The 72,089-nt window shown below is 46.4% G+C and overlaps 1 protein-coding gene across 1 annotated transcript; it reads left to right on the forward strand.

Annotated features, from left to right (window-relative positions):
* Positions 1 to 31,230: 31,230 nt before the first annotated feature.
* LOC310697850 (uncharacterized protein) lies at positions 31,231 to 36,596 on the forward strand. The gene is made up of 2 exons (XM_083484472.1): positions 31,231 to 31,247; positions 32,723 to 36,596. The coding sequence occupies exon 2, from the start codon at positions 34,110 to 34,112 to the stop codon at positions 35,394 to 35,396; it is 1,287 nt and encodes a 428-aa protein (XP_083340598.1). The 5' UTR covers positions 31,231 to 31,247; positions 32,723 to 34,109; the 3' UTR covers positions 35,397 to 36,596.
* The last annotated feature ends 35,493 nt before the right edge of the window (positions 36,597 to 72,089 follow it).

A 72,089-nucleotide genomic window follows, 5' to 3' on the forward strand; every position in this document is an offset into this window, starting at 1 on the left:
ACCAGAGAGGTACACTGGGGAAACCAGTGGCGGGTAGTTCCAAGGGTGGAACTGAAACAACAGGGGAGTGTTATATGTATAACAACTGTTTGTTTTCTTCTCTGGATCACGCTTTGCTCGCAGTGCACATTGATTCATATGGGGAAGTATGTTACGATATTGAAGCAATGCAGCCGCAAGCTGCTGGTAGCTTGAAAACAAAACATAATGGGAATGTTGGGACTGTTCCGTGGGAAACAGAGGGACAGTCAATTCACAGTGCAGAGGGCACCGGAATTAGCTCAGAGTGTAATATGAGCTGGACAGGAAGTGTTTGTTCTCTGTCGACTGCAGGAGTATGAAGAGAGCAGTCATGTTTTCTGTAATGCTGCAAAGACAGAAATAAAGGCATGTAAATACGTTTCTGTCTACCTCTTTCCCCTGCCCATGCTACCAGATGTCGGAAATCAAGCCTTTATCAGGAGAAACTGGCAACTCTCCCAGGCACCCGGCTTGGTCTCCTGTTTCTCCTGATAAAGACTTGATTCCTCACACTCCCCCCCCTTAATATTGTGTTATACGTTATCCACTTCTCTTTGATGTTGTTACTTTTTTTAACAGATATTGCTTCTAGTGGAGAGTTCCATCTTGGGGCTTTCTGTTCCAAATATCTTTTGTATTTTCCCCATACCTTATATATAGCATTTCTTATTATATGATTTGAAAAAGTCCTATGTGACTTTATTTTCCCATAATTAAGATAGCCATGCCACCCAAAACGGGTGTCATGACCTTCTAGATCTAAAATATCCCAATTTTTTAATAAATACCAATCTTTCTTTTTTTTTTTTTGTAGAGCCCGAACAGGTTTATTATGTTTTTTTTTTAATAAAATTTTTTATTGGTTTTACAAAATTTTTTATAGACAATACAAACAAATAGAAAAACAAACAAACATGCATAATTTTGTATCCTTTTTTCATAAACCTCACTTCTTCGACTCCCCCAAACCTCCCCTTTCTACATCCCCATTTCCAAAATTATTTCAGCAGATCCTAAGATTTATTTTTATCAAATTTATCCCTTATTTATTTTTTCTTTTACTTAATCTTTTGTAGCTGTAATCCCCTTTTTTCTAAAACCTCGACATTTTAGCATTCATCAATTCTATAATATTTCTTAAGATAAATTTTAAATTTCTTCCAATCTTCATCCGCCGTCTCTTTCCCCTGATCGCGGATTCTGCCGGTCATTTCAGCCAGTCCCATATAGTCTATCACCTTCATCTGCCATTCTTCCAGAGTGGGTAGATCTTGAGTCTTCCAATGCTTTGCGATGAGAATTCTTGCTGCTGTAGTAGCATACATAAAAAAAGTTCTGTCTCTCTTTGACACCAATTGGCCGACAATGCCCAAGAGAAAGGCCTCTGGTTTCTTAGGGAAAGTACATTTAAGTACCTTTTTCATTTCATTATATATCATTTCCCAGAAAACCTTAATCTTCGGGCACGTCCACCAAAGGTGATAGAAAGTACCTTCAATTTCTTTACGTTTCCAACACTTATTGTCAGGCAAATGGTAGATTTTTGCTAGCTTGACTGGCGTCATGTACCACCTATAGATCATTTTCATAATATTTTCTTTTAAGGCATTACATGCCGTAAATTTTAAACCGGTGGTCCACAACTGTTCCCAGTCAGCAAACATGATGTTATGACCAATATCCTGTGCCCACTTAATCATAGCTGATTTAACTGTTTCATCTTGTGTATTCCATTTCAGCAACAAGTTATACATTCTTGACAAATTCTTAGCATTGGGTTCTAACAGTTCTGTTTCTAGTTTTGATTTCTCCACCTGGAAGCCAATTTTCCTGTCTTGTTTATAAACCTCCATTATTTGATAATAATGGAGCCAATCTCGTACTTTAGTTTTCAATTTCTCAAGACTCTGTAGTTTCAATTTGTCACCCTCTTGTTCCAAAATTTCCCAATACTTTGGCCATTTGGCCTCCATATTGAGTTTTTTCACAGCTTTAGCCTCCAAAGGCGACAACCATCTAGGAGTTTTGTTTTCCATCAAATCTTTATATCTAATCCAAACATTATATAATGCTTTTCTGACAATGTAATAATAATAATAATAATAATAATAATAATAATAATAATAATAATAATAAATTTTATTTATATCCCGCCCTCCCCAGCCGAAGCTGGGCTCAGGGCGGCTAACAACAATCAAAATAGCTCAACATTCTAAAACATTCATTATAAAATTAATTAAATCAAATTAAAATCAAATTAATGGCAACCATCAAGCAAAATTTTGTGCAGATTGCCAGAGGAGGGGGTCAGGCTGCGCCCTGACAAAAGGCCTGGTGGAACAGCTCTGTCTTGCAGGCCCTGCAGAAGGATGTCAGGTCCTGCAGGGCCCTAGTCTCTTGTGACAGAGCGTTCCACCAGATTGGAGCCACGGCCGAGAAGGCCCTGGCTCTAGTTGAGGCCAGCCTAACCTCTCTGAGGCCTGGGATCTTTAGAGTGTTTTTATTTGCAGACCGTAAATTTCTCTGTGGGACATACCAGGAGAGGCGGTCCCGTAGGTACGAGGGTCCTAGGCCGTATAGGGCTTTAAAGGTTAAAACCAGCACCTTAAACCTGATCCTGTACTCCACCGGGAGCCAGTGCAGCTGGTACAGCACCGGATGGATATGATCTCGCAGAGAAGACCCCGTAAGGAGTCTCGCCGCGGCATTCTGCACCCGCTGGAGTTTCTGGGTCAGTCTCAAGGGCAGCCCCACGTAGAGCGAGTTACAATAATCCAGTCTGGAGGTGACCGTCGCATGGATCACAGTGGCTAGGTCAGGGCGAGAGAGATAAGGAGCCAACTGCTTAGCTTGGCGGAGATGAAAAAATGCCGCCTTTGTTATAGCTGTAATCTGCGCCTCCATAGAGAGGGAGGTATCAAAGATTACACCCAAACTCTTCACGGATGATGCTGGCACTAATTGCACCCCCGCAAGAGACGGGAGTTGCCCCCTCAATCCCATATCGCTCCGTCCCAGCCAGAGGACCTCTGTCTTCGAAGGATTTAACTTCAACCGGCTCCCACGTAACCATCCAGCCACAGCTTCCAGACATCTGGTCAGTGTATCTGGGGCCGAGTCAGGATGGCCATCCATCAACAGATAGAGTTGGGTGTCATCGGCATACTGATTTTTATGTGATTTTTAAAGGCCTTGTGCACCTTAACTTTGTCATACCATAAATATGCATGCCATCCAAATGCGTTATTAAAACCTTCTAAATCTAGTATATCTGTATTCTCAAGGAGCATCCACTCTTTCATCCAGCAGAACGCTGCTGATTCATAATACAATTTTAAGTCCGGCAGGGCAAATCCCCCTCTTTCCTTTGCATCCGTTAATATCTTAAATTTTATTCTGGGCTTTTTGCCCTGCCATACAAATTTCGAAATGTCCTTCTGCCACCTCTTGAAACAGTCCATCTTGTCAAGAATTTGCAATGTTTGAAACAAAAATAACATTCTAGGCAATACATTCATCTTTATAGCTGCAATTCGGCCTAACATTGAAAGCTTCAAATTTGACCATATTTCTAGATCCTTTTTAACTTCTGACCAACATTTCTCATAGTTATCTTTAAACAAATTCAGATTCTTAGATGTCATATGAACCCCTAAATATTTCACCTTCTTAACCACCGTCAAGCCTGTTTCATTCTGGAACTTCTCCCTTTCCATGACTGTTAAATTTTTCTCCAAAACCTTAGTGTAGTGGTTGGGAGTTACTCGTGCGTAATCCTGCTCCGTTTGAGCATCGGATTGCCTGGTTAAACCCTCCGGACTGCGCAGCCCATCTTAGCATGGCTGCCCTTAGTCACTCGTAGAATCTGTCTGTGGGCGTTTCTTAAAGCGTTGCCAACATAAGAGTTGTTTGACGCCCAATCGTTTCCGCCTCTCACTGCGCGGGAGTCTCCTGCGCAGGGTGGGCGTGGGCAGCGGGGTGCTTGGGCTCTCCTCGCTAACTTCCAACGAAGAGTCTTGGAGCCCCTGCACCTCCCTGTCCCGTTGCTCTCCCTGATCCCTGGTGTTACACTCATTCTCTTCCCCTTCTTCCCGGCTGAGTCTCCCTCTAGCGCTTGGACCTTCCCCTGCAGAATCTGAGACCCTTTCCTTCTCCCGTGCCTCTGATGGCAGTTCCCTGACATCCACCTCCCTCCCAGAGCCCCCTTCACTCCCCCTCCGACCCGGGGGCTCTATTGCAGCCTCTTCTCGGGTCGGCGAGCCAAGGAAACCCCTGAAAGAGCTGTCCTCCTCATCTGTGGGTGTGAACACCTCTTCCCACCTGCCAAGGTTCCCACCCAAGGAATAACTCTCCCAATCCGATTCTTCTTCGGATTCTGAAAACCCTTCGAAACTCTCTTCCTCCTCTGTGGTGCCGAACTGTTCTTCCCAGAATCGCTCTAAGGGCTTGGGCTTATCTGGGAACCGTCGGTGGAACACTTCCACCATGTGCTCGTCGCCCACTGCCTCTGCTGGCACCCACGTGTTTTCCGACCAGGGCTCTCCTTCCCACGCCACCAAGTACTGCACCTGCCGCCCTCGCCACCTTGAGTCCACTATCTCTGCGGCCGAGCTCTGGTGTTCCCTCTCTTCTACCTGTGGTTGTGGCAAGACTTCTACCTCCCGCCCCTCGAATTCCCGCCCCTCTCTGTGTGGTGAGAGTAAGGACCTGTGGAACACGGGATGTATTTTCATGTTGTCGGGCAACCTGAGCTTGAACGCCACTGGGTTTATCTGTTGTATGACTTCAAACGGGCCCAGTCTTCTGGGCTGCAACTTCTTGCACCCTCCCTTAAAGGGTAACCCTTGAGTGGACAACCACACGCAATCCCCCACCCTAATGGTTTCCCCTTCCCTCCGGTGTTTATCTGCTTGCTTCTTGTAACTGGCTTTGGCCCTTTCTAGGTTCGTCTTGAGCTGTTGATGTAACGCTTCCATTTCTTCCACAAACTGTTCAGCTGCAGGCACACTCCAGCTCTGTTCCTCATTACCCGGGAATGCCCTGGGATGACACCCATAATTGGCCAGGAAGGGGCTCATACCGGTGGACACATGTTCAGCATTATTGTACGCAAATTCTGCTAGCGCTAGTTTCTCTACCCAATCATTCTGCCTTTCGCTAACGTAGCAGCGTAAGTATTGCTGAAGAACACTGTTTGCCCTTTCCGCCTGCCCATTGGTTTCTGGGTGTCTCGCTGTCGAGAAGCTGACCTCGACCTGCAGTAGGCTCATGAGCTTCCTCCAGAACCGGGAAGTAAATTGTTTTCCGCGGTCAGACAAAACCCTCAAGGGGGCGCCATGCAGCCTGAAAATGTGTTCTACAAACAACCTTGCCGTTTCTTCTGCTGTCACTGCATGGGAGCAGGCGATAAAATGGCACATTTTGGTTAGCAAGTCGACTACTACCATCACTGCTGTTTTTCCCCTCGATTTGGGCAAATCCGTCATGAAATCAATTGACACCACCTCCCAGGCTTTGTTGGGTGTGTGTAAGGGTTCCAGCAAACCCGCTGGCATCATGCGTTCCCCTTTGGCCCTCTGGCATCGGTCACACCCTCTTACATATTCCCTTACATCTTCCCTCACCCGTGGCCACCAAAATTGTCGGGTCACCAGCATCATGGTTTTGTGTTGCCCAAAGTGCCCCACTGTGGGGGTGTCATGTAGTCGTTTGAGTACCCTTCTTCTTAGAGCCTCCCCCGGTACGTACATCGCCCCCCTGTAGTACAACACCCCTTCCTTCTCTTCAAACCCCTCTGGTGCTCCCCTCCCCTCTTGGAGTTCCCTGATCTTTGTCCGGGCAAATTCATCGTCCCTAGTGAGTCCGGCCAGTTCTCTCGTGCCCACTAGAGTCCCCCCCACACACCCATCGGTCCTCAGGTATGATGTGGCGGGTCTCCGGCGGCCCCTCTCCTTCGAAGTACTCTGGTTTCTGTGAGAGAGCGTCTGCTCTCTGTTGGTTTCTGCTTTCCTTCACTGTGCAGCGAAAGGGCTTGTCACGAGACAGGTGTTTACATTCCACAGTCTGTACTGTTGGAGTTTCTCACGGGAAAGGGAGGCTGGATGTGACGTACACTGGTTTCCTGTTTTTCTCTGTGTGATTCTCTCCGAGCTGTTGAGGAGAGAGGATGCATTTTCTCTGCTCCGGCAGAGGCAAGATGTCTTTCTGTAATATACCTGCTTTGAACTATAAATAAAGCAATATAGAGTATGCAGCACGTACTCCTCATCCTTCCGCTGGGCACGAGACTCTGCTTTAAATCAACATGTGGTTATGGGCTCCAGAAGTCGAATCGGAGTGCCGGCAAAGGATCGGAAAGCAGAGGGACAGATCAGATCGGAATCTGCTCTGCGCGTAAAAGTGATTGATGAGGTATGTGCTACTGCTCCGGGCAGCCTGCCAGCTTCTAGTTAATTGCTTTATGGCTGGACTTTGAACTTTTAAAGCCGTTTTGCCGGGAACAGGCAAAAGGCTCCCAGGCACAAGTCACTATGCTGGGGAAATCGAAAGTAACTTTTAAGTGCGCTTTTGGAATAAAGCAGCTGCAGCAGTGACGCAGCAAGATTTAAAGCAGCATATATGACGCTGAAGGCTAATGCCAGAGTCATGATGGCCCTTCAGGATGCTTGTGGGATTCCTAAGCTCAACAAGAAAAACTATCACGACTGGGTTCTGTATGCAGAGGCAATTCTGCGGAAAGAGGGTTTGTTTGAGGTGATTACAGACACCCCCCCAGTTCCAGTTACAGATGCATGGGAAGCTAAAGATTCCAAAGCAAGGGGAACTCTTACATTGATAGTATCCCCAGAAGAGCTCTGTCTATTGCGTGATAAGACCTCAGCCAGAGAAATTTGGGACGCTTTGAGAGAGGCTCACTTAAGGACAGAAGCTGGATCTACCATGATTTACTTTAACAAGCTGCATAATATGGCTCTTGCTGAAGGTGAAGATGTGCGTTTACATCTGATGGAGATGCAAAATCTGAGACATGAGCTGCAACAGAGAGGACTCAACTTTCCAGAGGCTGTGTATTCTTTCATGATACTACAATCTTTGGGTTCAGGTTGGGAGTCTGTTGCAACCCAGATTGCTGTGCAGCCAACCGCTCAGCTGACAGTGGACTATGTAACTGCCGTGATATTGAATGAAGCAGATCGCCGGGGTGCTAGCTGCATGGGCAAGGGGGAGTCTTCACAGACGTCATCCCATAGTGCAGTGGAACCACCAGATGGCGCCAAAGCTTTGAAGGCAGTGAAATGCTACTCGTGTGGACGTCTAGGCCATATGAAGAGGGAATGCAGATATCCCAGGGCCAAGACAGAGCAGCGCAGCGAAAGCTCATCGCGTGGAAAAGGCCGAGGCAAAGGCAAAGGTCCGGTGTTTAGGACAACGCAGCACAAGGCTATGGTTTCACGCTTCACTCCAAAGGTTGCAGAGGTCCAGAAGACGTCTAGATCTTTCTTCGTTGTTGATTCAGCAGCAACCCACCATATGTGCAACGATAAGAGACTGTTTGTGTCTTTTACACCGCAGGAAGGTGCGATTCACCAGGCGGATGACCACACTATTCCCAGTAAAGGCTACGGAACTGTTGTTCTTCACAGTTTGGACTTATCGATACAGAATGTGCTTTACGTGCCAGACGCCAAACATAATCTGCTCAGCGTTGGACAGCTGAATGAGCGGAACATTGACGTGTCCTTCAAGAACAAGAAGTGCATCATCACAAAGAAAAATGATTATGTATTGCATGCTGAATATGTTGATCGTTTGTTTGTTTTGTATTATGATGATGTTGAAAAGGATGACACTTGTTGCATTGCAGGTTCTAACAAAAGTTTGCATGCAGAATGTATTCATGATTTTCACCGAAAATTTGGTCATTTGCATTTTGAGGCAGTATCTAAAATGCCTGCCTTGGTTGAAGGTATGACTATTAAACCCTGCAGGTACCACATGAAGTGCAAAGCATGCGCAGCAAACAAGGTGAAAATGGCTGCGAAAGGTAAGGTGTCTAGTAGGCAAGCTACGGAACCATACCAGGTTGTTCATGCTGATTTGGTTGGACCACTAGCGCCCTCTTTGGGTGGCAATAGGTACTTCATGGTTCTCATTGATGCATTTTCTAGATATATTTTTGTGTACAACCTCAAGCAGAAATCAGAGGCTTTTCCTAGGTTCAAGGAATTCTGTGCTTGGTTGGAAAATGTGCATGGTAAGAAGATAAAGACTCTTTTCAGTGATCGCGGGGGAGAATTCACTTCTCAGCAGTTTGAAGCTTTTCTGACTGAGAAAGGAATTCAACACGATTTGTCTAGTCCTCGCTCGCCATGGCAGAATGGACTTGCGGAACGGGCAAATCAGACATTGCTTCAAGGGTTAAAAACCTTGCTGCATGATGCCAATCTTCCAGAGAGTTATTGGGCCGAAGCTCTCTCATGTTTTGTTTACAGTTACAATCGCAGGTTATCTTCAGCGATTGGTTGTACCCCCTATGAGAAGATGTTTGGCAAGAAGCCATACATCAAACACATGAAGATTTTTGGTTCTGACATGTGGGTTCACTCACCACAAAACTCCAAGTTAGACAAGCGTGGATTGCATGGTATCTTTCTAGGTTATCAGAAAGGGTCTTACAGAATAATGATGACTGACTCTAAGACAATTAAGCTCACGAGAAGTGTTGAGTACAATGCAAAGTGGGGGGAGAATGTGGGAATTTTCCAATGTTATCCTGATGACGGTGATGAGACTGAGGATAGTCAAAAGCAACCACAACAACCCACTGATGAAGGTTCTGAGTCTGAATCTGAAACTGAATCGGGTGATTCAGAGGATTTCAAGAGTGCGAAAGCCTCTATGCGACCCTCTGAAAGCTCTGATCAGGAATTGGAGGAACCATTGTTCACAATAGGTCATTTTTCTCCCAAGAAGGAAGAGGAGAGTGTTGAAGACTTAAGGCTAATTCGTAGGTCACAGAGAGCCACAAAAGGCAAACCTCCAAAGAGATTTGCTGATGAATTTGCTACGATAGCAGTAACAGCTGTTAAAAGCTCCAAGAAGGTATTTGAACCTTCAAGTTTCCAAGAAATCCAGGGTTTGGATTCAAAGGAAGCTGAGCCATGGTTAAATGCCATGAAGGCTGAGCTTGATTCCTTAGAAAGGAACAAAACATGGGAACTAGTTCCAGTAGTTCCAGGAATGAAACTACTTGGAAGCAAATGGGTCTTCAAAGCGAAGACAGATCAAAATAGCAAGATAGTCAGACACAAAGCCAGATTGGTAGCCAGAGGTTTTGCACAGGTACCATGTGAAGACTATCACGAGACCTACTCACCCACAGTGAGATATGAGAGCATTAGGCTTATGCTCAAGCTAGCTGCAGAGGAAAATCTACACATAAGTCACCATGATATTAATACAGCTTTTCTGTACGGATCTCTGGATGAATCACTTTATATGCTTCCACCTGATGGCGTACAGGTAAAACAAGGATTTGTTTGTGCTCTGAAGAAATCCCTTTATGGTCTCAAACAAAGTGCACGGTGTTGGCACACAAAACTCACTGAAGTATTGTTTTCTCTAGGTTTTCAGCAAGGGAAAGCTGATCCATGTGTATTTGTCAAAGAGGAGGGGCAAAAGAAACTGTACTGTTTGTTTTATGTTGATGATTTATTATTCTTTTGGAAAGATGTCGCAATGTACAATAACGCCCTAGCTCAACTGAAAGAGCACTTTGACATGAAAGATCTTGGTGAGGTAAACAACTACCTATCTCTGGAAATAGAGAAAGATCAAGATGGTAACATTCTAGTACACCAGTCACGGAAAATTGCTGATGTGTTAAGTAAACTAAACCTGATGGATGCTAACCCTGTAGACACACCAATGACAACAGGTTATCAGGTAGATGACACTGAAGAAGCATTTTCTGACACTACACTGTACAGAAGTGTGCTAGGCAAGCTAAACTTCATTGCCAGATGTTCAAGACCAGACATTGCTGTTAGCTGTAATTTGCTAAGCAGACAAGTCAACAATCCTAGTGTCAAGGATTGGAAGGCTCTGAAACGCATAGCGCGGTATTTGAAAGGCACTATGCATTACAGACTGAGACTTAACAATCAGAAGTCTGGTGGTCTTGAGATATTTGCAGATGCAAGTTTTGGAAGTGACACTACAGACAGGAAAAGTACGTCTGGAGTTTGCTACATGTACAATCAGGGTCTGTTTGATTGGTCATGCAAGAAGCAAACAACAGTTAGCTTAAGTACTTGTGAAGCTGAACTGAACGCACTGTCTTATTCACTTAAGGATTGTGAATGGTTAGTACAATTGTGCAAAGATATGAAAATTCCTGTCAAATGTCCAATCCAGGTTTACCAGGACAACAAAGCATGTTTGGCTTTGCTGAAATCTGAAGGTTGTAAGCAAAGCACGAAACACTTGCAATTAAAGTTGCAGCATGCTAGGGAATGTATTCAGAAGGGACTCGTAACGGTGTCCTATATGCCAGGTAATGAAATTCCTGCTGATGTATTGTCCAAGATTATATCAAGGGATCAACACTGTACCTATGTGCAGAAGTTGGGTTTGTACTGATATTGTACGAACACGCTGCCCAGTGATGTTCACAGAAAGGGGGAGGATGTTGGTTTCTGCTTTCCTTCACTGTGCAGCGAAAGGGCTTGTCACGAGACAGGTGTTTACATTCCACAGTCTGTACTGTTGGAGTTTCTCACGGGAAAGGGAGGCTGGATGTGACGTACACTGGTTTCCTGTTTTTCTCTGTGTGATTCTCTCCGAGCTGTTGAGGAGAGAGGATGCATTTTCTCTGCTCCGGCAGAGGCAAGATGTCTTTCTGTAATATACCTGCTTTGAACTATAAATAAAGCAATATAGAGTATGCAGCACGTACTCCTCATCCTTCCGCTGGGCACGAGACTCTGCTTTAAATCAACACATTTTGCTCGCCGGGCACATACTGGATTTCGAAGGAAAACTTGGAAAACTCCTGCGCCCAGCGGATCTGTCTCTGGTTGAGCACCCGTGCTGTCCGCCAATATTCCAAGTTCTTGTGATCTGTGCAGACCTGGATCTTATGCTGCACCCCTATCAGCAAATGGCGCCACCGACGAAAGGCGGCGTAAATTGCTAGCAGTTCTCAGTCGTACACGGTGTAGTTTTGTTCCGACTTGCTCAGCTTCCTCGAGAAAAAGGCACACGGTTTCCATTCTTGCTTGTTCAGTCCTGGCTGCAACAGAACCGCCCCGATGGCTCTGTCTGATGCGTCCGTCTCCAACCTCAGTGGTTTCTCCAAATCCACATGTAGTAATTGTTCCTCCGACGCGAATGCCTTCTTCAAATTTTCAAAGGATTGCTGGGCTTCCTCCGTCCACACAAACTTTCTTTTGCTACTGAGACAGTCCGTGATTGGGGCAGTCAAGTGCGCAAAGTTCTTGATGAACTTCCTGTAGAAATTGCCAAAACCTAGGAACCTCTGCACATCCTTTCGGGTCTTTGGGGTCTTCCACTCTAATACTGCTTGCACCTTGCTTGGGTCCATCACTAAGCCTTTGTCAGATAACTTGTACCCCAGGAACTCCACCTCTCGGGCATGAAACTGACATTTCTCTAGCTTGACCCACAACTGGTGTTTCTGCAAACGTTGTAGCACTTCCCTGACATCTCTCACATGTTGTTCCTCATTTTCTGAATAAATCAAGACGTCGTCCAGGAAAGCTACACAGTTCTTGTAAAGCAGAGACCCCAACACGTGGTGCATGAAAGCTTGAAAACAGGCGGAGCCTGACTGTAATCCGAAGGGCATAACAAGATATTCAAAAGCCCCCAGGGGTGTGAACATGGTGGTCTTCCATTCATCCCCCTCTCTCATCCGGATTAAGTTGTAAGCCCCCCTCAGATCTAGCTTGGTGAAAATCTTTCCCTTCCTCACTCTCGTCAGAATGTCATCAATTCTGGGCATCGGGAACGTCACAGGTTCTGACACCAAATTTACCCCCCTAAAGTCCACGACCAGTCTCGGTTTATCAGTGTCCTTTTTGTCCACAAAAAATACTGGACTGCCCCCCACTGCCTTGGACTCTCTTATAAACCCTCTCTTTAGGTTCTTGTCGATAAAGTCCCGTAACTCCTTCATCTCTCTGTCTGACATGGCATACAGCTTACCCACCGGCAGCTGCGCCCCAGGGAGCAAATTGATCTGGCAATCGAACGGCCTGTGGGGTGGCAGTCTATCTGCCTCCTTTTCACTAAAAACCTCCTTCAGATCAGCATATTGCCGTGGCACCTTCCCTTTACCCTCCACTGCAGTGCTTGCCACTCTGGCTACGCTCATCCTTGGCGTTTCCCCTCCTAGGCAGTGCTGCAGGCAGTAGTCAGACCCAAAGCTGACGGTCCTCTGATGCCACGCCACCACCGGATCATGTTGCGCTAACCAGCTCATCCCTAATATTATTGGGGGACCCGCTAATGAGGCAACGTGGAAAGCGATTGTCTCTGAGTGCCTAGACACTCTCATTCTCATCGGTGGGGTCTGGTGGGTAACTTCCCCCCCAATCAGCTCCCTCCCATCAATGGTGGTGACTTGCAGAGGTGCATCCAAAGGTAGCAGGTGAAGCTGATGCTCTAAAGCAAAGTCCCTGCTAAAAAAATTGCATGAGCTTCCTGAGTCCAGCATACCTTGAACCTTCACTGGGTGCCCACTTGGGAGCTCAAGCACCACCTCAATGGCAATTGCTGCTCTTGGAGAATCTGGTTTGGGCACATTCATTGGTTGTTGGCTCGGCTGCTGTGCCCGCTGATTGGCAGCCAAGCGTTTCCGTTTCCCTGCTCCGGAGTCTGGGGTTCCTCCTCCTCGCCCCCCACGGCCCCCACCATTGCTTGCCAGGCCTTTCTTTGTGGGCAGACTCTGGCAAAATGTCCTGGCCTTTGGCAAAGGAAACATTTCTTGGTCGTTTTTACATCCTTTCCCTCCTTTTTGCGACTCCCGCTGGCGTTTGAAACTTCCTGGGCGCACGCACCGCCTATTTCCATTGGCTCCGCCGGCGGGGAAGGCTGCCTAGGTATTCTAGGAATGCGGTAGTCATGACAACGCTGCTCTCTCCCTTCCCGCCTCTCCTGAGCCCACGCTTCCTGTCTTACTCCAATCGCAAGGGCTGCCTTGGTCAGCTGGTCCATAGACTGTGGGCGGGGTGCGCACGAAAGCTCATCCTTGACCGTTGGTGACAGCCCCTCCTCAAATAGCATTTGTATGGGTTCCGCGCCCAGCTGCCACCCCAGACGATGAACAATCATGGCAAAACGTGACCAATAGTCTCTAACTGACCCTTCTCCCTGCTTACAGCTTAGCAGTTCCCGTTTGGTCACACTCTGCTGCACATCGCTACTGAACATAGCATCCATCGCCTGAAAGAATTTCGATAGATCCTCCATGGCGTCATTCTGCGTCGCCATAAGCAGTCGAATCCACTCTCTCGCCCCGTCCTCCAAGTGCCCCACAATATAAGCAACTTTGGCTGCGTCATTTTCAAAATCATTTTTCTGCAGCTTCAAGGCATATTCTATTTCTGTTCTAAACGCCCCATACTCTTGAGGCTTTCCCCCAAACTTGTGCACCAGTCCCGGTACCTTCCTCGCTATGGGGGTGGGTTTCCCCTGGGCATCCAGCGACCGTCGTTCGTCCAGCCTCGCCGTCAGGATGGCTATGTGCTCTTCCAAATCGCGGTTTCTCTCCTCCAGCGATTGGCCTCCAGCCGCCCCTCTCGTGGCTCCGGCTCCTCCGGTCTTACTCATGATGCCCCCTTCTGCTTGTTGCGCATGAGCAACTTTCAGGGACAGACAGATTGCTGTAGTGGTTGGGAGTTACTCGTGCGTAATCCTGCTCCGTTTGAGCGTCGGATTGCCTGGTTAAACCTTCCGGACTGCGCAGCCCATCTTAGCGTGGCTGCCCTTAGTCACTCGTAGAATCTGTCTGTGGGCGTTTCTTAAAGCGTTGCCAACATAAAAGTTGTTTGACGCCCAATCGTTTCCGCCTCTCACTGCGCGGGAGTCTCCTGCGCAGGGTGGGCGTGGGCAGCGGGGTGCTTGGGCTCTCCTCGCTAACTTCCAACGAAGAGTCTTGGAGCCCCTGCACCTCCCTGTCCCGTTGCTCTCCCTGATCCCTGGTGTTACACTCATTCTCTTCCCCTTCTTCCCGGCTGAGTCTCCCTCTAGCGCTTGGACCTTCCCCTGCAGAATCTGAGACCCTTTCCTTCTCCCGTGCCTCTGATGGCAGTTCCCTGACACTTAGTCTTTTGTTTGTTCAATTTAAATCCGGCAACTTGACCAAATTCTTGAATTAACTCTAAAACCCTTTTTGTACTAGTGTCTGGCTCTTGTAAAGTAAGTACTAAATCATCTGCGAAGGCCCTTAACTTGTACTGTTTAGCTCCGACCTGTACCCCTTTAACCAGCTGGTCACCTCTAATCATGTTTAGCAACACCTCCAGAACTGATATAAAAAGTAGTGGGGAGATTGGGCACCCCTGTCGTGTCCCTTTTTCTATTTTAAATTCTTCGGTTATCACAATCAACTTAGCCTTTTGTTCAGAGTATATTGCACGAATACCATTCTCAAATCCTCGGCCTACCCCCATCCCATAAAGATTCTTTTTCATAAAACTCCAAGAAATATTGTCAAAGGCTTTCTCCGCGTCCACAAATATCAGAACTGCTTTAGTATTTAAATTCACCTCTAGTAATTCCTCACATTATCTGATAAATGTCTTTTTGGGAGAAAGCCTGCTTGGTCCTTATGAATCTCTTCCATCAGCACTCTTTTCAGTCTTTTTGCCAAAATGTCTGCAAAAATTTTGTAATCCACATTAAATAAATACCAATCTTTCAACCAGAGAAGACATGAGGCTTCGTAATATAGCTTCAAATCCGGTAACCCGTAGCCACCTCTTTCAACAGTATCTATTAATATCTTATGCTTTACTCTTGGTCTTTTACCCTTCCACAAAAATTTAGAAATTTCTTTTTGCCACTTGTTGATACTGCTGGTCTTTCCTGTAATTGGAATCGTTTGGAATAGAAAGAGTAGCTTCGGTAAAACTATCATTTTAATTACCGAAATACGGCCCAGGAATGATAAATTTAACCTTGTCCATGTCTCCAACTGTCTTTTGATATCTTTCCAACAATTGGGATACTGCCAGAGAGACAAAGTCCATCATGGCCCCAAGCCATCTGCCGGACGATCCATCGATCTCCCATAAGCACGCGGTATCAGCATTTAGCGACATGAGTTTCTCGAAAATATCTTGCCACATTCTAGAGCTCATGCACACTCTATCAGCAGATAATGCACAGCAAAAGTCACACTCGGGAGAGCATTATTTACAAGTTTTATTCAGCGTTGATCAGAACAAAGAAAGACATGACTGCCTGCGTCAATGTCTCCAGACACAGAGAGTGAGAAAACGAAAGCAAAAGACACAACAGAAACATCCTGTGAAAACAGGAAATACGCAGGCTGTGACACAAACATCCTGCTCCCTTTTAAGGTGGAACGGAAATATCCTAACATCCTCCCCCTTTCCGTGCAACCTGTAGTACCTGTGGTTCAACCCAATTGCAACCTTTGTACGTAAACCTTAAGTTGTTCTCTGTTAACAACCTTAGACAACAGATCAGCAGGAATTTCATTTCCTGGCATGTAGGACACCTGAATGAGTCCTTTCTGAATACACTCTCTTGCACGATGTAGCTTAATCTGCAAGTACTTGGTTCTTTGCTTGCAACTCTCTGAGTTCAGCAAAGCCAAACACGATCTATTGTCTTGATACACTTGTACAGGACATTTCACAGAAACTCCGATGTCCTTAAACAGTTGCATCAACCATTCACAATCCATGAGTGAAAATGACAGAGCATTGAGTTCTGCTTCACAGGAACTTAGGCTTACTGTCGTCTGCTTCCTGCACAACCAGTCAAACAGGCAGTGGTTGTACATGTAGCATACTCCAGAAGTGCTAGTACCATCCGTGGTGTCACTTCCAAAACTTGCATCTGCAAAGATTTCAAGACCTCCAGTCTTCTGACTGGTGAACCTCAGCCTGTAGTGCAAAGTCCCTTTCAAATAGCGGGCTATGCGCTTCAGAGCTTTCCAATCCTGAACAGTAGGATTGTTAGCATGTCTGCTAAGCAGGTTAGTGCTTACAGCTATGTCGGGTCTTGAACATCTAGCAATGAAATTCAACTTGCCTAGAATGCATCTGTACAGCGTAGTGTCAGAAAACACTTCAGCAGTACTGTCTACCTGGTAACCTGTCACCATCGGTGTGTCTGCTGGGTTTGCATCAACCAAATTCTTTTTTTTTTTTCATCTTTAAATTTTTATTCAATTTTCCTTTTGCTTATATTGGTTACAACCATAATTACAAATATACAGTTTTTGAACCTCCACCAGCACCTCCCACAATCATCCATTTTTCTTATTTTCCCGCATTTTCTATATAATATTGCTGATTTGCCATTATCTTACACCTCTCTGATTCTGTCATGCAATATACCTTACAGTATTACAAAGTCTCTTTAAACCCCACTAGCGTTGTTTGTTGATCACATATAGATTCCAGATATACCGCAAACTTTCCCCAGTCCTCGATGAATTTTTGATCTTTCTGATATCTTATTCTTCCAGTCATTTTGTCCAATTCTGCGTAATCTATGAGTTTCATCCTCCATTCATTCAAAGTCGGCATTTCCTCCTGTCTCCACCTCTGGGCCATCAGTGTTCTTGCTGCTGTGACAGCGTATTGGAACAGTTTGTAGTCCCGTCTTTTTATCTCTCTTCCTGTTATACCTAGCAGGAAGGATTCTGGCTTCTTAACAAACGAATATTTAAACATCTTTTTCAATTCACAGTAGATCAATTCCCAGAATCCCCTCACCTTCCTGCAATCCCACCACATATGAAAGAGAGATCCCTCTTTTTCTTTGCATTTCCAGCACCTATTGCATGTCTTATACATCTTTGCCAGTTTTGCCGGTGTAATATACCACCTGTACACCATCTTCATTATGTTTTCCTTTAGTGCTGTGCATGCAGTAAATTTCATGTTTTCGTTCCATACCTTTTCCCAATCCTCTAATTGTATACTGTAACCAAAGTCTCTGGCCCACTTAATCATGACCGACTTAATCTCCTCGTCCTTTGTTTGCCATTCCAAAAGTAATTTATACATTTTCGAAATTATCTTAACATCATTGTCAATTATATCTGATTGAAATTTAGACACTTTTTCTATGTAACCCTTTTCTTTAAGATCTTTGTTAAACATTGCATTTACCTGAAAGTAATGCAGCCAATCATAAACCTGGTCCTTGACTTGTTCATATGGCTTCAGTTTCCATTTCTCCCCCTCTTTCACTACCAGTTCGCCATATGTTATCCAATTTGGTCTCATATTAATATTTTTTACTGACATTATCTCTAGTGGTGACAACCAGTGCGGGACTTTAAATTCCAAAATATTTTTGTACCTGTCCCAAACCTCTATTAAAGAACCCCTAATAACATGGTTAGTGAAACCTTTATGGACTTTCTTCTTCTCCAACCACAAATAGGCGTGCCATCCAAACCTATTACCATGACCCTCTAGATCTAATAGTTTGTTGTTATTTAACTTTATCCACTCCTTTAGCCAGCAAAGACAAGACGCCTCGTAATATAATTTTAGGTCTGGCAGGGCAAAACCGCCTCTTTCCTTGGCATCTGTCAGTAACTTAAATTGTATTCTTGGCTTCTTGCCCTGCCAGATATATCTCGAAAGCGTTCTTTGCCACTCTTTAAACACACTTATTCCCCTGATTATAGGGATCATTTGAAACAGAAATATCATCTTTGGGAGCACACACATTTTGATTGTTGATATTCTGCCCCAAAAGGACAGTTTCATTCTACCCCAGGTTTCTAAATCTTTCTTAATTCCCTTCCACGCCTGAATATAGTTGTTCTGATATAAATCGATGTTTTTTGGGGTCAGCCATATTCCCAAATATTTTACCTTTTTGGTCACATCAATCCCTGATTCTCGTTGCAATTCATCCACTAGACTCTGGTCGATATTCTTAACCATTATTTTTGTTTTCTTTTTGTTTAACGTAAATCCGGCCACTTTACCAAACTGGTCTATTTCCTCCAATACCTCATTTAAACTGTTTTTAGGTTCTTCAATCGTTATTACTATGTCGTCGGCAAAGGCTTTAATCTTGTATTCATTTTTGCCGACTGTCACCCCCTTTATTTTATCATTGTTCCTTACTGAGCCTAAAAGGACTTCCAGGACTGTTATAAATAGTAACGGCGAGAGAGGACACCCCTGTCTGGTACCTTTCGATATCTTAAATTCTTCAGTGTGTATGTTATTCACGATCAATTTAGCTCTTTGTTCCGAATAAATTGCCCTTATTCCGTTATAAAATTCGTTCCCAACTTCCATCATTTCTAAATTTTTTAACATAAATTCCCACGATATATTATCGAAAGCCTTCTCTGCGTCCACAAACATTAATAGAGCTTGCTTCTCATTCCTTACAGACAGATATTCCAGAATATTTATTATGTTCCTAACATTGTCTTTCATCTGTCTGCCCGGGAGGAAGCCTGCCTGGTCTACATGTATTACTTCCTGCAGTATCTTCTTTAATCTTTTTGCTAGTATTCCAGCAAAAATCTTATAGTCTGTGTTCAGCAGAGATATTGGCCTATAATTCTTTACTTGTGTCAAATCAGAGTCTTGCTTAGGAATAAGTGTAATAAAGGCCTCTTTCCACGTTCCGGGGATATCCTGTTGTTTCAGTATGTTGTTCATAACTTCCTTTATTGGTACTATTAAGGCGTGCCTCAGTTCTTTGTAATAACTGGATGTTAAACCATCTGGTCCTGGTGCCTTCCCTTTCTTCAGTTCTTTTATTGTTTCGATTATTTCCTCATTTACAATTGGGGCGTTCAGTCGGTCTTTCTTATCTGTCGGGATCTTTTGCACACTTTTTTTCCTTTAGAAATCTTTCTATTTTCTTCATGTTGTTCTTTTCTCTGTTGTTATATAAATGTTTGTAAAAATCCAGGAATCCTTTCCTGATAGCTTTAGGGTTTTCAACTTCTTCTCCATCTAAGATAATTTTGTTAATTGTACTTTGTTCCTTCCTTTTCCTAATTTGCCACGCAAGCCATCTGCCAGATTTATTAGCAAATTCAAAGTTTTTCTGTCGAAGCCTTTTGATATTCCATTCCACCTCTTTATTAATAATCATTGCGAATTGTGTCTGCAGGACTTTAATATTCTCTTTTATTTTTAAGCTGTTTGGATTCTTGATTAATTTTCTTTCGTTGTCCATTATTTGTTTTAAAATTTCCTTCCTCCCTTTCTCCCTGTTCTTATTCTTAATCACATTCTGTTGAATAAAGAATCCTCTTATTACTGCTTTGCTTGCATCCCAAACTATACTCATTTTTGTGCCCTTATTCATATTGTCCATAAAGTAATCTGTCAATTTTTTCTTTGCCTCTTGAATAAGCTTATGATCATCCAGGAGATAATCATTAAGTCGCCATCTAAATGATCTTTCTTCATATCCTTTAACCTCCATTTTTATTGGACTGTGGTCTGATATTGTTTTTGGTTGTATCTCAATCTGTCGGATTATTGGAGTTAGCTCATTAGAGACCCAAATTTGATCGATTCTTGATAGAGATTGATTTGGTTCGGAGTAAAACGTAAACTGCTTCTCCAGCGGATGTCTCAGTCTCCATATGTCAATTAGATTGAAGTTTTTTATCATAGTGAAAAAAGTCTTAGGCAATTTTCCTTCTCTGCTTACATCTTTTTCTCTTAACCTGTCGATTTCCAGTGAAACCACCCCATTCATATCCCCCATAAGTATCATTTTTTGGTCCATGTATTCAAACAACTTTTCTTCCAGATTGCATCAACCAAATTCAACCTGGTTAATACATCAGCAATTTTCTGTGTTTGGTGTACCAGAAAATTACCTGCTTGGTCCCTCTCCACCTGTAGAGAAAGATAGTTGGATACCTCACCAAGATCCTTCATGTCAAAGTGCTCCTTCAGCTGAGCTAGTGTGCTTTGATAAAAAGCCTGATTCTTCCAAAACATCAGAAGATCATCAACAAAACATAAACAATACAGTTTGTTTTGCCCCTCCTCCTTGACAAACACACATGGATCAGCTTTGCCCTGGTGAAAACCTAGAGAAAGCAATGTCTCAGTGAGCTTTGTGTTCCAACACCTGGCACTCTGCTTGAGACCATATAAGGATTTCCGCAGTTTACAGACCATTCCCTTCTGTATCTGCATCCCATCAGGTGGAAGCATAAACAGCTCCTCCCCCAAAATCCTGTACAAAAAAGCTGTATTAATGTCATGATGGGAAACATGCAGTTTCTCCTCCGCAGCGATCTTGAGCATCAGCCGAATGCTCTCATATTTGACTGTGGGTGAATAGGTCTCGTGGTAATCCTGTCCTGGTACCTGTGAAAAACCTCTGGCAACCAATCTGGCTTTGTGTCTGACTACCTTGCCATTCTGGTCTGTCCTGGCCTTGAAGACCCATTTGCTGCCAACCAGTCTCATTCCTTGGACTACCGGTACCAGTTCCCAAGTTTGGTTCCTATTCAAGGAATCAACTTCAGCCTTCATGGCATTAAGCCAAGGCTCAGCATCTTTAGAGGTTAACCCCTGAACCTCTTTGAAGCTTGAAGGTTCCCATACCTTCTCTGAGCTACTAAGAACAGCAGTTGCTGTCTTAGCAAACTCATCAGCAAATCTCTTTGGAGGTCTGCCCTTTGTGGCTCTTTCAGATCTGCGTACTAGACGCAAGTGTTCTGGACTCATCTCCTCTTTCTTAGGAGAAAAGTGACCAATGGTGAACAGTGGTTCTTCCAGTTCATTGTCAGACGCATCAGATCGTCTGATTGAGGCCTTTGCGCTCTTGTAGTCTGCTGTGTCATCACTGTCACTGACATCAGCAGCAGCGCAACCCACTGAGCTGGAATCCGAACTCTGCTCATCATCATCATCATCATCATCATCCTCAGCTTCCTCAGCTGCCTCAACATTATCTGCTTTCTTCACATCACCTTCATCCTCCTCTGGGTAACTCTGGAAAATTCCCACATTTCCCCCCACTTGGGATTGTACTCAACACTCTTTGTGAACTTAATGGACTTAGAGTCAGTCATCCATACCCTGTATGCACCTTTTTCGTACCCCATGAACAAACCATGTGCCCCACGCTTCCCAAGCTTGTTGCTCTGTGGGGTGTGTACCCACATGTCAGAACCAAATATTCTCATGTGCTTGATGTTGGGTTTCTTACCAAACATCTTCTCATAGGGGGTACAACCAATAGGTGATGACAATCTGCGATTAAAAGTGTAAACAATATTCGACAGAGCCTCCCCCAAAAAACTTATCAGGGAGATTGGCATCATGCAACAAGGTTTTCAGTCCTTGCAGCAACATTTGATTTGCTCGCTCCGCAAGTCCATTCATCCATGGCGATCTAGGCGTTGACAAGTCATGCTGGATTCCCTTCTCAGTCAGGAAAGCTTCAAACTGCTGAGAAGTGAACTCCCCGCCCCGATCAGTAAAGAGACAGCCAATACGTTTACCGTGAACATTCTCCAACCAAGCACAGAATGCCTTGAACTTAGGAAACGCTTGAGATTTCTGCTCGAGCATAAACACATGAATGTACCTGGAAAAAGAATCAATTAGAACCATGAAGTACCTTGCTCCACCCAAAGAGGGCGCAAGTGGACCAACCAGGTCTGCGTGCACTAGCTGGTAGGGTTTGGAAGCCTGCCTGCTAGACTCCTTGCCTTTTGGAGCAACCTTCACCTTGTTCTCTGCACAAGATACACATTTCATGTGAAACTTACAGCGTTTGATGTTCAAACCCTCAACCATCTCTGGCATCTTGGCCAGTGCCTTCCAAGAGAGGTGACAAAACCTTCTGTGTGCATCGTGAATGCAGCCTGCGTATTTCCTGTGATGACAATCTGCGATTAAAAGTGTAAACAAAATTTGACAGAGCCTCCCCCCAAAACTTATCAGGGAGATTGGCATCATGCAACAAGGTTTTAAGTCCTTGCAGCAACGTTGAATGAATGAATTTTATTAATACGGTCACAGACCAGCGTCAACACACACAATATCACAGATCATTAAAAAAATCTCATAAATACAAAGGACAATATGAATATAACAAAGATTTAAATATAAAAATTAAAATTAATTATTGGCGTTCTCCCTGTAGTTAACATTTAGGGGTTTGGTCATTATGGGATACCACTTGCTTCCTGCGATTAATTGCAGACACACAGAATTTGGCTACATTTAATGTAGTTTTGGGATTCTTGTCCTCTAGCAGTAGTTTTAAACTATGGTGTTCCGATTCTTTCCTGGACTTTTGCAAAACAGGTGTAATAAAAGTCAAACGTATATCCTCATAAAGACGGCAACGTAATAGTACGTGAAGAGCAGTTTCAACTTCCAACGAGCCACAAGGGCAGACCCGTGCTGTATATGGTTTACCCTCAAATCTGCCCTGAAGTAAGGCAGAAGGGAGAACGTTGAATCTGGCGAGGGTAAAAGACCGTCTGTATTTGGGTACCTGAAGACCTGACAGATAGTTAGCTGGAGAAAAACCTCTCCCATGGTCCCTTACTGCTGGATGTTTGATCATTTCGCTCATGTGGCATTGTAATTCTACGTCCCAGATACGTTGGCGAATTGTAGTCCTAGCTTTCTCGAAGCCTGCCGCTATCTTCATATAAGTTAATATTCTTTGGTGTTATCCATAATCCTAAATACTTGATTTTGGGGTAGATTTTAATGTGTATTATTTGTTCTAATTCTGCTTTTTCATCTGGTTCTGGTTCTGGCTCTTTCTCAGGCTCTGGTTCTGAATGAGGGCTTGGTTCTGGCACTGATTCAGGGTCTCACTCTGGCTCTGGCACTCTATCAAGGACTGTTTCAGACTTAGGCTGTGGCTCTGGCTCTGTTTCCATTCTTACAATGGAATGTACACAAAACAATAATCCTTTCTATATAAATTTTTCTATACACTCTGAAAGCATAATAAATCCTTAATTGTTGTTCACCTCCTTTTAGTTCCTTTATCACTCGAATGCTAGCACGGAGTCAAAACTATTATTGTATTTTTGAACATATCTTGTATAACCATCCCATTTTTCTGCAAATTTTTGCTTTGAGATTCCTCTGAGTGTGCTAGTCAATTGAGCCGTCTCCACCAATTCCTGTAATTTGATTTGCCAATCTGTTATTTTTGGAGCCTCGTGATCTTTCCATCCCTTGGCCACAAGTATACGAGCTGCTGCGGTTGCATACAAGAATACCTCTCTTAGATTTTTTGGGGATCTCTTTATCTAAAATACTTCACAGAAATGCCTCTGTTTTTTTGTAAAAGTTATCCCCATCATCTTTTTTAATTCATGGTATATTCCCCCCCCCCAAAAAAATATTAATCTTTTCACACGTCCACCACATGTGGCTCATGTCACCGTTATTTCCTCCACATCTTTTTAACTAATAGTTTTGTCTTGTTTAAATTCATTTTGGACCCCGCAACTTTACCGTAGCCATATATTATTTCCAACGCCTTTCTTAAACTCAGTTTTGGTTGCTCCGTAGTTATAATTAAATTGTCAGCAAATGCCCTCATTTTGTAACTTCTATTTCCCAGCATAATCCCTTTTATTTCTTTTTATTCCCTAATTTGTTTACATAAAACTTCCAATGTTAATATGAAAATTAAGGGGGATGGGGGCGACCTTGTCTGACCCCTTTACTGATTTCACACTCCTGTGATAAATTTCCATTGATTATGATTTTAGCTTTTTGTTTTGATTATATTGCTTCATTTTTTTTTCATGAAATATTTATTAAAAGTTTTAAACAGTATATCACCAAACACATAAAACACCATCACCAACAAAAAACAAACAAAAAAGAAGACAGCAAAAGGTTGACATACAATAAATAAAAATACAACATAATTAATTTCCAGAAAAAACCTTATTTCCATAACCTTCTTTTGGGACTTCCTCACATCTCCCTTATCTGCGTTCCCAATTATCAAGTAAATTCAGCAATGCTTCACCTTCTTTCAACTCTTACTTTGTAGTTTTCAAATATTATGTTTCCAATTTTAATTTCTATTTACACATACTTACATATTTAAGTTTGGCATAATATTAGATAAAATTTCATCCTTGTTCTTATAAATCACTCATTTTCATACCTCTTTCAACTAAAGTTACTGGTGCCAGGTTATTTTCTATCCTGCATCATCTTAGCATTCATACAATTTACAATATTTTTGCAAATAGTCCTTGAACTTTTTCCAGTCCTCTTCCACCATCTCTTCTCCCAGGTCCCGGATTCTGCCAGTCATTTCCGCCAATTCCATATAGTATGTCAGTTGCATCTGCCATTCTTCCAGAGTGGGTAAATCTTGGGTCTTCCAATGCTTTGCAATAAGTATTCTTGCTGCTGTTGTCGCATACATAAAGAAAGTTCGGTCCTTCTTTAACACCCTTTGGCCGACAATGCCCAAAAGGAAGGCCTCTGGTTTCTTAGGGAAGGTATATTTAAATACCTTTTTTAACTCATTGTAGATCATTTCCCAGAAGGCCTTAACCCTTGGACAAGTCCACCACAGGTGAAAGAATGTTCCTTCAGTTTCCTTACATTTCCAACATTTATTGTCTGGCAAATGGTAGACTTTTGCAAGCTTGACTGGGGTCATGTACCACCTATATATCATTTTCATAATATTTTCTTTCAAGGCATTACATGCCGTGAACCTCACACCGGTGGTCCATAACCTTTCCCAGTCAGCAAACATAATGTTGTAACCAATGTCCTGTGCCCATTTTATCATAGCTGATTTAACCGTTTCATCCTGAGTATTCCATTTAAGCAGCAAGTTATACATTTTTGAAAGTACCTTAGTTTTTGGTTCTAACAATTCTGTTTCTAGTTTTGATTTTTCCACCTGGAAACCTATTTTTTTTTATCCATATTAAAAGTCTCCCTGATCTGAGCATAATGTAACCAATCTCGCACTTTATCCTTTAATTTCTCAAAGCTCTGCAGTCTCCAAATGTCTCCATCTTTTTCTAATATTTCCCAATATTTCGGCCATTTGGCCTCCATATTGAGTCTTTTCTGAGCCTTAGCTTCCATTGGTGACAGCCACCTTGGGGTCTTATTTTCTAGTAGGTCTTTGTATTTTGTCCAGACATTAAACACTGCTTTCCTGACAATATGGTTCTTGAAAGCTCTATGAACTTTTACCTTGTCATACCACAAATATGCATGCCATCCAAAAGAATTATTAAACCCTTCCAAATCCAAAATATCGGTGTTCTCCAGAAGCAGCCAATCTTTCAACCAGCAGAAAGCTGCTGATTCATAATACAACCTTAAGTCTGGCAGGGCAAACCCCCCTCTTTCCTTAGCATCAGTTAATATTTTGAATTTTATTCTGGGCTTTTTGCCCTGCCAGACAAATTTGGAAATATCTCTCTGCCACCTCCTGAAACACTCCACCTTATCCACAATCTGTAGGGTCTGAAACAGAAACAACATCTTTGGCAATACATTCATTTTTATAGCAGCAATTCGGCCTAGCAAGGAAAGTTTCAATCTTGACCAACTTTCTAGATCTTTTTTAATTTCTGACCAGCACTTTTCATAATTGTCCTTAAATAAGTTCAAATTTTTGGCTGTCATATTTACCCCTAGGTATTTAACCTTTTTAACCACGTTTAAATCTGTCTCTTTCTGAAACCTTTCTGACTCTAGAGTTGTCAATTTTTTCCCCAAAACCTTGGTTTTTTGCTTATTTAACTTGAATCCCGCCACCCGACCAAACTCTTGAATCAATTCTAACACCCTTTTTGTACTAGATTCTGGCTCCTGTAATGTCAAAACCAAGTCATCTGCAAAAGCTTTAAGTTTATACTGTTTGGCTCCGACCTGTATTCCTTCAACCAAACGGTCCCTTCTAATCATGTTCAAGAGCACCTCCAGGACTGAGATAAATAACAATGGGGAAATAGGGCAACCTTGTCGTGTTCCTTTCTCAATCTTAAACTCTTCTGTCACCACATTGTTAACTATCAATTTAGCTTTCTGTTCTGAATAAATTGCATCTATACCATTTTCAAATCCCCGTCCCACTCCCATCCCTTCAAGGTTTTTCTTCATAAACTTCCATGAGATATTGTCAAAGGCCTTCTTCGCATCTATGAAAATCAATACTGCTTTTGTGTTAATGTTCGTTTGCAAAAGTTCCAAAATATCAATAATATTCCTCATGTTATCAGATAGATGCCTGCCAGGGAGAAAGCCTGCCTGATCTTTATGGATCACTTCATTTAACACTTTTTTAAGCCTATTTGCTAAAATGTCTGCAAAAATTTTGTAATCCACATTTAGGAGAGAGATGGGACGGTAGTTCTTAAGTTGTGTCTTTTCAGTTTCCGATTTAGGTATCAATGTGATGAAAGCTTCTTTCCACGATTCCGGTGCCTTCTTCCCCTCCATAATCTCATTGCAAACCTCCATTAATGGTTGCATCAAATGATCTTTCAATGTCTTATAATACTTGGAGGTAAGCCCATCTGGCCCTGGAGATTTGCCCAGTTGCATATTCTGAATGGCACCTTCAATTTCTTGCTGTGTTATTTTGTAGTTCAGTATTGTCCTATTTTCTTGAGATAATTTTGGCAAGCCATTACTTCTTAAAAATTGGTCTATCTCAGTCTCTTTTTGCGGCCCTTGAGTATAGAGTTGTTTGAAATATCTCTGAAAGCATTTTCTAATCTCCACAGGGTTCTGAATGTTTCTCCCTTGAATCTCTAGATTAGTGACCGTATTCAATTTTTGTCTCTTTTTCAACTGCCATGCTAGCAGTTTTCCACATTTGTTTGCCGATTCAAAAGTCTTTTGTTTCATTAACTTAATTTTCCACTCAACTTCCTGGTTAATCAATTTAGAATATTGTATTTGATAAAGTTTAATTTCTCTCAGAATCTCCTGTGACTTTGGTTTCGATCTTAGCTTTTTCTCACTTTCCTTTATTTTCTCCAAGATCTTATCTTTTTTCTCATTCTGCACTCTTTTCTTTATCGTATTCTGTTGTATCAGAAACCCCCTCATGACCGCTTTACTTGCATCCCAGATTACTCTTTTTTCCACTGTAGTGTTCAAGTTTATTTCAAAATAGTCTCTTAAAGTCTTTTGGGCCTTCTTAATGATCTCCTGATCTCTTAGCAAGGTGTCATTCATCTTCCATCTAAAGGAGCCGGTTGGGGTTAGTCTCATTTCCATCTTTACTGCGTTATGGTCGGAGCAGGTTTTTGGGCAGATTTCCACCTTTCTAGTCTTAGGTGCCAGTCCTCTAGTTATCCATATTTGGTCGGTTCTTGTCCATGTCAGTTGGGCTTCAGAAAAGAATGTTCCTTCTCTTCCCAGGGGGTTCTTTGTCCTCCAAATGTCAATCAAGTCCATATTGTCAGTTAATTCAAAAAAAGTTTTTGGTAGTCTGCCCTCCTTTGTCAGGCTTTGGCTTTGTGCTTTGTCCATGTTTGTGGACACCACCCCATTCATATCTCCCATCATAATGATGTTACTATAGTCCAGATAGTCCAGCATTGTCTCATGCAGCTTCTTATAAAATTCCGATTTCCCCTCATTCGGAGCGTAAATTCCCAATATCAAAAACTTTCCCCCTTGTGTTTGTATTTCGATTGCCAAGATTCTTCCCTGCTCATCTTTAAAGAGAAATTTTGGTGACAGGCTCTCCTTTGCGTATATCACCCCGCCTCTCTTCTTCACTCGGTCCGAGGAGATAAATTCTTGGCCTAGTCTCTTGTTAATTAGCACTTTTCTGTGGAGCCTAGTCACATGTGTTTCCTGCAGGCAAATAATGTCCAATTGCTCTTTCTTTAATAGATGAAATATCCTCCTCCTTTTTTCCGGGGAATTACAGCCATTAATATTCCAGCTTAAGAGCTGCAGAGACATCCTGGACCAATCTGTTATTCCTTAGGTGGTGGTGTCTCTTTCTCCTTTTCTTCAGACCCCAAAGGTTTGGTACAGGCAATGGCCCAGACCCTGGGGTTCCTCCGATCCCTTTCTGAAGGTCTTCTCCGTAGTCACTCAGAAACTTTTCTTTGTCCTCGGCTGTTTTGATTTTCACCTTTTTCCCTCTAAATGTAAAAAATAGTCCTTGAGGGAATTCCCACCTAAAGACGATTGAATTACTCTCCAGCAGTTTCACCAACTCTGTGTAGCTTGATCTGAGTTCCAATAGTTGTTTAGGAATATCCTTGTAAATTTCCGCTCTCAAATCTTGAATTTCAAGTGACTTTTTAAAATGTGCACTCAATATCTTGTCTCTTTCCTCCTTTGTTCTAAAAGCAATCAAACAGTCTCTGGGCCTGTCTCTTCTTGCTACTTTTCCAAGTCTAAAAGCACTCACAATTTTAAAGTCCTTATCTTCTTCCAAAGGCCAAAATTTTGTGAATTCTTTTGTCAGGTATCCGATTAAGTCCCCTTGTTCAAGTTCTAAGATTGACCTCAGTCTCAAATTGTTTTCCCTGCTTCGTAATTCTATCATAGACAGATAGGCCTGCTGTTCACCAATCTGCTTGTGTAATGGTTTTACCTCCTCCTTTAATGCTTCAACTTTTTGGTTAGCTTCCTCAGCCAATTTACGATTTTCTGTGGAGGCTTCAAATAATTTCCCAATTGATTGTGCGTTCAAAGTGACTTGTTCAGTCAATTTATTAACACTGGCTGTATTTTGGTCAATCTTAGCCGATTGCTCATCCGCTTTTTTATCCAGACTTTCCAATTTTTCGAGAATTTTGTCCAATACTGAAGCGGATCCTCCTGAGGCCATACCTTCCAGCAAAGTTTGCTCAGTTTCTTCCTCTTGTGTCACCAAAATAGCAGGAACAGATGATCTGCGCAGCTGTGAAGTTAAAGTTGTCTGTTTAGCTTTAGCCTTGGCCGATCTTGTTTTCCCAGTGCCGCTCATTCCACTTCTGTCTACGTGCCAAGGTCAAACTGTATACGCTCTCATGGGAATCCACAAGCCCAGAGAATAAACAAGGAAAGAGAAAGGCAGGAAAGAAAAACAAGTCCCACAGAGTTGTAAATCCAAAATCCTCTAGGGGGAGTTCAAACATATCTTGAGGGAAACTGCTATTTTATTGTTCATAGAAAGTTTTTTCTCAACTTGTTCCAAAACTTCAAAATTTTTAAAACAATGTCCAAACAGCCTCAAATTTCCAAAAGACCTTCAGATCTCTTATAGTTGGCAGAGTTAATCTTCAAAGTAAAACAATGTCTCTAAAAAGTGCCAGAAACGGCATTTCAGTGTAGCAGTTCAGGTAACGCTCAAATGTAACAGTTCAGAATAGCAAAGTAACAAAGTCCACAATCTGACAGTTCTATCAATCTGGCAGTCCGACTGCCTGGGTCTCTTGATAAATTTGTAAATCCAGAGGAAGAGGTATAAACAAAGTCCACAACCAAGAAAAAACCAAGAAAAAATTAAATCCACTGATATCAACAAAGTCAGTTCAATAATGCACAGATTATTGCCTTTAAGCGTCACTTCAGATCAAAGTCTTTGCTTTAAATCTTTAAGCAGAGCCGGGAGACGGACTTCCTGGTTGCGTCTCCCGCTTTGGCCGAATTTTAAATTAATTTGGTCCCCAATTCCTTCAGTCCCTCTTATTCACGGGTTGTTGCTTTTTTAATCGAATGTTCCCAGGAAAAAAGGTCAGCGCTCACCGACAGCAGCTATGCGGCTTCACTCCACAGAAAGAGCGATCGACTCACAGCACCGCGCCAGCCCTTCCACGTTCCGGACCCTTTACGGGGTCCCTTCTTCGTTTCGGGGGGCGCTTCTGGTGCCCGCCGAGTCCCACGACCACAGGCTTTTGCTGCCTGTGGGTTTCCGACTTGGGTCTCCGCTTCGCCGTAGCGGACGACCCGTTTCTGCGGAGCTTCCCCTTCACAGTATGAAGGAGACCGCCATTGCCGTTCGCGCCGCCTCCGGAAGTCCTTGATTATATTGCTTCAATCCCTTTTATATACTGCATACCAAAATCCATATGGTGTAATAGACCTTTCATAAATTTCCAGGATACCCTGTCAAAAGCCTTTTCTGGATCTATAGCCATTAAGACTGCCTTCTTTTCTATTCTTAAGTCTAAATACGCTAATAAGTTTATAATGTTTCTAGTGTTGCTATAAATGTGCCTCCCGGGCAAAAAGCCAGCTTGGTCATTGTGTATCATCATCTGGAAGCCTTTTTTTGATCTTTCGGCTAAAATATTTGCATAGAATTTATAATCGTTATTTAGAAGTGCGATAGGCCTATAGTTGTTAATGCCCCTTCCGATCGTCAGGAGGAGGGGGGGTTGTGGGATCACGACCCCGCCCACTCTCGCTCTCCCGAGGCTGGCGCCAGCCTCGCGGGAGGCAGGGATTCCCCCAATTAGCATCCCCTGTGGCGCCAGCCAATCGGCTGGCGGCAGGGGCGGGCCTTAGAAAGGCCACTTAAGGTCGGGGCAGCCCTCGGCTTGCCCCTTTTCACCCTGGAGACGACGCGGTTTGGTTTAGGTGATCCTTCCGCTCGCTGGAATCCTCGGAGCCTCGTGGAACCTGGAGCCTTCTTCCAAGCCTTAGTGGAACACCAGCAAGCTTAGCCTTTCGGAACGTTCTTTTGCCGCTTGCCTTTTTTTACTCGAGCTGAAATCACCACAGGAGAAATTTTCCTCCTGCGCTTAGCAAGGCTATTGGGCAGAAATCGCTCTGGTTCCTCGGGGGGCTTATTCTCTTAGGTTGCTTCAGCAGCGTGACTCACCACCGGCTCCTTCATCGCTGGAAAAAACCCCATGCAGCAGCGGGAGCTAGCAGCGAGGCTCCCGCCTGCCAGCTGATTGAGCCCTGCAGCCTCCCTGCAGCCTCCCTTTCAGTTCTACAACCCTCCCCACGTGGCTTTACTGTGTTTCCTTGAAGCGGAGTCTTCGTATCTTCCAGCAGGTCGTATCTTACTTTATGGCTTGTTAATTTAGCTGGTTTTCCTGTAGTCCCCCTGCTGGTGCAGCAATAAAACTGCTAGCACGTTTGCAAAGCTAAGCAGGGTCTGAGGTGGTTTCAAATTGGAGGGGAGACATGGTGTTAAAAAGTTCAATTTCAGATTATTAGAAAAAGGCAGAATATATTTTGTTTAAAAAAAAAAAAAGGAGAGATTGTCTGCTGCTGCGGGGGCTTTGCTGAGTGTTTTGCAATTTATTATAAACGGGTTACTTGTGTGTTTTCTGCTGCCGTGGGGGCTTTGTTGGGTATTTTGCAATTTAATTTAAACGGGTTACTTGTGTACTATCTGCTGCTGCGGGGGTTTTGCTGGGCATTTTTCCTCTGTGTTTACCCTCACCTGGCATTTTAATACAGGCAGTACACGTGGGGGCCTGTGTTGCCACGTTGCTAGGCGACCGGCGCCATTTTTAAAGCCACTTCCTTAGCGGCGGCCATTGTAGGTGTGGCGAGAAGTCCCGGCGGCCATTTTAGGTGTGGCGAGAGGCTCCGGCGGCCATTTTAGGTGTGGCGAGAAGTCCCGGCGGCCATTTTAGGTGTGGCGAGAGGATCCGGCGGCCATTTTAGGTGTGGCGAGAGGCTCCGGCGGCCATTTTAGGTGTGGCGAGAGGCTCCGGCGGCCATTTTAGGTGTGGCGAGAGGCCCCGGCGGCCATTTTAGGTGTGGCGAGAGGCCCCGGCGGCCATTTTAGGTGTGGCGAGCAGGTTTTTCTGGTTTATTTCACTGCAGTTTATAATTTACTGTGTTATCCTTTGGTTTACTGGGCTATAACCTAGCATAATAAGCAATCACATATACATATAGATATAAATAAATATATAAATAAACAAACAAATATAAGCCAATAAATAAATAAATAATACATAAATAAATAAATAAAATAAAAAGTTAAAAAAAATAAAATAAAATAAAATAAAATAAAATAAAATAAAATAAAATAAAAAAATAAAAAAATTAGACACTTGTCTTGCGCCCACCCCCCCGAGGCTCTGCTTTCAGCTTGGTCATGGAGAGCAACAGCAACCCCAAACAATCTCAGCGTGGCAATGCCCTAATGCCAACAGGCCCATGTAACCCGCAGGTCGTGGCCCAGCTCTTTTCCGCGCTGCAATCATTCTACGCGCAGTGCAGAGCACCTATCACTCCCTCACCGAACATCGTCGAGGTGTCACAAGATTGCATACCAGACACCCCCCCCCCAGCCAGCAGGATCCACTAGTGCAGCTAACGTGGTTGAACAGGCCCCCAGCAGGCCACGGACACGCTTACAAGCTGCTAAAACTCAAAAATCTAAGTCAGGTCCATTGAAAGGCAAGGCACCAGCTAAAAAACCTAGGTCGCGCGCACAAAAGGTCAGGCCGGCGGTGGCCTCTACATCAGCCCTGCGCCAGGAGGTGATTGATGTTCCCAGTGTTTTCCAGGATAACCCTAGACAACCAAGCACCTCGGAGGAGTCATCTTCTGAGGAGGAGCTGCCCCCTCAGCAGGTGGCCGCTGCCAGCGACCCGACCCCCCATGACGACGCACCACGGGGCGGAAAGCGGAAGGCGAAGAAGAAGCACCGGTCGAAGAAAAGCAAGAAGAGGGACACTTCAGACTCTGAGGAGGAAACAGGTACCTCTTCATCAGATGGGGATAGTGACGCTCCAATGGAGACATATTGGGGAGAGGGGGAGGACGTGGGAGCCCCCCAGTGGGTGCATGAACGGAGGGCCAACTCACACAGGAAGGCATTTAATGGCACGCTTGATTGGAAGGATGGGGCTCTGGTCCCAGACGTTAAAGTCTCAACCAACGCTGCCACTGACTTTATTCTGGGGAACCACCTCTCTAAGAGGAAGAGGAACAAGATATTGAATGGCAATTACGTAGATATGTTTTCCTTGCTGCCCCCAGCTCAGGTCAAGGGAAAAGGGGAAAAAATTAAATACTATGGGAAAAGGAGGTACAGGGTACCCCGGGTAGAGCGAACGTTTGAGAATTGGCTTAATGGCTATCAGGTGTTTATGGCTGTGGTGTCAAGTTGCTATCCTAAGAGGGGCGCACACCTCGTGTCCTACCTGGCACACGTCAGGAGGGCACGGGAGCAGGCAGGAGATGAAGCTGCTTTGGCGTATGATGAAGACTTTCGGAGGAATGCCTCGCTGCTGTCTTCAACGCGCTGGGACCAAAAGGACAACAGTTGCTGGTTTGAACATGTGGGGCCCAATATCGAGAAGAAAACCGCTCATCAGCCAAAAGCTGGTAAGGTGGAGACCCAACGCCGTAGACAGTGCTGGGACTTCAACAAGGGTATCTGTCAGCGCGTTACCTGTAAGTACCTGCACGAATGCGATAGGTGCTTAGGCAGCCACCCTGCAGTCAACTGCTTCAAAGGGAGGCAGCAGCCCTTTCGGGGGGGCAGGGGTCACCTCTCCCGGGGAAACAGGGGTGGCTCCGCCGGACCTGCAGCCCCCGCCCAAGGGCCAGCTGGGGCTCATTACTAACATCTCCCTAGGCCTCGCGTGCTCTCCGATAAAATTGGAGCCATTGAGAGCACTCTTGAAGTTCTATCCAAATAGACGTGCAGCTCACCTACTGGAGGAAGGGTTTTCTGAAGGTTTTAGAATTCCGGTTGCTTTTACACCCAATTCCAGTTGCCCCCCTAACCAGAAATCAGTCTTAGAAAGGCCCGACATCGCGCTCAAAAAGATACAGAAGGAGATTACAGCCGGCAGGGTAGCCGGTCCATTCGCAACTCCGCCTATCGAGGGGCTTCATATCTCCCCGCTTGGTATTGTCCCAAAGAAGGCCCCCGGTGAATTTAGAATGATACACAACCTGTCCTATCCCAAAGGAACCTCGGTTAACGACGCCATTCCCCAAGAGATGTGCACGGTGAAGTATTCTTCATTCGATCAAGCTGTGCGGTTGGTGCAGAGCTTTGGCAGGGGCGCCTTTTTGGCAAAATGCGACATCGAGTCAGCATTTCGCCTACTCCCGGTTCACCTGGAAGACTACCGCTGGTTGGGTTTCAAATTCCAGGGAGCTTACTTCATTGACAAAGCTATGCCCATGGGTTGTTCTATTGCCTGTGCTGCGTTCGAGACCTTCAGCACATTCCTGGAATGGGCCCTAAAGTTTAGAACCGGTGCTCTAGGGGTGGGTCATTATCTCGATGATTTTATTTTGGTGGCAAGTGACGCTGGGGAGTGTAGGTCCCTCCTCCTAGCCTTCGAGTCCTTAGCCAGGGAACTGGGGGTCCCCCTGGCAGGTGAGAAAACCGAGGGTCCGGTCACTACCATGACCTACCTGGGCATTGAACTTGACACCGTAGCCCAAACCTCGTGCTTACCGGCTGAAAAATTGGTTGCCTTAAGAGAGCTTATCGGCCAAATGCTGCCCCTAAAGAAGGTCACCTTGAGACAAATTCAATCCCTCTTGGGGCACCTCAACTTTGCCTGCCGTGTAATTTCCCCCGGTCGCCCTTTCTGCGGCCGCCTGGCAAAGCTGTCCACGGGCTTACGGTCACCCCATCATAGGGTACGCATTCCCAAGGCAGTGAAGGCGGACCTCCTGGTTTGGTTGCAATTCCTGGACGGTTTCAACGGCATATCGCTTTGGCAGGATAGTTTGGCGCTGCAGTCTGACTTCCAGGTACATTCGGATGCGGCCGGGTCCTTAGGTTTTGGGGTCTACTTCAGGGGCCAGTGGTGTGCCCAGCACTGGCCTCCCTCCTGGCAAGGTAAACCGATACTACGTGACTTGACATTCTTAGAATTCTTTCCCATCGTGGTTGCAATTCACTTATGGGAAGACCAGTTCAAGAACCATAGGGTCTGTTTCTGGACGGACAATCTAGCGGTCGTGTCAGTTTTGAATAAACAATCGTCACGCTCACCCAGAGTAGCATCCCTTTTACGGTACTTCGTCCTCTCCTGCCTGCGGTTGAACCTTCACGCTTCAGCCAAGTTCGTCCCTGGTATTGATAATAACATCGCGGATGCTCTATCTCGTTTCCAGATGGAACGCTTTCGCTCATTGGCGCCGGATGCGCAGCAGCAGCCGCAACCATTCCCGGAACACCTCTGGAATATTGGCAACGAGAAGCAATAAAGGGAGTATTGTCTGCGCTAGCGCCTTCTACCCTGAGATCGTATAATAAGGCGTGGCTAGACTTCACATCCTTCCGCATCAAAAAGGGGCGGTCCAAGCCAGGCAGGCCACCGTCCAAGTCTGAAGTCATAGAGTACTTGGTCCACCTTAGAGATCTTGGCCGGGCCCCCAAAACCCTCAATATTCATTCAGCAGCTATATCCTTCTTTTCTAAAACTTTATTTTCTGTGGATCCCTGTTCGCATTTCGTTGTGCGTAAGATGCTTGAGGGCTGGCGCAGGTCCAGGCCTCACGGCCGGGACAGGAGAAGGCCAATAACTTTAGATATACTCACCCAAATCCGTAGGAAGCTAAGGGCCCTGTGTTGGTCAAGATATGAAGCCAGGTTATTTTCAGCGGCGTTTTCTTTCGCATTTTTTGGCGCCCTACGCATAGGCGAAGTGGTTTGTGAGGACTGCGCAGCGTCCAGGGGGCTACTACTTGAGGACGTAACTGTAGACAGGGCGCATGTAATGTTAAGAATCCGTAGTTCGAAGACTGATCAGCTTGGCAAGGGAGCCTTGGTTCGCCTCCAGGCGACTCAAAAGGCGGGCCCTTGCCCTGTAAAGGATGCTAGAAAATACCTGTGTGTAAGACCAGAATCTAGTGGCCCCTTTTTCTTGCATTCCGACGGTTCCTCCCTCTCAAAGCAGCAGTTCACGAGGGTCATGCGCAAAGCAATTGCCGCCATCGGGCTTCCCCAAGAGGAGTACGCCGCGCACTCCTTTCGCATTGGGGCGGCGACCACCGCCGCCCATATGGGCTTACCGGCTGAAAGAATTATGGACATGGGACGCTGGAAATCCAACGCATTCCAGGGTTATATTCGGTAGACCTTCTAAATTCCCCTCAGCTTCCCCCCCGGGCACTCCTCCTGATCCGGTTCTCCGGTTCTCTCTTTTCAGGTACTGGTGTGGTTCGACTGTGGATCCTCGGCCACAGCATCGTATATTGGGCAAAGCGGCGCGCCGAACAAAGGGGCTGGGTTAAAGAGCTACGGCTACCCAGCTGGGTCAAACTATCGTGGATCACTAGGAGGGGTATGCGTTGGGAAGAGTTTTTCCCAGTTGTATCCAAAAAAATCGCTGCCGAGGGCCCACCCAGTGCCTTGGTCATCCAGCTGGGCGAGAACGATTTGGTGTATAGGAAAGGGGTGAACTTGATGTGGAACATTATCAACGAATGGTCATCTTTGCTGGAAAGGCGATGTTGGCGGGATGCAGAGAAACCCGTGGCTGTGAATAAAGCTAGAAGGATTGTGGAGCGCATGGTGGCACGTAGAGTGGCCGCATGGGGTGGTCGGGTCATTCAGCACCCATGCATACGGTTTGACAAGGAAATGCTTTATCGCTGGGATGGCGTGCATCTATCTGATGAGGGAAATGATATTTGGTTGGCTGATATTTTTCAAGGTGTTAGGGATTGGTTACAGGTCTGAGGGTATTGGCGGCGAGCCGGCTTGCGGCTCGGTGGCGGTAGGCATTGGCCGGGGTATTGTCATGCAGATGAGGTTGGGGGGAGGAACGCCATCACCTCCCCCAATGCTTGAAGGGTAGTTCGTTAAAGGACTCCGAGGGGCGACGCCTCGTCCGAAACCTACGGAGGCTAGGGCCTAAAGCGCGCCCCCGAGCGGTAACCCCTCGGGGAGCGCCTAGGGATACGCATCTCGGGTGGCTCCCCCTGTTGGTGTTTAACCCTTCCCGGTCAGACCGGATAGTCGGTTAGGGGCCAATGCCTAAAGCCAATACCCTTCATTTCCTGTAATCAATAAAGTTGTGGCCATTTTCGCCCATTAACCAAAAACGCTGTGTCCGTTGTCTTTATTTATTCCACCTGTGGGGGGGGGGAGGGAATAGCCACACAATAAGTAGAATGTCCGTTCCCTGTTTTGGAATTAATGCAATAAGGCTGTCTTTCCAAGAATCCGGCATGGTTCCGTCTTTTAAGATGTTGTTCATGATACTTCTTAATGGGTCAGACAGTAAGTCCTCCATTTTTTTATAATATATTGCAGGTAGGCCGTCTGGCCCTGGTGGCTTTCCTATCTTTGCTTCCTTAATTGCTCTTTGCATTTCGTACAATGTAATAGGGGCATTCAACAGTTCTTTTTATTCTTTAGTAAGTTTCGGGAGACAGTTCTGTTCTAAATGTTCTTTAACTTCTGTTGTTTCATTTCCTTCCTTATAGATTTCTCTAAAGAATTCGAGAAATCGTTTCTCTATTTCTTTAGGGTTGTTTATTATTTTGCCTTTGCACTTAACTCTATTTATAAGCCTTTCTGCCTCTCTCTTTTTTAATTGCCATGCTAATATCCAGGCTCAGGTTCTGTTTCAGGCTGTATCTCTGTTTCAGGCTCTGGCGCTGTATCAAACACTGTTGCAGACTCAGGCTGTGGCACTATGGCTGTAGCTGTGGCTCTGGTTCTGTTTCAGGCTCTGGCACTGTATCAAGCAATGTTTCAGGCTCAGGCTTCTGCTCTTTATTAGACTTTGTGTCAGTCTTTGGCTCTAGCACTTATTCTAGCTCTATTTCATGCTCGGCCTGTGTCTCAGCCTTTGTCTCTGTTTCACGCTGTTTCTCTGTTTCAGGCTCCGACCCTGTTTCAAGCCCTGTATCTGCCTCTGCCTCTGTTTCAGGCTCTGGCACTCTATGAAGCGCTGTTTCTGGCTCTGGCTCTCTTTCAGGCTCTGGTTCTGAATTAGGGTTTTGTTCTGGCTCTGGCTGTGTCTCTGGATCTGGCTGTGTCTCTGCTTCAGGCTCCTATGCTGTATCAAGCACTGTATCAGGCTCTACCTCTCCCTCTGCCCCTGGCTACGTTTAAGCGTCAGGCTCAGTTTCCGACAGTGTCTCTGTTTCAGGATCCAGCACTCTATCAAGCACTATTTCAGACTCAGGCTGTGGATCTCGGCTGTGGCTGTGGATCTCGGCTATGGCTCTAGGCTCCGTCTGTGGCTCTGTCTGTGGCTCTGGCTCTCTTTCAGGGTCTGGTTCTGAATGAAGATCTGGTTCTGACTCTGATTCAGGGCCTCATGATTTCTCTTCCTCTGCCTCTGACCCAGCTATATTTCAGGGTCTGGCTCTCTTTCAGGCTCTGGTTCTGAATTAGGGTTTTGTTCTGGCTTTGGCTGTGTCTCTGGCTCTGGCTCTGGCTCCAGCTCCAGCTCCAGCTCCGGCACTGTATCAAGTCCTGCTGCAGACTCAGGCTGTGGCTCTAGGCTGTGGCTGCAGCTATGCTTTGTGCTCCGGCCCTGTATCAAGCCCTATTTCTGGCTCTGGCTCTGGCTTTCTTTCAGCTCTGGCTCTGAATGAGGCTCTGGCTCTGGCTCTGATTCATGGTCTCACTCTGACTCTGATTCAGGGTCTCGCTCTGGCTCTGGCACTCTATCAAGGACTGTTTCAGACTCAGGCTGTGGCTGTGGCTCTGCCTCTGTTTCAGTCTCAGGCTCTGTTTGAGGCTGTGTCTCTGTTTCAGGCTCCGGCACTGTAGCAAGTACTGTTGCAGACTCAGGCTGTGGCTCATGGCTGTGGCTGTTGCTCTGGTTCGGGCTGTTGCTCTTTTTCAGGCTCTGGTTCTGAATGAGGGCTTGGTTATGGCACTGATTCAGGGTCTCGCTCTGTCTCTGGCTGTGTCTCTGTTGCACCTCAAACGGTGGTTTGTTGTTGTTTAGTTGGGGCGGGGATTATTTTAAGTTTAGCATAATTGTTTCTTGCTTTGTTTTTCTTTTACTGTTTTTTTAGGTTATTGTATAGTTTGTATTTTGCTTTTTAAGGGGAAAGGGTCAGGGCTGCCTGGGAGGGGGCCTCAGCGGGGGGATGTATTGGAACACCCAATCTCTGTTATCGCGGGTGGGAGGAGCAGTTGCGCTAAGACCAGACCACGTCTTTTTGGGAAAATTAATCCTGCGTCCAGTCAGGCTTCCCCTGCGCAACTCTGTTCGGGAGCTGACCTGGCAGGAAGAGCAGAGTAGCAGTGGTCCTGCGTCCATGTGAGATAAGGGATAAATCACGTCAGGAGACAGTTCGGTTCTTATCTCTAGAAGCGTTTATTTACAAGCAGTAAATCTATCAGAAACTTCTGACATTCTCTGTGCTCCAAAAGCACACACGCAGCCTCTGAGCTGAGCTGTGTCTTAGGCAGAAGCGAAAGCAAGTCTGAACAGTGACACAGACTGTGACACACTTCTCTGCGACAAGCTCCTCTCAGATACAGGACACCACGGAGTTTTAACCCTGTCAGTTCCAAACTCCACACCCCCTCTTGTCCTGCATCTGGGGACAATAGCCAACAATGCTTTCCCCATACACAGACCCTCACAGAACTCCTCGTGCTTCTGGAAGGTTAATGGTTTTGTGAAACCATCAGCGAGGTTCTTGGTTGAGGGACAGTATTTCAGAACAACTAGCCCCTCATGAACACTCTGACATACATTCCGGAAACGTATGTCCAAATGTTTGGTCCTCGCCTTGAATTGCCCCGTCTCGGCCAATTTGAGGCACGGTTGATTGTCTTCATGCACCACAACGGGTAGATAATTCCCTCCACAGATTTCCTCGACCAAACACACATAGAACTCCATCTCTCTGCAAACCTCTGATAGCGCACTGAACTCAGCTTCAGTAGACGAAAGCGCTATGAGACTTTGCTTCTGGGACCTCCACCCAATCACTGAGTCCCCAAACTTCACCACTAGGCCTGACACTGATTTGCGATCCTGAAGGTTAGCCCAGTCCGAATCTACCCACGCGGTCAGCTTGACACCACCCTTAGCTGACATCTTGAGGCAAAAATCTTTGGTATTTTGCAGGTAACGAAGCACCCGTTTAATACCATTCCAGGCCTGCACACTAGGACTTGAAGCCTCTCTACTGAGCAGATTGACAGCAAACGCTATGTCTGGTCTGCTCCACTGTGACAGATACAACAGACTTACCCTTGGTTGACCGGTGGCTTAACCTTGGTTGACCTTGCTGACCTCCTCAGCGTGAACTCTGGAACTGCGCCTGATTCATTTGGGCCAGCTACACCATCCTCTGTGTCAGAAACTTCCCCCTCTGACCTGCTGTGCCTTTTTGGCCGCACAGCTGGGTCTGCTGGCGAGGATGGCTCACTCCTTGGCTCAGACTTGACAGAGAACTGAGGAGGGATCATGGGACTCCCTTTTGGAGAGGTTCGGAACCTCTGCCTTGGAGATCCCGGCTCTGGACTCTGTGGCTGTGGACTGTCCACCTCAGCAACAGGTTCAGCTTCATCCTCCTCCTCTTCCCCATCTGAGTCTAACAGAACATCCGGGTTCCCGTGAAGACGTTTCCACCCACTCTGCTCGCAAAACTCAGCACTGCCGCTAATAAGCAGCTTAGACTGGTTGCCAGTAGGGTATGCGAAACGCCACGCCTTTGAACCCGGCTCATAGCCTACAAAGATCATCTTCCTAGATCTTGGCTCACCCTTTCTGCGCATGGCCTTTGGAATGAGGACCCAAGCCTCACAGCCAAACACTCGCAGGAAATCCACTTTCGGTTTCTTCTGATGCAACAAGAAATATGGTGTGTTGCCTACACTGGAATTGTACACCCTATTCTGCAGAAAACATGCTGCCTTATAACTCTCAGCCCAAAAACGCTGTGGCAAACCCGAGTCTGCCAACATAGCATTCGCTGCTTCCTGTAGCGTGCGAAGCTTTCTCTCTGCAACTCCGTTCTGTTGCAGAGAGTAGGGGGCAGTCAATCGATGACTGATACCTTTCTGCCTGAAGAACGATTGCAGCGCAGAACCCGTGAACTCCCCCCCCCCCCGCGATCAGATTGAAAGGAAATCACCCTGGTAGAGAACCGCAGCTCTACCGCTGTGATCCAATCCCTGATCAGTGCAGCTGCTTCTGACTTTTGTTGAAGCGAGAAAACCCAAGAATGCCTTGAAAAATCATCAATCAGAACCAGAACCCATTTAGACCCAGCTAAAGAAGGTGTTGGCATGGGTCCTGATAAATCTGCATGCACAAGTTCAAAGGGTTTGCTGGTCCTCCTCTCTGACCTGGGGTATGTGCATGTTGTGACCTTTGATTGCTTACAGGCTTGACAATCTAAGTATCTATCACATGCTTTGAACCCACATCCAATTGTGTTCTCTGCGGCCCTTTTTACATACGACCACCCTGCATGTCCGAAGCGTCTGTGCCAGAGGTGTAAACAATCATGGTGTGGTGGGACATTTGCACACTGCACTTGAGCGTCTTCACTGGACTTTCCACTAGCCCCATTTTCCACCAGCCCCATTTACCCACCAGTCCCATTTTCAATAGGCATCTGCACCAGAAAGAGCCTGTCTTTTCTCTCAACACTGTAGATCTTCCCATTCCTGTAGAAGGAACACAGATTGTTAGAGAACAGAACATCAAAACCATCAGCCATAAGAGCTGATACACTTAAAAGAGAATGTGCAAGCTCAGGAACCACAAAAGCTTGCACCTCATGATCTATAAAGGGACAGTATAAAAAACCAGTTTCAGTTAGCTGTCTCTGAGATCCATCTGCTAATGTGACGTAGCGTCCAGTTTTAACTGTCTTGCATTTCCTCAGGAGCCCTCTGGAGGTCACGAGGCAATGTGAGGCTCCCGTATCGACAACAAGAGATAAAGTGTCTCTCTGGCTGTTTTCCACAGTTGCCAAGGCCTTGCTCGCACTCCCACCAGTTGCCATGGCCACAGCCTCCCCCCGACCAAGGCTTTTGCCTTTTCTCAGAGACACCATCGCAGCTGTGAGGTGATAAGACGCCTTGTCTTTCTTTTTCTCCTGGCCTGCTGCTTTCCCACGTTTCTGCTGGGAACCGGCCCTGGAACCGCCGCTTATCTGCTTTGTTGACATTCCATGCCGGCCGGTGTCCTTGCCTTCCTGGGCCTCTACAGAACAATGCCCTTCGCTGTTGGACTTCGCCTCAGAGCACAAACAACTCTTGGAGACTTTGGCTTTCCCAGAGCTCTTGGATCGGCCTGCACCCCCACTCCTGGGTGCCCAGCTGCCTGAGGAACGGTCTGCAACTGCCTTCCTCTTCCCAGCTCTCAGCCTCTCTCCAGGACCATCACACAGACGTGTTGAAGCATAGAAACAGCTTCCCGGAACAGTCCCAGCCCCCTCTGGGCTTAGTGCTCTCTCTGGGCATCTCTTAGCCCCCTCTGGTCTGGCTCCCACTGCGGCCTGACATGCCGTCTTCAGTGCCTGCCACGCGACCCAGGGCTTCTTCCCTTGGAGCTTTGGCAACAGCCAAGCATCAACGCTGGCCCTTAAAATGGCTAGCACCCTTTGCTCTCTCTCCAGAGCATCAGCCACGTCTGCCTCACAAGCACGCACTGCTCCTGCAGACCTCTCACTGGGCTGGGCAAAAACTGGACCGGCTTGTGTACACTCCCACAGCTTCTTTTCTGCCAGCCAGTAGTACATGCGCTTACTCCAGGCTTCCCAATTGGCCCCATTCAGTCTTTCGAAGGGGATATTAAAGCTCTCATGGCCCTGCTGTGCCTGAGCAGCAGCCATCTTCCACCCACCGGGGCTTCAAGCGTACTCACGCGTTTGCCAGCAATCTGGACCTCCGAAGCAGCCGTCTTCCTTGGCTTTTGGCTCCGCTCTCCAGCATTCCCCACTGCCCTTCCTGGCAGGAGCTCTCAGCAACGCAACGCTGGCAGTCTTCCTCCCTTCTCACACTTGTCAGGAGACGCGTAACTTCCATAACCTTTGGGAAAATTAATCCTGCGTCCAGTCAGGCTTCCCCTGCGCAACTCTGTTTGAGAGCTGACATGGCAGGAAGAGCAGAGTAGCAGCGGTCCTGCGTCCGTGTGAGATAAGGGATAAATCACGTCAGGAGACAGTTCGGTTCTTATCTCTAGAAGCGTTTATTTACAAGCAGTAAATCCTGTTTCAGACTCAGGCTGTGGTTGTGGCTGTTGCTCTGGTTCTGGTTCTGGCTCTTTCTCAGGCTCTGGTTCTGAATGAGGGCTTGGTTCTGGCACTGATTCAGGGTCTCACTCTGGCTCTGGCTCTGGCACTCTATCAAGGACTGTTTCAGACTTAGGCTGTGGCTGTGGCTCTGGCTCTGTTTCCATTCTTACAATGGAATGTACACAAAACAATAATCCTTTCTATATAAATTTTCCAATACATTCTGAAAACATGATAAATCCTTAATTGTTCTCCACCTCCTTTTAGTTCCTTTATCACTCGAACGCTAGCACGGAGTCAAAACTATTATTGTATTTTTGAACATATCTTGTATAACCATCCCATTTTTCTGCAAATTTTTGCTTTGAGATTCCTCTGAGTGTGCTAGTCAATTGAGCCGTCTCCACCAATTCCTGTAATTTGATTTGCCAATCTGTTATTTTTGGAGCCTCGTGATCTTTCCATCCCTTGGCCACAAGTATACGAGCTGCTGCGGTTGCATACAAGAATACCTCTCTTAGATTTTTTGGGGATCTCTTTATCTAAAATACTTCACAGAAATGCCTCTGTTTTTTTGTAAAAGTTATCCCCATCATCTTTTTTAATTCATGGTATATTCCCCCCCCCCAAAAAAAAAATCTTAATCTTTTCACACGTCCACCACATGTGGCTCATGACACCGTTATTTCCTCCACATCTCCAACAAGCATTCGCCAAATTTTTATACATTCTTGATCATCTGGAAGGAGTGAGGTACCACCTATGAGCCATTTTCATCATGTTCTCTCTTATATTATAGCTGGCTGTAAATTTCAAATTTACATTCCATCACTTTTTCCCATCTTTTAGCATAATTGGACGGCCCACATCTTGGGCCCACTTTATCATTGAAGCCTTAACCTCCTCATTCATTACTTTTTAGTCTAAAAGAAGTCTATACATTTTTGTGATTATTTTGGTTTTACTATTCAGTAGTTCTCTTTCAAATCTTGAAGGCTCCTTTTCAAAACCTATCTGCTTATCCTGTCTGAACACTTCATTCACCTGGAAGTAATCTAGCCAACTAGAAAAGTGATCTTTTATTTTCTCATAACTTATCAATATTAGTTGACCCTCCTCCTCCCCCCTTAATATTGTGTTATACGTTATCCAGTTCTCTTTGATGTTGTGGCTTTTTTTAACAGCGATTGCTTCTAGTGGAGAGTTCCATCTTGGGGTTTTCTGTTCCAAATATCTTTTGTATTTTCCCCATACCTTATATATAGCATTTCTTATTATATGATTTGAAAAACTCCTATGTGTCTTTATTTTCCCATAATTAAGATAGCCATGCCACCCAAAACGGGTGTCATGACCTTCTAGATCTAAAATATCCCAATTTTTTAATAAATACCAATCTTTCAACCAGAGAAGACATGAGGCTTCGTAATATAGCTTCAAATCCGGTAGCCCGTAGCCACCTCTTTCTACAGTATCTATTAATATCTTATGCTTTACTCTTGGTCTTTTACCCTTCCACAAAAATTTAGAAATTTCTTTTTGCCACTTGTTGATACTGCTGGTCTTTCCTGTAATTGGAATCGTTTGGAATAGAAAGAGTAGCTTCGGTAAAACTATCATTTTAATTACCGAAATACGGCCCAGGAATGATAAATTTAACCTTGTCCATGTCTCCAACTGTCTTTTGATATCTTTCCAACAATTGGTATAATTATCTTCATATAAGTTAATATTCTTTGGTGTTATCCATAATCCTAAATACTTGATTTTGGGGTAGATTTTAATGTGTATTATTTGTTCTAATTCTGCTTTTTCATCTGGCGACATATTTTTAACTAATAGTTTTGTCTTGTTTAAATTCATTTTGAAGCCCGCAACTTTACCGTAGCCATATATTATTTCCAACGCCTTTCTTAAACTCTGTTTTGGTTGCTCCGTAGTTATAATTAAATCGTCAGCAAATGCCCTCATTTTGTAACTTCTATTTCCCAGCATAATCCCTTTTATTTCTTTTTCTTCCCTAATTTGTTTACATAAAACTTCCAATGTTAATATGAAAATTAAGGGGGATAGGGGGCGACCTTGTCTGACCCCTTTACTGATTTCACACTCCTGTGATAAATTTCCATTGATTATGATTTTATCTTTTGGTTTTGATTATATTGCTTCAATCCCTTTTATATACTGTATACCAAAATCCATATGGTGTAATAGACCTTTCATAAATTTCCAGGATACCCTGTCGAAAGCTTTTTCTGCATCTATAGCCATTAAGACTGCCTTCTTTTCTATTCTTAAGTCTAAATACGCTAATAATTTTATAATGTTTCTAGTGTTGCTATAAATGTGCCTCCCGGGCAAAAAGCCAGCTTGGTCATTGTGTATCATCATCTGGAAGCCTTTTTTTGATCTTTCGGCTAAAATATTTGCACATAATTTATAATCGTTATTTAGAAGTGTGATAGGCTTATAGTTGTTAATAAGTAGATTGTCCGTTCCCTGTTTTGGAATTAATGCAATAAGGCTGTCTTTCCAAGAATCCGGCATGGTTCCGTCTTTTAAGATGTTGTTCATGATACTTCTTAATGGGTCAGACAGTAAGTCCTCCATTTTTTTATAATATATTGCCGTTAGGCCGTCTGGCCCTGGTGGCTTTCCTATCTTTGCTTCCTTAATTGCTCTTTGCATTTCGTACAATGTAATAGGGGCATTCATCAGTTCTTTTTGTTCTTTAGTAAGTTTCAGAAGACAGTTCTGTTCTAAATGTTCTCTAAGTTCTTCTGTTGTTTCATTTCCTTCCTTATAGATTTCTCTAAAGAATTCGAGAAATCGTTTCTCTATTTCTTTAGGGTTGTTTATTATTTTGCCTTTGCACTTAACTCTATTTATAAGCCTTTCTGCCTCTCTCTTCTTTAATTGCCATGCTAATAACCAGGCTCCGGTTCTGTTTCAGGCTGTGTCTCTGTTTCAGGCTCTGGCGCTGTATCAAACACTGTTGCAGACTCAGGCTGTGGCACTATGGCTGTAGCTGTGGCTCTGGTTCTGTTTCAGGCTCTGGCACTGTATCAAGAACTGTTTCAGGCTCAGGCTTCTGCTCTTTATTAGGCTTTGTCTCAGTCTTTGGCTCTAGCACTTATTCTAGCTCTATTTCATGCTCGGCCTGTGTCTCAGCCTTTGTCTCTGTTTCACGCTGTTTCTCTGTTTCAGGCTCTGATTCTGATTCTCTGATTCTGGCTCTCTATCAAGGGCTGTTTCAGACTCAGGCTGTGGCTGTGGCTGTTGCTCTGGTTCTGGTTCTGGCTCTTTCTCAGGCTCTGGTTCTGAATGAGGGCTTGCTTCTGGCACTGATTCAGGGTCTCGCTCTGGCTCTGGCTCTGGCACTCTATCAAGGACTGTTTCAGACTTAGGCTGTGGCTGTGGATCTGACTCTGTTTCCATTCTTACAATGGAATGTACACAAAACAATAATCCTTTCTATATAAATTTTCCAATACATTCTGAAAACATGATAAATCCTTAATTGTTCTCCACCTCCTTTTAGTTCCTTTATCACTCGAACGCTAGCACAGAGTCAAAACTATTATTGTATTTTTGAACGTATCTTGTATAACCATCCCATTTTTCTGCAAATTTTTGCTTTGAGATTCCTCTGAGTGTGCTAGTCAATTGAGCCGTCTCCACCAATTCCTGTAATTTGATTTGCCAATCTGTTATTTTTGGAGCCTCGTGATCTTTCCATCCCTTGGCCACAAGTATACGAGCTGCTGCGGTTGCATACAAGAATACCTCTCTTAGATTTTTTGGGGATCTCTTTATCTAAAATACTTCACAGAAATGCCTCCGTTTTTTTGTAAAAGTTATCCCCATCATCTTTTTTAATTCATGGTATATTCCCCCCCCCCCAAAAAAAATCTTAATCTTTTCACACGTCCACCACATGTGGCTCATGACACCGTTATTTCCTCCACATCTCCAACAAGCATTCGCCAAATTTTTATACATTCTTGATCATCTGGAAGGAGTGAGGTACCACCTATGAGCCATTTTCATCATGTTCTCTCTTATATTATAGCTGGCTGTAAATTTCAAATTTACATTCCATCACTTTTTCCCATCTTTTAGCATAATTGGACGGCCCACATCTTGGGCCCACTTTATCATTGAAGCCTTAACCTCCTCATTCATTACTTTTTAGTCTAAAAGAAGTCTATACATTTTTGTGATTATTTTGGTTTTACTATTCAGTAGTTCTCTTTCAAATCTTGAAGGCTCCTTTTCAAAACCTATCTGCTTATCCTGTCTGAACACTTCATTCACCTGGAAGTAATCTAGCCAACTAGAAAAGTGATCTTTTATTTTCTCATAACTTATCAATATTAGTTGACCCTCCTCCTCCCCCCTTAATATTGTGTTATACGTTATCCAGTTCTCTTTGATGTTGTGGCTTTTTTTAACAGCGATTGCTTCTAGTGGAGAGTTCCATCTTGGGGTTTTCTGTTCCAAATATCTTTTGTATTTTCCCCATACCTTATATATAGCATTTCTTATTATATGATTTGAAAAACTCCTATGTGTCTTTATTTTCCCATAATTAAGATAGCCATGCCACCCAAAACGGGTGTCATGACCTTCTAGATCTAAAATATCCCAATTTTTTAATAAATACCAATCTTTCAACCAGAGAAGACATGAGGCTTCGTAATATAGCTTCAAATCCGGTAGCCCGTAGCCACCTCTTTCTACAGTATCTATTAATATCTTATGCTTTACTCTTGGTCTTTTACCCTTCCACAAAAATTTAGAAATTTCTTTTTGCCACTTGTTGATACTGCTGGTCTTTCCTGTAATTGGAATCGTTTGGAATAGAAAGAGTAGCTTCGGTAAAACTATCATTTTAATTACCGAAATACGGCCCAGGAATGATAAATTTAACCTTGTCCATGTCTCCAACTGTCTTTTGATATCTTTCCAACAATTGGTATAATTATCTTCATATAAGTTAATATTCTTTGGTGTTATCCATAATCCTAAATACTTGATTTTGGGGTAGATTTTAATGTGTATTATTTGTTCTAATTCTGCTTTTTCATCTGGCGACATATTTTTAACTAATAGTTTTGTCTTGTTTAAATTCATTTTGAAGCCCGCAACTTTACCGTAGCCATATATTATTTCCAACGCCTTTCTTAAACTCTGTTTTGGTTGCTCCGTAGTTATAATTAAATCGTCAGCAAATGCCCTCATTTTGTAACTTCTATTTCCCAGCATAATCCCTTTTATTTCTTTTTCTTCCCTAATTTGTTTACATAAAACTTCCAATGTTAATATGAAAATTAAGGGGGATAGGGGGCGACCTTGTCTGACCCCTTTACTGATTTCACACTCCTGTGATAAATTTCCATTGATTATGATTTTAGCTTTTTGTTTTGATTATATTGCTTCAATCCCTTTTATATACTGTACACCAAAATCCATATGGTGTAATAGACCTTTCATAAATTTCCAGGTGTCAGGGGTTCAGGAGCAGAGGCAAGGGCAAGGGAGGAAACAGAGAGCGAGGGGGTGGAGGCAGAAGAAAAGATGAGTGATGACGACGACCCGAGATCTCCGAGTCTTTCCAGTGAATCAGAAGATTCACAGAAAGGAGCACCAGTGGCCAGGGCAAGGGGGGAGCCTAGGGGGACACCCCAGGAAGAAAGGGCCAGAGGGGGCTCAGAGGGGAGCAGTTGGAAATCGGGACCAGCGTCACCAACAGAGAGCAGGGGAGAGGAAGGGCGCCAGGGATCAAGCGCTGGAAGCTCACAACAGGAGGGAGGGCACGAGTCAGGAGTGGCCACACCTCCATCGGGGAGCGAAGAAACGGTCAGACGGAAAGTGGAAGGTTGGGCGCGCGCGCCAAGTTCAAATGCACAGGAAGGTGGCGCAGTAAGCAGCCCGGAAAGGGAGCCAGGTCCTAAAGCCCGGTGCAAGGAGACAGGAGGGTCCGGGGGGTTCGCGTCAGAAGAATCCCGGAAGGAAGAGACCCCGGGGGCAGAGGGACCCAGAGAAGAACAGTCAGGCGGAAAAGGTGGAGTAAGGCTAGGGTATTAAGTTGGTGTACAGGGGGCGGAGACTCAGACGGAGCTTCGCCGGTCTAACCCTTAAGACGTAGAGTTGCGCGCAGCAGCTTGAGAATGGAAACTGTAACTCAATAAAAGACTTTTACAAGTGACCGCTGGCTAGCGTGATCCTCTGTGAGCTAGGATCTGGAAGCAGCTCTGACAGTAAGCTCCGTCTCACGTTGTGGGCATCTACAGCCTCGCGGACAGAGGAGAAGGAGGGTGCCTACGACTCAGCTCACGGACGGCAGACAAGATGACGGCCGAACAGCAGATAGGAGAACTCAGAGAAGCAGTGACACGTCTGAATGCCGAAATACTTGCATCCAGGAAGAGAGAGGAGGACGCAGCTGCCGCCTACAGGGATCTCCAGGTCAGGTTGGAAGTGCTTACGAAGCAAGGGCAACTGACACCCAAACCGGAGGGGATTGGGTTGGGGAGAAGAACAGGCGGTCTAGTCTCTCACTTCGATGGGAATTTACAACTGTACCCCAACTTTAGAGCAGATGTACAGTGTGCACTGCAACTGCTGGACAAAGACTTTAGAGATGAGCAAGAGAAGGTGGGATTTATCATGTCCCATTTGCATGGAGATGCTAAAGCATGGCTGTGCAATTTGTGGAGAGATAAGGATCCAGCGCTCCAAACCGCGGATGCCTTTATTAAAGCGATGGATGGCTGCTTTTTATCTAGCATAGACGTGGATCTTGCCCGGAGGGAGGTGCATGGGCTGAAGCAAGGGAGGGCCAGCGTAAGACAGTACCAAGCCCGCTTTTTTGCATTAGTCAGTGCCTTGGAATGGGACAGAGATTCAGCTCCAGTCAGAGATCTTTTTTGGGAAGGCTTGAACAATCCGGTTAAAGACGAAATTGCAAGGGGGGAGAGACCCCGGACCACGCAGGAGGTCGTTCAGAGGGCGCTGGCGGTGGGAGTGCGGCTGGAGGAACGCCCATGGAGCAGGGACGAAGGGCGTGGAGGGCGCGAACCAGCGAGAGGGTTTTCCTTCGTTCCCAGGGAAGCTGCGCGTGCGCAATCCACGCCTCCGCCAGGAGGGGGAGCGGAACCGATGGAGGTTGGTGGTGCCAGGGCTCAGTCAGCAACCAGAGCCACAGCACCGGGAGCAGTCAAAGCGAAGCCTCCTAGAGGGAACAGGAAGTGTTACATCTGCGAAGATCCCCAGCACCTGGCGAAAGAGTGTCCCCAGAGGCTCCACAAGCACACTGCAGCCTCAGCAATGGTAACTGCAGCAACTCAGCAAGGGGAACCACAGCAGGGAAACGACGGAGTCTGGCTGGAGAGAGAGGCACTGGGGCCCAGCCAGACGTGTCAGTGAAGCAGTCCCCAGAGATTTTGCAGCCCACAGACCCCCTCCCACCCAAACCAGTGGTGAGGCTCACCGCATCGCTCCAGCTACCCAATGGACTCACCATGGACGTGCCAATCACTATTGACTCAGGAAACAATGCGGACTTTATAGGGCAGGACTTTGTCGACAAACACGCTATACAGCTGCTGCCTGCCACGCTGCCCCTGCAGGTCGTCACGGTGGATGGCAGGGAGCTGCTAGGGGGGAAGGTGGTGAAGCAAACGCCACCAATGGTGATGCGACTTGGAAATCACAGGGAAATCATCAGTTTTAATGTCACCAGACTGTCGGACACACCTATTGTCTTGGGCATGAGTTGGCTGGACAGACACAGTCCGACGTTGGCTTGGTACCAGCGGCAGCTAGTCTTTGGCTCATCATACTGCGCTGAACACTGCATTCTGCCCCGGCAGGAGGGAGAGGAGGAGGAAGCGCAGCTGCAGCTGGGGACGCTGCAAGCAATCCCCCACAAATACGCGGGATTTTTGGAGGTCTTCTGCGAGAAGGAAGCGGATAAGCTACCCCCCCACAGATCATATGACTGCAAGATTGACCTACTGCCAGGGGCGGCGCTGCCCAAAGGGAAGCTGTATTCCATGTCTGAAGACGAACTACAGGAACTCAAGGAGTTCATAGATCATAATTTGGAGCGCGGCTTCATCCGAGAGTCCAAGGCGGTGGGAGGCAGTCCTGTATTCTTTGTTAAGAAGAAGGACACGCCCCAAAAAAGACTTGTAGTGGACTACCGGATTTTGAACAGTGTGACCAAGGCATCGGACTTCCCCATGCCCAGGATTGACGACCTCCTCGCGACGGTACGCAAGGGCCGCGTGTTCACTAAGTTGGACCTGCGTGGGGCGTACAACCTCATTCGCATGCGGGAAGGTGATGAGTGGAAGACAGCCATGTTCACGCCCCTGGGCACCTACGAATACAGAGTTATGCCTTTTGGATTGCAAAATGGCTCCCACTGTTTTCAAGCTTTTATGCATCACGTGCTGGCGGGGCTCCTCTACAAGACGTGCGTCTGCTTCTTGGATGACATCCTGATATTTTCTGAATCGCAACAGGATCACGACAGACACGTCAAGGAAGTGCTGAGCAGACTACAGCAGCATAGGCTTTACGCCAAGCTGGAAAAGTGCCAGTTCGACAGGACGGAGGTGGATTTCCTGGGCTACAGGTTGTCAGACAAGGGGCTCGCCATGGACAGCGCCAAGGTTCGTGCCGTGTTGGACTGGAAGAGCCCGCGCAACCGGAAGGAGGTCCAGCGGTTTGTTGGCTTTGCGAACTTCTATCGCAAGTTTATCAAGGGGTTCGCTATGCAAACAGCGGCCATCACAGACACGCTCAGTTCCAAGAAGAAGAAGTTCATCTGGACGGAGCAGGCGGAGCAGTCTTTTCAGGCACTCAAGCGTCTCTTCGCGTCGGAAGAGCAGCTGTTGCATGTCAACCCCAGCAGGCCTATGAGGGTGGAGACGGACGCATCAGACAGAGCCGTGGGAGCAGTCCTGTTGCAGCAAGACCCGCAGGGGGCCTGGAGGCCAGGAGCGTTTTACTCCAGGAAGCTCAGCAAGTCTGAACAGAACTACACCATCTGGGACAGGGAGTTGCTTGCCATTCATGCTGCTTTCAAGGCGTGGAGGCACTTCCTGATCGGCGCCAAGCACACGGTGCAGGTCTGCACGGACCACAAGAATCTGGAGCACTGGCGCACGGCGCAGTTCCTGAACCAGAGGCAGATACGTTGGGCCGAATTCTTTGCGAACTTCGACTTCCGAATAGAGTATGTCCCGGGGGACACCAACGTCATGGCGGATGCCCTATCCCGTAAACCACAGTACCTGGAGGAGGCGACGCCAGCGGCTGCCATGCACATCTTCGCACCGACGGTGTGGGCGTGCGCTTCGGCGACAGTTGACCTGGATGCGGTGAGGAGAGCGCTGCAGGCTGACACCTTCGCGCGAGCCAAGATGGCAGAGGCGCAAAGGGGCACGGCGGCGACCGGCGAGTTTCAAGTTCGCGATGGATTACTCCTCCGTAAAGGGGCCATCTACGTGCTGGGGGACGATCTTCGCGCCAAGGTACTGCAGCAGCTGCACGACGCACCCACTGCTGGGCACTTTGGCACAGAGAAGACGATAGAATTAGTCGCCAGGGACTTCTGGTGGCCCAGAATGAGAGGGGAGGTCGCGGACTACGTGGCGAGGTGCGACACCTGCCAGAGGTCCAAACCAGTACACAGACCGCCGGCGGGGCTGCTAGAACCGCTGCAAACCCCGTGCGAACCGTGGGGGAGAGTGGCCCTGGACTTTGTCACGGATCTGCCCAGCTCGAGGGGCAAGACGGCGGTGCTAGTGGTGGTGGACTTGTTCTCCAAGATGGCACATTTCATTCCGTGTGCGAAGGTGGCCACGGCGGAACAAACCGCCAAACTGTTCATAGATCACGTGTTCAGGGTTCACGGTCTGCCGCGGTCTATACTGTCCGACCGGGGGCGGCAGTTCATCTCGAACTTCTGGCAGAAGCTGATGCGCTTCCTGAACGTCAAGATCAACCTGGCTTCGGCTAGACACCCGCAGACCAACGGGCAAGCGGAGCGGGTCAATGCCATCATGCAGCAGTACCTGAGATGTTATGCGAATCAACAGCCTGCGACGTGGGTGGATTACCTGCCTCTCGCCGAGTTCGCCTACAACACGAAGCACGTGTCCATGGGGGTCACGCCGTTCTTCGCCAACAACGGGAGGCACCCCAGAACCTTCCCGGGACTGGAAAGAATGGGGGAGGGGGAGCCGCAGACAGCAGATGCGTTCGCGTCGGAGTTGCAGGAAGTCCACAATCAGCTTCGGCGGCACCTGGAGCTGGCTAAACACGCATACAAGGTACAAGCGGACAAACACAGGAGGGTGGGCGAAGAGATCCATGTGGGAGACTGGGTCTGGTTAGCAGCCCACGCAGTGCCGGCCAGGTCGTTGGCGAAGAAGAAACTAGGGCATAAACAACTGGGGCCCTACCAAGTCGAAGAGCAGGTCAACCCGGTGGCTTTCAGGCTGGCGCTTCCGGAGGGCTCCAGGATGCATCCGGTGTTCCACAGATCGGTGCTCACTCCCTACAAGGCACCTCACAGGTTTCAGGAACCAGGAACGGCACCGAGTCCGCTCCGAGAGAGACCCGAGCAAGGGGGAGTGGCACAGGAGGAGCACATCAACGAAGTCACAGAGATTTTGGACTCCAGATGGGGGGAAGAGGGGGTAGAATACCTTCTCGCCAAGGAGGGCACCCCGGCCAGGGCCAACAGCTGGGTGCCGGGCTACGCTTTAGATGAACCTCTGCTCAAAGAAGAGTTTCATGCCCTCTTCCCACATAGGCCCATGCCAGCAGACTTTTTCGACGACTGGCTTTTCACGCCCAAGCTTTCAGCCAGCACGTTCCAGGGGTTCGACTCGGACGAGGAACCGACACGTGACGCCCGTTCCCCGGAGGGGTCACCCTCGGGATCTGCCTCAGAACCCTCGTATTGGTGGGACGATAGACCAGAGGAGCAGTGGCGCAGAAAGTGGCTGGAGGGTCCAGGACGAGCAACGTCCCCAGAAGGAAACGAGGGAGAGACGGACATGGACGTATTCGGGGACGACCCGGGTTTCGAGCACGGCGGCACAGAGATGGAAGCGGAGGTGACCGTCGTCGATGAGAGCAGGGAGGAAGAACAGGAAGCCTTCAGATGGAGGCCCGCCACGGGAAGCGAACTGTATCCGACATTCGTCCCCCTGACACGGCAGCACCCAGCTCCCGCACCAGAAGGAGGGGAGGGGGGAACGGGGGGCTTCGAGGGGGGGATGGATGTCAGGGGTTCAGGAGCAGAGGCAAGGGCAAGGGAGGAAACAGAGAGCGAGGGGGAGGAGGCAGAAGAAAAGATGAGTGATGACGACGACCCGAGATCTCTGAGTCTTTCCAGTGAATCAGAAGATTCACAGAAAGGAGCACCAGTGGCCAGGGCAAGGGGGGAGCCTAGGGGGACACCCCAGGAAGAAAGGGCCAGAGGGGGCTCAGAGGGGAGCAGTTGGAAATCGGGACCAGCGTCACCAACAGAGAGCAGGGGAGAGGAAGGGCGCCAGGGATCAAGCGCTGGAAGCTCACAACAGGAGGGAGGGCACGAGTCAGGAGTGGCCACACCTCCATCGGGGAGCGAAGAAACGGTCAGACGGAAAGTGGAAGGTTGGGCGCGCGCGCCAAGTTCAAATGCACAGGAAGGTGGCGCAGTAAGCAGCCCGGAAAGGGAGCCAGGTCCTAAAGCCCGGCGCAAGGAGACAGGAGGGTCCGGGGGGTCAGCGTCAGAAGAATCCCGGAAGGAAGAGACCCCGGGGGGCAGAGGGACCCAGAGAAGAACAGTCAGGCGGAAAAGGTGGAGTAAGGCTAGGGTATTAAGTTGGTGTACAGGGGGCGGAGACTCAGACGGAGCTTCGCCGGTCTAACCCTTAAGACGTAGAGTTGCGCGCAGCAGCTTGAGAATGGAAACTGTAACTCAATAAAAGACTTTTACAAGTGACCGCTGGCTAGCGTGATCCTCTGTGAGCTAGGATCTGGAAGCAGCTCTGACACCAGGATACCCTGTCGACAGCTTTTTCTGCATATATAGCCATTAAGACTGCCTTCTTTTCTATTCTTAAGTCTAAATACGCTAATAGGTTTATAATGTTTCTAGTGCTGCTATAAATGTGCCTCCCGGGGGAAAAGCCAGCTTGGTCATTGTGTATCATCATCTGGAAGCCTTTTTTTGATCTTTCGGCTAAAATATTTGCATAGAATTTATAATCGTTATTTAGAAGTGCGATAGGCCTATAGTTGTTAATAAGTAGATTGTCCGTTCCCTGTTTTGGAATTAATGCAATAAGGCTGTCTTTCCAAGAATCCGGCATGGTTCCGTCTTTTAAGATGTTGTTCATGATACTTCTTAATGGGTCAGACAGTAAGTCCTCCATTTTTTTATAATATATTGTCGGTAGGCCGTCTGGCCCTGGTGGCTTTCCTATCTTTGCTTCCTTAATTGCTCTTTGAATTTCGTACGATGTAATAGGGGCATTCAACGGTTCTTTTTGTTCTTTAGTAAGTTTCGGAAGACAGTTCTGTTCTAAATGTTCTCTAAGTTCTTCTGTTGTTTCATTTCCTTCCTTATAGATTTCTCTAAAGAATTCGAGAAATCGTTTCTCTATTTCTTTAGGGTTGTTTATTATTTTGCCTTTGCACTTAACTCTATTTATAAGCCGTTCTGCCTCTCTCTTCTTTAATTGCCATGCTAATAACCAGGCTCCGGTTCTGTTTCAGGCTGTGTCTCTGTTTCAAGCTCCGGCGCTGTATCAAACACTGTTGCAGACTCAGGCTGTGGCACTATGGCTGTAGCTGTAGCTGTGGCTCTGGTTCTGTTTCAGGCTCTGGCACTGTATCAAGCACTGTTTCAGGCTCAGGCTCAGGCTTCTGCTCTTTATTAGGCTTTGTCTCAGTTTTTTCAGCTCTAGCACTTATTCTAGCTCTATTTCAGGCTCGGCCTGTCTCAGCCTTTGTCTCTGTTTCACGCTGTTTCTCTGTTTCAGGCTCCGACGCTGTTTCAAGCCCTGTATCTGCCTCTGCCTCTGTTTCAGGTTCTGGCACTCTACCAAGCACTGTTTCTGTTTTTTTTTTTTTATAAATTTTTTTATTAGTTTTACATTTTTTAAAAAACAATACAAACAAATAAAAAGACAAACATGTATAATTTCATATCCTTTTTTTCATAAACCTCACTTCTCGGACTCCCCCAAACCTCCCCTTTCTGCATCCCAAATTTCAAAATTATTTCAGCAAATCCTAAATTTAATCTTATCAAATATATTCCTTCATTATTCTTTTCTTTAACTTAACCTTTTATCGCTGTAATCTATCAAGCACTGTTTCTGGCTCTCTTCCAAGCTCTGGTTCTGAATTAGGGTTTTGTTCTGGCTCTGGCTGTGTCTCTGGATCTGGCTGTGTCTCTGCTTCAGGCTCCTATGCTGTATCAAGCACTGTATCAGGCTCTGCCTCTCCGTCTGCCCCTGGCTACCTTTAAGCGTCAGGCTCAGTTTCAGACAGTGTCTCTGCTTCAGGATCCAGCACTCTATCAAGCACTATTTCAGACTCAGGCTGTGGATCTCGCCTGTGGCTGTGGATCTCGGCTGTGGCTGTGGATCTCGGCTGTGGCTCTAGGCTCCGTCTGTGGCTCCGTCTGTGGCTCTGGCTCTCTTTCAGGGTCTGGTTCTGAATGAAGATCTGGTTGCGTGGCAAGTCCCCTCCCCCATGTGAAATGAAGACACTGGACACAGTATTTAAGGTTAATGGGCATAAAAGGCCACAACTTTATTGATTACAGAATTGGAAGGTATTGGCCTTAGGCATTGGCTCCTATCAACTACCCGGCATGCGGACCGGGAAGGGTTGTCCACAAGCCGTGGGAGTCCTGTTGAAGTACGCCAACTAGGATCCCAGCGGGTGTCACTGCTCTGGGGCGTGCCGGAGGCCCTTACCTCCCTAGGTTTCGGACAATGCAACGCCCCCCGGAGTCCTCTACCGGACTACCCTTTTCTTTTTGGGGAAGGTGATGGCGTTTCCTTCCCCCTTCATTTGCATAACAATAGACCCCTGCCAATGCCTAACCGCCACTCGAGCAGAGCTCGCCGCCAATACCTTCAAGCCTGCAACCAATTCCTAATCCCTGCTATGATGTCCCCCAACCAAATATCGTTTCCATCGTCCGACAGATGGACGCCATCACATCTGTAGAGGGCCTCATTGCTGTACTGGATGCCAGGGTGGCCGATGACACACCCACCCAGCGCCGCCACTCTACGCTCCACGGCCCGCTGCAAGACCTTTCTTGCTTTATTGATTCCAACCGGGCTCACACAATCCCTCCATGTCCTCCTCTCAAGCAACGAGGACCACAAGATAGTCATGTTTGGGTAAACCGCCAACAGATCAGCGAAATCGTCAAAAATGTTCCATCTCAAGTCAATTGCTTTGCGGTACGCCAGGTCATTTCCCCCCAACTGAATAACCAGGGCATCAGGTGGGCCCTCTGAGGCAGCTCTCGCCATCACAGCTGGCTTGAATTCACACCAACGCATGCCTCTTCTCGCCATCCAGGTCAGCTGGACACCCGCTGGTAAGTTCAAGTTTTTACCCAGCCCGGAACTCATTGCCCGCTGCCTGGCCCAATGCACAATACTGTGGCCAACCAGCCAGATGCGTACCCTTCGGCATTCTGAAAAGGAAATAGACAGGGAAAGCGAGGTCAGGCATGCACCCACAAGTCACAAATTCCCTCTTACGTAAGCTCTGAATGCATTTGATTTCCACTGGCCCAAATCTTTTATCCTCTCTGCGGAGAGCCCAAGATGCACAGCAGTAGTTGCCGCACCGATCCGAAAAGAGTGAGCCGCAAATTCGCCCGCGGGCAGCCCACATGCAGCCACAGCCCTGCGCAACACCCGTGTAAACTGGTGCCTGGCTAAAGGTGAGCCATCGGCATGAATTAAGAGGGGGCCTGGGCTACTGGGCCTTAGGTAGAGGAAACGCCTCGTATCCCTGACTGGACAGGGGCCAGTACCTTGCACTGCTGGTAACCTTAACAAGGCCCCCCTCCCCTGCTGGTCACCTTAACAAGGCCCCCCTCCCCTGCTGGTCGGTCTTGGAGCTCCGAACTTGGACTATAAGCTCGTTTGATGACAGGGTCAGATCACTTAAAAGGATACCCCTCTGGGCTTGGAAAGCCCCTCCGTCACAAACCACCTCCCCTATGCGAAGAGCCCCAAAGAAGGCTATGGAGTAAGCCGCCGAGAATAGGCGAGCTTCATATTTTGACCAGCATATAGCACGTAATTTTTTGTGTATTTGTGTCAGAATGTCAAAAGTTATGGGCCTCCTCCTGTCAGAACTAGGTGGTTGCTGCCGTCGCCACCCTTCTAAAGTCTTACGCACTATAAATTTGGCACACGGGTCGGTGTCGAAAAATGTTTTGCAAAAATATGAAATTCCTGCGGACTGAATATTGAGAGTCTTAGGAGCCCTGCCGAGTTCCCTCAGGTGAGCTAGATAGTGGAGGACCTCCCTCGCTGAGGGAACAGAGCTGCGTTTTGCATTGGGAAACTTATTTCGGAACTTTAGGAAGTCGCCCCACGCTTTCCTGTAAGATCTCATTGTGGAAGGGGCGACTGCACCAAATACTCCCTTCAACACTTCTTCCTCCCAAGACTCCAGATATGCTCCGGGAAAGGCATCGATGACTGTTCCGCATCCGGCGCCAACAAGCAGAAGCGCTCCATCTGAAAGCGAGACAGAGCATCCGCGATGTCATTATTAATGCCGGGTACAAATTTGGCTGAGAAGTATATATTGTTCTCGAGACACAGGAGGACAAGGGACTGCAACAAGTTTCCCACCCTAGCGGAGCGCGTAGACTGTCTGGATAGAACCGCTACCACTGCCTGGTTATCCGTGTTGAAACATACCCTATGATTGCGAAACTGCTCTGCCCAGAGATGCACTGCCACTAGGATAGGGAAGAATTCCAAAAACGTGAGGTCCCGAGAAATGGGCTGGCCCTGCCAGTCTTCTGGCCACTTCTTTGCACACCACTGGCCCCTGAAGTAGACTCCGAAACCCAGGGACCCTACTGCATCTGACTGGACTTGGAAGTCAGCATTGAGTGCCATGGAGTCCTGCCATCGGGATATGCCATTACACTTATCAAGGAATTGCAGCCATACTTCCAAATCTGCCTTGACCTCTTTAGACAGGCGAACCCTATGCTGCGGTGCCCTGAGACCTGCCGACAGTCTGGCCAGCCGGCCACAGAAAGGCCGGCCCGGTGCCACTACCCTACAAGCGAAATTTAAATGCCCTAGCAGGGATTGAATCTGCCTCAGGGTGACCTTCTTTAGCGGCAAAAGCTGTTGTATCACTTCCTTCAGGGCTAACAATTTTTCCCGTGGCAGTCTGGACGTTTGGGCTACGGTGTCTAACTCAATGCCTAGATAAACCAATGAAGTAGATGGACCTTCTGTTTTTTCTGCGGCTAGTGGCACCCCCAGCTCGCCTGGCAAGGCTGTGAAGGCCTCCAGGAGGGCAGAGCACCGCTGTCTGCTATCTGCCACCAAAATAAAATCATCGAGGTAATGCGATACACCCGACGACCTTGTCCTAAGGCGTAGGGCCCAATCCAGAAATGTACTAAACGACTCAAAAGCTGAGCAAGCCACGGAGCAACCCATAGGCATTGCCTTGTCAATGAAATACGCCCCCTCGAATCTAAAGCCCAGCCAACGGAAGTCCGCTGGATGGACGGGAAGAAGGCGAAATGCCGACTCAATGTCACATTTGGCAAGGAGTGCCCCTCGCCCGAATTTGCGGATCATTTTTACAGCATGGTCGAAGGAGGCGTATTTCACTGTACAAAGCTCCTGGGGAATCGCATCATTGACCGAGCCCCCCCTTGGGTAAGAGAGGTTGAGGATCATGCGGAATTCCCCTGGGGTCTTTTTTGGCACTATGCCCAAAGGGGATAGATGAAGTCCTTCCACCGGGGGCTCCGCAAAGGGACCTGCTACCCTACCTGCGCTGATTTCCTTCTCTATCTTTTTCCTAACTATCTCTGGCCTTTCCCTGACTGATTTTTGATTTTGCGGGTCCCCGGTGTTAGGGGGAAAAGACACCGGGATTCTGAAACCCGTGGAAAACCCCTCCCAGAGATACTGCGCGGCTTTCCGATCGGGATATTGATCCAGCAGGGTTCTGAGGGGCTGCAGACGGATGGGGGAGAAGGCTAAGCCAAGGTGCAAGTTACTGGCGGCTACCGGGCCCTTGGTGAGAGGATCCGGGGGCGCCCCTGTTATTGCTGTGGGAGAACCCCCGGCCCCCGCGAAAGGGCTGCTGTTTGTTCTTGAAGGACGCAGAGGCGGGGTGGTTGCCCCAACACCGCTCGCATTCGTGAAGATACTTACAGGAGGGTCGCGAGCATACACCCCTGTTGTACTCCCAGCAGTGGCGGCGCCGATTGGCCTCTGTCTTACCCGCCTTGACTGAGTCTTGGTTTCTCTTTCCGATGTAAGGGTTGACGTCCTCGCCCCAGAAATTAGGATCCGTCAGATCCCATCGTGTGGAAGGCAGGAGAGAAGCGTTTCTACGGAAATTCTCATCATAAGTTAAAGCAGCGTTTTCTCCCGCAAGCGCGTGGGCCCTCCTCACGTGAGCCAGATAAGCAACTAAGTCCATGGAGCGCCGCGGATAAGCCGCACAAACAACTCCCATAAAAACCTGGTACCCATCCAGCCAGTTCTCAAAGGTGTGCTCTGCCCTAGGCGTCCTATACCTCCGCTTACCGTAGTAGCGCCTCTTCTCACCTTTACCTGTTATCTTAGTTGGGGGGAGAAGGGTAAACATGTCCACATAGTCACCATTGAGGATCTTAGTCCTCTTCTTCTGTGACAAATGGTTCCCCAAAATATAATCAGTGGGTTGATTAGTGGCGACCTTTACATCCTCCACTAAGGCACCATCCTTCCATTCTAGCACGCCATTAAAGGTCTTACGATGGGAATTGGCCCTCCTTTCATGTGCCCAAAGTGGGATCCCATAATTCCCTTCTCCCAGGCCCCAGTAGCCATCCAAGGGGCCCTCACTATCCGAATCCGAGGATGACGTACCTGAGTCGTCCTCTGTCTCAGACTGCTTACTTCTTTTCTTCTTTGAAGAAGTGTGCTTCTTTTTGGACTTCCTTTTCCCTCCTTGCACCTTGACGTTGGCTGATATCGGACTGGCGGCAGTCTGAGTACCTTGATATTCTGCACGCTCTTCCTCCAAGGCGGAACCCGAGCTGTCTTCGGTAGCACTGTGCTGGGGCTGCTGCTCCTGAAACACACTAGGAATGTCTACAATCTGTGAGGCATTGTTGGCACTGGCACCCTTGGCCGCATCCTTCCCCTTACCTGGACCTCTTGTTGGAGCCTTTCCTTTGCCCCCGCTTTGGTTGGTTTTCTTTGCCATGGCTGCCTGTGCACGGGTATTAGGGCGACCAACGGTCGCCGTGTCCGACTGGGTGCTAGCCCCACCCCCAACTGAGCCGCCCTGCTGCCCTTGACAGCTGGGAGGAGTATCCGGTATCACGTCCTGTGAGGGTTCAGGGGCTGGGGGGGCCAAAGCCCCCTTGGACCTACATTGTTTGTAAAAAGTTTCAAAGGCCATGAAAAATTGGGCGAAGGCTTGCGGGTCGCATGGCATGGCAGGCAACTGTGCGCCCCCATTGCCTGAGAAAGGTGCCCTATGATTACCGGAGGTGGATGGCTGCTGGTCCCCACCGGAAGCCATTGCAATAGCCCTGAAATTATTCGCCTAAATATATGGTGTCGCCCACCTAGGTGGACTGTGAACTCCCCCCTAGTTCAATATATCCTAAGCAAACTTACAAACCACCACCGGCCAATGCCAGCTGTTGGAACACCACCTAAAGCTGCACCCAGCTCAGTATTGTCTACAATGACTTGGCACAACGTTGAATCTGGAAGGGCTGGTTGCCCTAGTTCAGAATTATCAACACTGACCCAGCTGTTCCTTTACCTGTGGTACTGGCTGCCAAGTTCAGTACTATCGGCACTGGCTAAGGTTCAACTTAAAATAGAAATGCAAGCTGCAACAAAGTTCGATAATCTCAACACTGGCTTAGCCGTTACCTAACTCTTTAGACGTTAGCAGAACCAATTCTAAGAAATACCTACGCCGGTGCAGCTGTAACTTAAGCCAGTAAAAGCTAGTTCAGAACCACTAGACATTGGCAGGACCTATTCTAATAATACCTACGCCGGTGCAGCTGTAACTTAATTCAATAAAAGCTAGTAAGAACCACTAGCTCTATTAAGTAAAAGAATTAAATTTTTACCTATAAATCAAATACTGCTATTATTAGCTTTTTAACTATATATTGAATTGTATATCCTATCCAGTAAGCTCAAATTAAATTTTCCTAACCAATTGGTTCAAGCAAAACCCGAATCCCAGTGAGTGAGGACGTTTATATTTATAGAGGCTATTAGTTCAACTTCCTGAATGAAGGAGAGGGCTTAACTAACCACTGCCAAATAATCTCCACTATACCAGGCACTGTGCCCCAACAGCATAAAAGCCACTTATTTATTTACAGCACTCAGCACTTTAGCACCAACAGCATAGAAGCCACTTACAAATATTCAAAGCACACAGCACTTTTTGCCCCCCAGATGAATGAAAACCAAGCAATCCAAGAATTAACTCCCCCTGCCTTCAGACTTACTGCCTAAATCAATGCACAACTATACCCTGAAAAGGAAAGTTCCTAAACAGTAAAACTATGAAACCGTGTACGTAAAGGGTCTGATTGAACTGTGTGAAAACCTTGCTTGCCCAATCGCCACTTTGCAAAGCTGCTACCTCCGTTTTTTTTCAAAGAATACTCTGCTTGCATTCAGAATATGTTCCTCACGCCACACCTAAAATGGCCACTCGTGCCTCCACAAGTGTCCCTTCCCAAGATGGCGACCGTGATCTCTTCCCCTTACCTCAACAAAGATGGCCGCTCGCACTACCACCACGTGTGCCCACAAAGATGGCGCCTGTTCTCTGCCCTTAACAAGCCCTTAACAGAGATGGAAGCCTCAGCTTCGAGAAAGGGAGAGCACCTGGTGGGAAAATGAGCACGAAGGTAGAGGGCAGCGGGGAAAGGACTATGGCGCTATTCTGTTGCTGGATAGGGAGAGGAGCAGAGACTGCAGGCCAGCCGGAACCTAAGGCTAAAAGATAGGAAGCCAAGGGAAGGAAGCCGAGGAGAAGGTAGGAACAGAGATCAGATGCTAACCGGGAGGGGGGGTGTCTCCCACTGCGGGTACTTTACCCCTCTTGCTGTTCGGTCGTCAATTCCCGCGGCGCCTGGATCTCCGCTGTTGCTTCCGACACGCTTAATCCACTGTTCCAAACCACCCGGATCCCCGAAGTGAGTCCCTAGGCAGCCCAAAACGCTCGGGAATTAGGCAAAAGAGTAAAAAACTACCAGCGCAGCCGCTCGCTTCCCCAACCTCCTTCCTGCCAGCAGACCTCCCTAGAAGTGAAATCAGCTCGCTTCTCAGCTGCAGTTGAGCCTGCGATCTCCCAAAGGAAGGGAGGCTACTAGCAAGGCAGAAAGTGGGTGCGTAGCGGTGCGTAGCGGCTCCGAAAACCAGCAAAATTTACGGCTCAGAGGAGAAGGAAGAAAACCCAACCAGAAGCAAACTGCTCAAAAAAAAACAGCTCAGCTGGCAAGGGGCAAAGAGGGTGGTCCCTGGGCGTGCCTAGTCTTAAATAAGCTAGGCCCCGCCTCCCCGGTCCGCCGATTGGCGGGCCGGGTCACCGACACGCCCGGGGATTCCCTAGTCTCGCAGGGGCAATGGCCAGCCCCCGCGTGGGATGTGGGAGGGATTTCTGCCCGCAACCCCCTCTCCTCCCAGGTCGGAAATGGCTTTCTGACTCTGATTCAGGATCTCATGATGGCTCTTCCTCTGCCTCTGACCGAGCTATGTTTCAGGGTCTGGCTCTCTTTCAGGCTCTGGTTCTGAATTAGGGTTTTCTTCTGGCTCTGGCTGTGTCTCTGGCTCTGGCTCTGGCTCCAGCTCCAGCTCCAGCTCCGGCACTGTATCAAGTACTGTTGCAGACTCAGGCTGTGGCTCTAGGCTGTGGCTGCAGCTATGTTTTGCGCTCCGGCCCTGTATCAAGCCCCATTTCAGGCTCTGGCTCTGGCTGTGTCTCTGGCTCTGGCTTTCTTTCAGCTCTGGCTCTGAATGAGGCTCTGGCTCTGGCTCTGATTCATGGTCTCACTCTGACTCTGATTCAGGGTCTCGCTCTGGCTCTGGCTCTGGCACTCTATCAAGGACTGTTTCAGACTCAGGCTGTGGCTGTGGCTCTGCCTCTGTTTCAGGCTCAGGCTCTGTTTGAGGCTGTGTCTCTGTTTCAGGCTCCGGCACTGTATCAAGTACTGTTGCAGACTTAGGCTGTGGCTCGTGGCTGTGGCTGTTGCTCTGGTTCGGGCTGTGGCTCTTTTTCAGGCTCTGGTTCTGAAGGAGGGCTTGGTTCTGGGACTACCAGACTTTTAGAAGACATCTGAAGGCAGCCCTGTTTAGGGAAGCTTTTAATGTTTGATGTATCATAGTATTTTAATATTCTTTTGGAAGCCGCCCAGAGTGGCTGGGGAAGCCCAGCCAGATGGGCGAGGTATAAATAAATAATAAATTATTATTATTACTATTATTATTACTGATTCAGGGTCTCACTCTGTCTCTGGCTGTGTCTCTGTTGCACCTCAAACGGTGGTTTGTTGTTGTTGTTGTTTTCTTTCTGGGGTGGGACAAATATTTAGTTGGGGCGGGGATTATTTTAAGTTTAGCATAATTGTTTCTTGCTTTGTTTTTCTTTTACTATTTTTTTAGCTTATTGTATAGTTTGTATTTTGCTTTTTAAGGGGAAAGGGTCAGGGCTGCCTGGGAGGGGCCTCAGCCAACAGAATGGCTGGGGCAGGTTCCCTTCGGAGGGATGTATTGGAACACCCAATCTCTGTTATCGCGGGTGGTAGGAGCAGTTGCGCTAAGACCAGACCACGTCTTTACCGAAGATCTGGTTCTGACTCTGATTCTGATTCTCTGATTCTGGCTCTCTATCAAGGGCTGTTTCAGACTCAGGCTGTGGCTGTGGCTGTTGCTCTGGTTCTGGTTCTGGCTCTTTCTCAGGCTCTGGTTCTGAATGAGGGCTTGGTTTTTTTCGTAAAAGTTATCCCCATCATCTTTTTTAATTCATCGTATATTCCCCCCAAAAAAACAAATCTTAATCTTTTCACACGTCCAGCACATGTGGCTCATGTCACCGTTATTTCCTCCACATCTCCAACAAGCATTCGCCAAATTTTTATACATTCTTGATCATCTGGAAGGAGTGAGGTACCACCTATGAGCCATTTTCATCATGTTCTCTCTTATATTATAGTTGGCTGTAAATTTCAAATTTACATTCCATCAGTTTCCCCCACCTTTTAGCATAATTGGACGGCCCACATCTTGGGCCCACTTTATCACTGAAGCCTTAACCTCCTCATCCATTACTTTGTAGTCTAAAAGAAATCTATACATTTTTGTGATTATTTTGGTTTTACTGTTTAGTAGTTCTCTTTCAAATCTTGAAGGCTCCTTTTCAAAACCTATCTGCTTATCCTGTCTGAACACTTCATTCACCTGGAAGTAATCTAGCCAACTAGAAAAGTGATCTTTTATTTTCTCATAACTTATCAATATTAGTTGACCCTCCTCCTCCCCCCTTAATATTGTGTTATACGTTATCCAGTTCTCTTTGATGTTGTTGCTTTTTTTAACAGCGATTGCTTCTAGTGGAGAGTTCCATCTTGGGGTTTTCTGTTCCAAATATCTTTTGTATTTTCCCCATACCTTATATATAGCATTTCTTATTATATGATTTGAAAAACTCCTATGCGTCTTTATTTTCCCATAATTAAGATAGCCATGCCACCCAAAACGGGTGTTGAAGGAAAGCATTGCTTTTGCACATGACCATGGCATGATGGGAAGCATTGCTTCTGCACATAACTGTGGCATGATGGGAAGTCTTGCTTCTAAGCTTTGTTCTGCTCATGCTGCTCAAACCGAGCTGATGCTAAGACATTCCCACATCACCCTGGTGCGTTCTGTTCACCTTGAGTTCACACCATATCAATCTGTACTTACCCCTCCTTGTACATTCCTTTTTCGTACCACTCTGGTACGGGCAGTCCGAAACCATGCCTGTGTAAACTCCGCGTTCCTTTTCCCAACCTTTAACCTGTCTATGATTAATGTCTTATATGCAATAATTAATGTCTTATATGCAACCCTTGCTTTGTACTTATGTTAACCAATCAGCAACAAGCACACACGTGGCAAACGCTGTATACTATCCAATAAAAGGGAGTCTCCGAGGCTTGCTCGAGAGACGCCTCCCGTATGACACCTACCTACTCGTCTGTCGTTCATTTCAACCCAACATCTGGTGACCCTCGACGTGCCAGATCCCTTTACGCAGCCTCATACTTCACTCGATTGGAAAAGTCTCAGCGCGCTACACCGTATGGGGGGGGGGGGAGCTTACAAAGTCCCAAAAAGAGCATGCTAAAGAACTGTTTCATTTAGTCAGACAGAGAGTAGCAGGTGCGCATATTTCCTTGAAAGAAATTGAAGGATTGTTATGTCATATTGCTTGTGAGTGCCCCTGGTACCCAGAAATAGGGTCCTTGGGGATGGAGACTTGGCAAAAAATCGGAAAAACCCTCTTCGCAGAACCGAGGGCTCCGATTCATTGTCTGCTCACTTGGCAGAAGTGTGCGGATGCCGTCGCTAGATTAGGTCCCCAGGCGTCTCCGTCGGCACCCGCACCTGACAATTCCCCACCAACTGCCCTGCCACCTGCCCTTTTAGCCGCAACAGACAAGCTACCTCCTTACCCAAAGCTTTTGCCTCCATCGCAACTTTCTCTAACCCCCCTTCGCCTCAGCCCACACCCCCCCATCCCCCCTTCCCTCCATCCTTCGCCTGCTCCTACAGGAGTTGTGTGTGCTGCACTTTTTCAAGCTAGACAGGAAGGAATTCTTTCCTTGGAGGAGGAGGCGGGGTGGGCCGGGGAACTGCCGTCTGCTTTCCCTATTTCTTATACTAACCCTGGCACTGCACAACAACAAATTATGTATGAGACGCTTCCTTATTGTATTCTGAGAGAATTAAGGAAAGCCATTACTGATTCCGGCCTAAAATCCATTTATGTGACAGGAATGCTGGAGGGAATAGCAACTGGTTATACAATGCTACCTCAAGATTGGAAAGATCTGGTTCTGCAAAGAGTCCTGAGACTGAACCAGTGAGCAGAGAGGATCAGCACCTCATACGTAGGTCTGAGACAGGTACAAAGGGTGTACCAACCAAGAGGTATTCAAAAGAGTTTGCTAACTTAGCTGTTGCATGTGTTACTATTGTTAACAACCCAAGAGGTTGAAGCTGTGTCTAAGTCAGAGACAAAGACACAACAGGGAGTTGCTAAGTGTAACACTACATTCCCTAGCCAAGGTAATGCAGATGCACTCATTCCTTGGAAGTCAGACAACCAGAGAGGTACACTGGGGAATCCAGTGGCGGGGAGTTCCAAGGGTGGAACTGAAACAACAGGGGAGTGTTATATGTATAACAACTGTTTGTTTTCTTCTCTGGATCACGCTTTGCTCGCAACGCACATTGATTCTTTTGGGGGAGTATGTTACGGAAATGGAGCAATGCAGCAGCGAGCTGCAGCTGGCTGGAAAGCAAAACAGGATGTGAATGTTTGGGACTGTACCATGAGAACAAAGGGGCAGTCTAGGTAAAGAACTACCGCCCGATATCATTACTAAATGTGGATTACAAAATATTTGCAGACATTTTAGCAAAAAGATTGAAGAAAGTACTGATAGGTGAGATTCATAAGGACCAAGCTGGCTTTCTCCCGGGAAGACATATGTCTGACAATGTGAGAAACATAATAGACATTGTGGAATTTCTGGAAATAAACATCAACAGAAAGGCGGTTTTGATTTTTGTGGACGCGGAGAAAGCCTTTGACAATATTTGCTGGAGTTTTATGAAAAAGAATCTCCAAGGGATGGGGGTAGGCCAAGGTTTTGAAAATGGTATAGGGGCAATATACTCTGAGCAGAAGGCAAAGCTAATTGTGAATAATGTGGTAACGGAAGAGATAGCTATAGAGAAAGGAACACGACAGGGATGCCCTATCTCCCCTCTACTTTTTATATTGGTCCTGGAGGTCTTGTTAAATATGATTAGAAAGGACCAGTTGGTTAAAGGAATCCAACTCGGAGTGAAAGAGTACAAACTGAGGGCATTTGCAGATGACCTAGTTTTGACCTTACAGCAGCCAAGCACCAGTACAAAAAGAGTTTTAGAACTGATTGAGATATTTGGTCAAGTTGCAGGATTTAAATTGAATAAACAAAAAACTAAAGTGCTGGAGAAAAATTTAACAAATGAGGAAAAAGAGACATTCCAGAAGGAAACAGGTTTGGAGATAGTAAAAAAAGTGAAGTACTTGGGGGTGAACTTGACAGCTAAAAATATGAACTTATTTAAAGACAATTACGATAAATGTTGGACAGAAGTTAAGAAAGATCTAGACATATGGTCAAGGCTGAAACTTTCCTTGTTAGGCAGAATTGCTGTTATCAAAATGAATGTATTGCCTAGAATGTTATTCCTGTTTCAGACATTGCAAATAATAGACAAGATGGACTGTTTCAAAAGGTGGCAGAAAGATATATCGAAATTTGTTTGGCAGGGCAAAAAGCCAAGAATAAAATTTAAGACATTAACAGATGCAAAAGATAGAGGAGGGTTTGCCCTGCCGGACTTAAGACTTTACTATGAATCAGCAGCATTTTGCTGGCTGAAAGACTGGCTGCTCCTCGAGAATACAGACATTTTGGATCTTGAAGGGTTTGATAATAGACATGGTTGGCATGCATATATATGGTATGACAAGGTAAAAGCGCATAAAGGCTTTAAGAACCATATGGTAAGGAAAGCTTTGTATAATGTCTGGATAAGGTATAAAGACTTGCTTGAAAGTAGAACCCCCAGGTGGCTGTCACCAATGGAGGCAAAAGAGGTGAAAAAATTGAATATGGATTCTAATTGGCCTAAATATTTTGAAATGATAGAACAAGATGGCGAAAAAGTAAAATTGCAGAGTTTCGAGAAATTGAAGTTTAAGGTGAGAGATTGGTTACATTATCGTCAGATAAATGAGCTATTCAAACAGGACAGAAAGAAAGGCTTCCAATTGGAGAAGTCGAAACTAGAAACAGAACTGTTAGAACCCAATACTAAAAATTTGTCAAGAATGTACAATTTGCTGTTGAAATGGAATACTCAAGATGAAATGATGAAATCTAGTATGATTAAATGGGCACAGGATATAGGGCATGACATTGAGTTTGCTGACTGGGAGCAGTTATGGACCACTGGTGTTAAATTTACGGCATGTAATGCTTTAAGAGAAAACATTATGAAAATGATCTACAGGTGGTACATGACTCCGGCCAAGCTAGCAAAGATTTATCATTTGCCCAATAACAAATGTTGGAAGTGTAATGAAACGGAGGGAACCTTCTACCACCTTTGGTGGACCTGCCCGAGGATTAAGGCTTTCTGGGAAATGATCTATAATGAAATTAAAAAAGTTCTGAAGAGAACCTTTAATAAAAAGCCAGAAGCCTTTCTCCTGGGTATGGTGGGCCAAATGGTGCCAAAGAAGGATAGGACATTCTTTATGTATGCCACAACAGCAGCAAGAATTCTTCTAGCAAAGTATTGGAAGACACAAGATCTACCCACGTTGGAAGAATGGCAGACGAAGGTGATTGACTATATGGGACTGGCAGAGATGACTGGCAGAATACGAGACCGAGGGAAAGAGGCGGTGGATGAAGACTGGAACAAGTTTAAAGTTTACCTTAAAAATTGTTGTAATTTGGAAAATTAGAGGATCAGGGTTATAAGAGATAAAGAACTACAGTTGTTTTAAATATATTTTGGAAGTTAAATTTACGAAATAGAAATAAGTGTACTACAAAAGGGTTGCTGGAAAATCTTGAAACAAGAATGCAGAAAAGGGGTGGTATGGGGAAGTCATTTTTGTGTTTATTTATGTTTTTGTTTTGTTTTATTCTTTATTTATGGAAAATGAATAAAAATTTATAAAAAAAACAAAAAAAAACAAAGGGGCAGTCTATTCACTGTGCTGAGCACCGGATGTTAGCTCAGAGTGTCATTTGACCTGTACAGGAAGTACAGGAGGTGGGGTTTGTCTCTCTACTGTTGGTGTTTGGAGAGAGCAGACGCGTTTCTCTGTAATGCTGCAAAGACAGAAATAAAGGCATGTAAATACATTTCTGTCTATCTCTTTCCCCTCCCTGGGGGAGGCAGGGAGCAGGGAAGAGTGGTGTGTTCTCCTCACGCTTGAGGAGGATCGCCGATAGTGACCTAGCCTGTATCCTGCCGGGAATGCAGACAGGGAGGTCAACAAGGAGATCAAGCCGGGTGCCTGGAGAGTGGCCAGTTCCTCTGATAAGGCTTGAGATCCGACAATTAACACCTTTACATTTTAGTCGCACCGCGACCTGTGTGCAACGCGCCTTTCGCAAAGTCCCTGTCTCAGGACAACCACTTAGCTCCTTTGTTAATATTAAGCAACAACATTCGGAGCCCTACCATCAATTTATAGATAGATTGAAAGAATCAGTCACTGGGCAGATTGATGACACTACAGCTCAAAATGAATTGATGAATAAATTGGCTTTGCAGTCGATCATACATCGCCCTAAATATGACCTGGCCGATATGATTCAAGCCCGTGCAGATGTTGGAAGCCAGAGTCATGCGATGTCCTTGCTTGCCGGTGCCATCCAGGCTGGCAACAAGCCCACTGGGAACTGCTTCAACTGCAAGTGCCCAGGTCATTTTGCTAAACAATGCAGAGCCCCTGGCGGGGGTGCAAACAGGAATGGTGATGCCAATAAGGCTAAGCCTTCCAAGAAATGCCTGAAGTGCGATAAAGGCTATCATTGGGCAAATCAGTGCAGGAGTTCGGAAAACTCCTTAGGGGCCCCACTCCCGGGCCAGGACAAATAGGGAGCCCTCCGCCATTAGTCTCCACTATTAAAACCATCTCAAAGGATACACGCTCTGATTTTACCATCGACTTAATCAATCAAGAAACCAAAGACACTGTTTTACCTGGTGAAATTGTGCTTATGCCCACCCAATTGGCGGTCCCACTACCTCCTAAAGTCGCAGGTTTAATTTTACCCCAATTTTCTACTGCAAAAGAAGGAATCCAGGTTATTCCAGGAGTTCTGGATCCTGACTATGTGGACACAATAATGGTTCAACTTTGGAGCCACATGCCCATGCAGTTAAAGAAGGGTGAGTCCTGGGCGCATTTGGTGGTGCTCCCTTCTCACCCTACTGTTTCTATTATTGATAGTAATTTGCACGAGCTCTCTCCTTTTTCTCCACAGCTGTTAGCTGTAATCCAGCGGATTGGTCATCAGAAACTTCTCCGTAAGTACAAGATAAATGGCAAGGTTCTGGAAGGCTTGATTGACACAGGCGCGGA

The sequence above is a fragment of the Podarcis liolepis genome (assembly GCF_965112155.1).
Source record: "Podarcis liolepis genome assembly, chromosome: W".
NCBI classification, from domain to species: domain Eukaryota; kingdom Metazoa; phylum Chordata; class Lepidosauria; order Squamata; family Lacertidae; genus Podarcis; species Podarcis liolepis.

Bases quoted from the DNA above. Each gene is read 5' to 3' on its own strand.
- LOC310697850 (XM_083484472.1), top strand. From the start codon at position 34,110: ATGATACACAACCTGTCCTATCCCAAAGGAACCTCGGTTAACGACGCC.